General features: G+C 45.7%; 1 protein-coding gene across 2 annotated transcripts; it reads left to right on the top strand.

Annotated features, from left to right (window-relative positions):
* The first annotated feature begins 2619 nt into the window (after positions 1-2619).
* On the top strand, positions 2620-32478 carry C1H1orf198 (chromosome 1 C1orf198 homolog). Of its 2 annotated transcripts, XM_054448746.2 has the most exons (4): positions 2620-3001; positions 15480-15530; positions 27004-27546; positions 29702-32478. In XM_054448746.2, exons 1-4 carry the CDS (start codon positions 2669-2671, stop codon positions 29756-29758), a joined length of 984 nt encoding a protein of 327 aa, XP_054304721.1. In that variant the 5' UTR covers positions 2620-2668; the 3' UTR covers positions 29759-32478. The 2 variants fall into 2 exon arrangements, with proteins under 2 accessions (XP_054304721.1, XP_063527330.1); XM_063671260.1 differs by lacking the exon at positions 29702-32478 and having other exon boundaries at positions 2633-3001; positions 27004-29679.
* The last annotated feature ends 29236 nt before the right edge of the window (positions 32479-61714 follow it).

The raw sequence follows: 61714 nt of genomic DNA on the forward strand, positions 1-61714 counted from the left end.
GCATCCTAATGTCAGACTTCCAGCCTCCAGAACTGTAAGAAATACATGTTTGTTGCTGAAGTCACCCAGTCTATGGTACCACGTCCCAAAGGGACTGAGACAGGTGCTTAGCACTATAGCCATCCCGCACTATTTTACTTGAAGTCTTGGTCCATTCGGGCCACTATAACAAAATACTATAAACTGAGTGGCTTATCATCAATAGAAATTTATTTCTTACAGACCTGGAAGCTGGGAAGTCTGAGATCAAGGCACCCGCAGACTTGGTATCTGGTTCTGCTTCCTGGCTCATAGGTTGTGCCTTTTGATGGCACCTTCTTGCTGTATGGTCACACGGTGGATGGGGCAAGTGAGCTCCCTTAAGTCTCTTATAGGGGCACCAGTCCCATTCATGAGGGCTCTGCCCTCCTGACCTAACCATCTCCCCAAAGGCCCCACATCATCTTACCAGTTAGGATTTCAACATATAAATTTTGGGGGGACATAGACATTTAGACCATGTAACCTAATTACATATTTGGAGTTTGGCTTTTTTTTTTTTAAAGACAGAGTCTCCCTCTGTCGCCAGGCTAGAGTGTTGTGGCGCGATCTTGGCTCACTGCAACCTCCGACTCCCTGGTTCAAGTGATTCTCCTGTCTCAGCCTCCCGAGTAGCTGGGATTACAGGCATGTGCCACCATGCCCAGCTAATTTTTGTATTTTTAGTAGAGCCGGGGTTTCACCATGTTAGGCAGGGTGGTCTCAATCTCCTGACCCCGTGATCCGCCCGTCTCGGCCTCCCAAACTGCTGGGATTACAGGCGTGAGCCACCGTGCCCGGCCCGAGTTTGGCTATTTTTATTCCCTCCAGGAGTAGATAAAGATATATGTAAAAAAAAAAATTTCTAATTTCAGCCAAGTCATCTGTTAGAGCCATATTTTAATTCCCCTGAGTTTCTTCTTATAATCTGGAAGCATTTTTCTTTCAGTTACCCCCTTATCATCCAGATCACGGACTTTACATACTTTGGCCAATGTTCCTGAATTATCTCACGCTTTTATTATCTTGAAAACTTCTTTGACAATCAATTATTGCCAGACCCAAAACACCTCATGGGGTTGTGGTTTTTTTTTTTGAAAGCAACAATTATTTTCACAACTGCTTTGAAAACAGCACGAGACCAAGTTTCTAAGGGTACAGACAGCTTCTTATATGAATATCAAAGCAAGCCTGGGGATGTTAATTAATTTCAAGAATATATCTTTAAACATTACCTACATTATTAAGCAAGGATTAGAGGAGAGAAATCAGTGGGATTCAGGTCAGTGTACTGAGCCTCTCTAGCATCGACTCAAACAGAAGATCATACTCCAAAAAACTGTCCTTAAACTTCCGGTCTCATAAATAATCCGCCACTTACTGTGGAGACTATATTTGGTGGTTCTTGCCTTTCCCTGCTTCAATATATTATGTTGTGAACACTGTTGATAATAATGTCTTTAACTGTAGAGCCTGCCACATTCATGACATTCCAAAAATATCCTGAGGATTTCTGGGCCGGAAGATGAGGCCATCTCACATTTAAAATAGGACTTTGCAAGTTATTTCTACTTTTGTGTTCTGAATTATCCATGCAAAGACCCTGGATAACAGCTGAAATGCTGGTTTTTGTTTTTGTTTTTTTATTTTACGAGTGGACACAATTCTCACCTGAGTCCTGTTAGTCTTGTTAAAATTAGTCAGATGGAGAGAGGGGACTGGGGGAAGCAGGGGCTCTCTATAATTTTAATTTTGTGGTCTGTCTGGGACACAGCTCAAAATTACAAACCCTGGCCCCCTACCTGTTGGGATGTCGCCTCTGAGTCTGAAAACTTTCTGCTCCTCTTTGGTTTGTTTGCAAACATCGAACTGCCAAGAGTTCTGAGCTCCTTGGGTTGGGGAAAGGCACCTGGGTCACCGGCTACTTCATGCACCCTCCTGGCCCTGAGGGGCGGCGGGAGCTGACTTTCCTTGAGCACCAGACGCCCCGCACGGGTCCAGCCTTCCAGGTCGCCCTCCGGCCTCCGGGCTGCCCTGCGCCCCCGGCTATCTGCAGCTCCGCGCCAGGCCCCGGGCCCAGCGTCCTGGACGGGCCCAGAGAAAGCAGAGAAGGTGTGGCTCGTCCCGGAAAGGGACAGAAGGAAAGGAGTAAAAACAGAAGCCAGGCAGCCAGCGGCTCGGCCTGAAATGCTGGGGCTTTCTTAGGCTCACTGGAGGTTGAAAAAAGTTTCCTTTGTCAAGCAGTGGCCACGTGGCGCTATGGCGGTCACTACTGGGAATTAACCACGGCCACCCTCTCAGAGCGCCGGGCGCGGGCTCGGGGACACGCCGGCTACCACCTGAGCCGGCTAAGGGGAGCCCGAAACCTGCGGGCACCGCGGCAATCCACTATGGAGGCGTAAAGGGGCACTCGTCGGGGTCCGCGAGGGGGTGGCAGGGGGAGAGGCGCGGAGGGAGGAGCTCCCGGGGAGGGGGCTGCGGAGGACCGAGGTCCCCGGGCTTGGGGAGCTGGGTTGGCTAGGAGACCCGGGTACGCGGCGGTGCAGGGCGGGGTTCCCGGAGGGGGCGGGGCTCCGGGCGGCGCGGGGCGGGGCGGGGGCGGGCACAGCGAGGGGCGGGGCGCGGGCCGGGAGCGGCGGGCAGGCCGGGCATGGCGTCCATGGCGGCGGCGATCGCGGCCTCGCGCTCGGCGGTCATGAGCGGGAACCGGCCTCTGGACGACCGGGAGCGAAAGCGCTTCACTTACTTCTCGTCGCTGAGCCCCATGGCCAGGAAGATCATGCAGGACAAGGAGAAGATCCGCGAGAAGTACGGGCCCGAGTGGGCGCGGCTGCCGCCCGCGCAGCAGGACGAGATCATCGACCGGTGCCTGGTGGGGCCGCGCGCCCCGGCGCCCCGAGACCCCGGGGACTCGGAGGAGCTCACGCGCTTCCCCGGCTTGCGCGGGCCCACGGGCCAGAAGGTGGTGCGCTTCGGGGACGAGGTAGGTGCGGGCCTGGCCGCGGACCCTCTTCCCCGCCCGGCGCACCGAGGCGCCCCGGCCCGGTGGGCACCTGCCGGCGTGAGGCCGCCCCAGCTGGTAGGGGCTGGAAAGGAAAAGGCAGGAATGGCAGTGGGTGGGAGGGGAGCCCCGGAGCCGAAGTTCGGGGGGTGGGGGCTCCGCTGGGGGAGTTGGTTAAGAGATCGCCGAGAGGTGGGGTCGTTAAAGAACCTCCATCTAGACCTGATCTGCCGGCTCGCACGGACTCCAGAGACTTCTCCCGGAGCTGTCGTAGGCGAGGCTGACCAAAGTGGAAACAACAAGCAATTTTAAACCAGACAAGCCTGGGTTTTAATCCAGCTCTGCTACTTACTACCTGTATGGCGGTGGGTGAATTAACTTCTTAGAGCCTTAGTTTCCACTGTGTAAAACAGGGATAATAACGCCCACCCCGTGCCTGCCCGTGAAGGCACTGAGCAAATGATATATACTAACATGAATACTTGTGATGAGATGTATGGGGAAAGTAAAATTGCCAAGCCAGGTAACAAGAAAGAAAAGGTGTCTTCCAAGATAAGGAGGGAAACCCATCTATCACCCTAAGATGTTTTCCAAGTGAGCACAATGCCCAGCGTATGTTTTAAGGGTGAGCATGGTGGCCCTGTTTTCCACCAAAAAACTGAGGGATGATAAGTTTAAATGAGCTCCAGTAAGTCTTGGCCACATAACAGAGCATATTTAGGTCTCAGATCTAGACATTGTCCAGACTGCTAGAGGGGCAGTCATTGTGAAGGTAGAAGCGCTGAATCTGTTCCAGAAAAAGCTCAGGGATGACCCACACTTAGTCACAAACGCCTGAATCTTCTGTGGGCTTCAGAAACTTGGTCTTCTTTTTCTTAGAAATGTGTTTAACCGAAGCCTGTTTGGTGCCATTAGAATTTGCACTGTGACTCTTTGGCGTTTCAAACTCAACTTTTGCCGTGAGGAGCAAAGTCAAGCTGAGCAAAGAGTTTAAGAATGAAATCGCTCGCTGTTAAGGCTGTTTCTTGGGGTAGAGGAAGGAGAAGCTGGGAGAGTTTTTTTTTTTCCGAGGAAGTTGTGGATTGTGGATGGAATTCAAGTTAAGGAGGTTTAGATCAGATTTTCAGGCTTGGGTGTGCTGAGACATTTATTAATACGAAGTGTTCATGGTCATAAACCCACTTTAATGTGAGGGAAAAGTGAAATGACTGAAGGATGCTGCCAGTGTTTCTTTATTCTGATGGAATCAAAAGGAAATTCTCTACTGGACTTCAAATTCTGATGGCTTTGCCAGGAAAAACAAGGGTGTGGTAAACTGGGGAGGGGAAAATATAGGTTTTAAAATGTATTCCTAGAGCTGAAACATTTTCAGTGGGAAAATATGTGTATTTATAAAGACATGTGTGCAGTGTTTGCGCCCAGATTTGGGGGATGAAAAAGCAGGCAGCACTCCTTTGGAAAAGTCACGAATAAACATGACAGGAAGTAAACTTCTAAGTACTTACAAATGTTGGAGAGTGACTGTCATTTTCCCTTAGCTTGGTGTCCAGCTAAGAATATCTACACACCTACTCATGATCAAAAAGCCTATGTCATAGAAGAGCCCAGTATTACTGACGAGGAAGAATGTGGCCAAGTTAATTTTTTATTCTCATTCCTCATCTGGTGCCAGACTGAGCTGTTTCTGAATTTGTAAACTCAGTGTGATTTAAAAGCAAGTGGAACTATGCCGTGCTGTGGTGCCTGCATGTCCTTCCAGGAGCAACTCAGGAGAATTGAATCTCAGCTTTGCAAAACCAGCTGAGAGTATGTTCTGAAATGCCCCTGAACAGCCTCAGCTCAGACAGCAGAGGGGCAGGTAGACCCTGAATTTTAACAGAGGTACATAGGAACGTGGCCCAGGGTACATTTTTGCCTGCAGTGGCTGCGTAGGTTAATAGCAGTAGGGAATTTAAATTCCCCTGGACTGCACCAGAGGTTGGCACCAAAGTGGAGTCAGTTGTCTCATTGTTGTCCCCAGGAGATCATTCATGGAGGAGGGCCAGCTCCTGGGCATAGGGATGGTGGATAAGGACAGGATAGGCTGCTGAACAGAGGTACCCCCAAATAGGTGACCCCAAGTTTGTCCTAAAGGACTGTAAACTAGATAGAGTGGGGCCCAATGTCTCTTCCCACTGATCAGTCTTCTGATGTGGTCCTGGGGCCTCCACAGCCGTTTCTGCTGCCCTGAAGGACACTGCCTATTTCTTTGAATGGTATCCTCTCCCCCATTGCCAGTAATGTTTTTCTATCTCACATAGCAACATTTTAAGTCAGAGCATGCAAATATAGCCTCCAAATGTGGTGATCATCTTCTAGACATTTCTTGTGTATTGCAGGAACAAATAGAAATTGATTATATGATGCTGATCACAGATCTTGGTGGTTTTGATGTGGTCAGGGGCAGTTCACTCACTGAAGTTGCGTGTGCATCTGACAGGTGTGGCATCTGTGTGTGTTTTCATCCTCATCCTCTCGCCTGAGGCCCAGATGGTCCCTTGCCTTGATAACTTAACCTGGTTCTCCTCAGGGAAGGAGGCTGCTGCCTTTGAGTATTGAAGCCGTGAAGGGACCTATCAGTCTTTAGGTTCTTGCTTCCTTGGAAATCAACAAAGCAAATATTTCTCAAGGCCTGTTATATTAGAGACAAGGCATTTTAGCTTAGAGTACTTTATCCTCCCATAATCTTTACCAACTCCTTTAAAAATCCCCATGTGTGAACATATGATCTCAGTAAAAAAGCACAGAAGTATAGCTTCACCCTAGGCCCCAGCCCCTTCCCACAGCCCCCAACCCCCTTTTGTGGAGAATGTGGAGCTGCTGCTGGAAGAACGCTTCTCAACCAGCAAAAGGAGAGGAGCCTTTGGAGCCCCAAGTCCTGGATTCTTGTCCTGGCCATGCCAGCAGCAAGGTGCCGCCCCTCTTAAGGGGTAGTTTGCCTCTCTGTGAAGTCTGGTGGCAGAACCAATGGCTCACAGAGTTTCTTTCCAACTCGGTGGCCTGGCTTGGAGCAGGCCCAGACATTGGGGACGTGCACTTTGGGTCCAGTATTTTGGTAAGAACATTAAGGCAGGTTTACAAATGGATGCTTTTGACAGTCTTTCACCCACGCTGCTTGATTGCCACGTTCTTCCTCCAGCAGTAGGGTTTCGGGAATGGCTTACTTTGGGAGGGGAAAGGTTTTTATTTTAGAAGGATCACCCTGTGTGCTTCTACTGTTTCCTGTTATCCACAAGGAGAAAACCCCACACACCTCTGAATTGTTAGGAATGTGTTGCTCCCTGCTCCTGCCCCCAATCTCCTTGTCACTGATCTAGCGAGATCTGAGTACATGGTGAGAGTTACAGGGTTCTGCGTTCTGTGATACATTCTTGGCTCCAGATGGGCCCTAAGCAGATGACTGGGGAGCTTTGGCAGCTGGTGTGTCTTGTTCGCGTGGACCTACTTGCCTCTTCCATCTCTCCATACGGTGGAGCTGGGCAGGAAGGGTGTTTCAGTATCCTTAATCGGGGTTTCACATGTTGTGGAACGTGGATTTTTAAAGACCCCGGAGCCAGACAGCTCTGTCACCTCTTCAACAGCTTGGCATGATCCACTGCCGTGTCCCTCCAGTGCCTTCATCTCCGCCCCTCCTACAGGAACCTGGGGACTTGCTGTTGCTCTCTTATTCCTCTTGGCCTTAGCTTCCTTTTCTGAAGCTGTTTTTGCCTCCCTACGTCTGCTGCATTGCCTGTGGCTTCTTAGTCCTTAGGCTAGAGGACGCCACAGGTGCTGCGGCTATGGGTACCTATGTTTAGCAAACTGCTGAGCTGCTACACCCACTCTGTGTCATTAGGGCTAGCTGCAAAAGACCTTTCTGCAAACCTAGGGGCCTGTGTGCTGGCCAGCCTAGAGGTTTGCTTTCTAAAATAAACCAATTTATTATAAAAGTTTTTACCTGTACATTATTGTTAGAAGTTTCAAACCAGGCAGAAGCAGCATTATAAAACAGCTGGTAGAATCAATCGCTTCAGAACTTTCTTGAGCCTTACATCTTTGTTAGATTTGAGTTTGGCTGCTGTGTGGCCTCTCAATGCAGGACTAATGACACGTGAAGTTTCCTCATCCCCTTTCCTTTTAGGAGACTGGACTTTTCTTTTTGAAATCTGACATTAAAACAATAAAATAAAAATAAAAAAAGAAAAAGAAAATTAGGGAGTTGCTTTCTCAGCATTTTGGACTCATTTTTTAAGGAAGGTGGAATGTTTGAATTATGATTCCCACCTTGTGCCTGGTGTATCCATGGATGTTTTAGAAAGGATGGCAGGGTTTTCTGAGTCCCTCCACCTGGGGCCCTGGGCAGGAGCTGAGATGACCCTGCTTCAATTCCAGTTCCATGGGCTGAGAGGAGAGGGCGGTCGGGCCTGTTCTGTGAGCTTCCCTTTCATGTTGTGGGTTCTCTGCCCTGAGTAGCACGTGGCCTGGTGCCCTGGGAGCTAAGGCAGCGGCTTAGGCCTCTCCTCCCCAGGCACCTCTGCCTGCTGGCTCCTGTGGGAGGGTAGCCCAGTGGCAGCCAGGGAACAGGTTTAGCAAAGAATTGAAGTGACTTGGTCACCGACATGCAGGGAGGGAGGACAGGAAGCATGGCGACAGGTGTGGAGTCATCTTTTAATTGATAAGAGTCACTCTTACACTCTAAGCAAGGGATTCCCATAGTACTGGAGAAAATATCTATTTCTTCTTCTTCTTCTGAATAAATGAAGGAAGATGAGACCTATTTGTTTAGACTTCCTGTCATATTTTGCTCATTTCTTTAGCATTTCCTCCACCTACTCTGTATCCTGTTCCCATTACCATGCTCGTGCTGAGTTTTTGTTTTGCTGTAATCTATGGAGGCCTGAGTTTCTGGATTCGTATTCATGGTGGAAAACATGCCCAGTGGTTAAATCAGGACTGTTTTTCTGTCTTTGGAACTGCAGTGTTGTATTTCCAGTTATGGAAACCCCCTTATCTCAGCAGAGTTAAAAATATTACAAGTCAAAGGGAAAAGCATGGATTCCATAAATATGTAAACAATACTTGCTAAAAATAAGCAGTTGGTAAAAAAAGAACATATTTTAATCATTCTTCCTTACTCTCCTCTTTTTGAATAGACTTAATTTTTTAGAGCAGTTTTAGATTCACAGCAAAATTGAGCAGAAAGTACAAAGTTCTCATTACCTCTCTGGCTCCCCTACTGTCAGCATCCATGCCACAGTGGTGCATTTGTGACAGCTAATGAACATACATTGACACATCGTTACCACCCAAAGTCCATAGTTTAGGGTTCACTCTTGGGTTGTCCACTGTATGCATCTTGACAAATGAATAATGACATGTACCCACCACTATAATATCACACAGAGGAGTTTCACTGCCCTAAAAATTCTCTGTGTTCCACTTATTTATCCTTCCCTCACCCCAACCCCTGGCAACCAACGATATTTTAACTCTCTCCATGGTTTTACCTTTTCCAGAATGTAATATGGTTGGATTCATACAGTATGCAGCCTTTTAAGATTGGCTTCTTTCACTTAGTGATACTCATTTAAGGTACTTCCATGTCTTTGTATGGCTTGGTAGCTCATTGCTTTTTCTTGCTAAATAATGTTCCATTGTCTGAATGTATCACAGTTTACTTATCCAATAACTGAAACACATCTTGGTTGCTTCTAAGTTTTGGCAATTATGAGTAAAACATCTGTGTGTAGGTTTTTTGTGTGGACCTAAGTCTTCAGTTCATCTGGGTAAATACCAAGGAGTGTGATTACCTCACTCCTGTAATATATTTATTTGTAGAGAAGTAAATATAGAAATAACTATAGCAGAAGCACAGTTGTGCATGGAGCTGCGGTTGGGAGGCTCTCAGTTGGTCAACATGTCCAGGGTGCTGTCATTATCAGTGACAACAACCAGTGTTGTCACTCGGTAATTAAGCCTTACAGTTGATCCACAGGACAGGCTCTGGCATCTCTGAGGGAGTGATGGGCATGACACAGCTCACCAGGAACAACGTGTTCCACCCTGGATGAACCAAGATGGCCAGGCCACCTGGCATCACTACAGGGTGACACACTCTGCAACCTATGGGACTTTCTGTCCTGCTCACATGCTCTGCTCTCTAAGCCTTATTTCTCTAGCTTATAGAATTTCTCAGTTTACATTTCTTACCTTCAAGCCAAGATGCCACAGGTGTCAACCAGAAACTCTCCTTATTTATGGACTTCAGGAAGACGATGACCATTTCTGGCATCAATACGCGTGTTGCCGTGTTCCAAGATCCTGATGCTGTTTTAGAATCACCCCAGAAAGCCCCTCACTCCCCGCCCAGCTGTTTTTCCTGGAACAGCTTGTGGAGGCCCTAAGGGAGCCCCCATGCTGGACAGCTCGCTCTGCAGGTGCTATCCATCCACGCACCAGAAACACTTGCAGAATGTGATGAATATCAGGATGTTTGTTATGGTTGTAGCCTGTGGTGTGCTGGTAAATGTTTAACAGCCGGTTCTGGGGGAGTGAGGCGAACTAGCATTTGCCAGTTGCCATGACCAGATACTCCACTGTGGCCTGTTGCACGCTGTCAGCGTGACTCACGAGATGCATATCTGGGCACCGCGCTATATGGTATTTCCACCTTACACATACAATGGATGCGAATAACCTCAAGACCATGGATAATAGTAACTGTATTGAAATGATGAGTTTCTAGTGTTTATTACTTTTTGGGGGGGGGGTCACACTTTTAAAAAAATTCAATTTTTACAGTATTTTTAGGTTCCAGCAAAATTGAACGGAAAGTACAGAGATTTCCCACACAGACCTTTCCCAAAATGTACACACAGATGTGCATATGCACACAGCCTTTCCCACCATCAACATCCTAAACCAGAGTGGTGCACTGATTACAATCAATGAACCTGCATTGTTTTTATCATTGTCACCCAAAGTCTCTGGTTTACACTAGGGGTCGCTCTTGGAGGTATACGCCATGATGGTATCATACAGAGGGGATCCACTGCCTTAACAGAAATCCTCTGTGTGCCACCTGCTCATGCCTCCCGCCTCCCAGGCTCTGGCAGCCACTGATCTTTTTACTGTCTCTGTAGTTTTGCCTTTTCCAGAATATCATATAGCTGGAATCATACAATATGTAGCCTTTTTATATTGGCTTCTTTCACTTAATAATATTCATTTGAGGTTCCTCCATGTCTTTCCATGACTTTTTATTGTGGTAAAATACGTACAACATAAAATTTACCGTTTTAACCACTTTTCTGTGTATAGTCCGAGGCATTTAGTACAGTCGCAATGTTGCGCAATCATCATCACCCATCCATTTCCAGAACTCGTGTATTATTTGAAGTGAAACTATATCCTTTAAACAATGAAACTCTGTATGTATTAAACAATAACTCCCCATTTCCTGGCCTCAGTCCCTGATAACCTCTATTCTACTTTCTGTCTCTATGATTTTGCCTACTCTAGGTACCTTATATAAGTGGAATCATATGATTTTTGTCCTGTGTCTGGCTTAGTTCACTAAGCATAATGTCTTCAAGGTTCATCCATGTTGAAGCATGTATCAGAATTTCCTTCCTTTTTAAGACTGAGTAATATTTCATTGGACGGATAGACCACATTTTGTTTATGCAATCATCTGTCAGTAGATACCTGGTTGCTTTCATCTTTTGGCTATTGTGAATGGCACAGCTATAAACGTTGGGGTATAAGGATCTCTGAGCCCCTGCTTCCAGTTCTTTTGGGTGTATACCTAGGAATGAAATTGCTAGAACAAATGGTAATTGTATGTGTAATTTTTTGAGGAACTGCCGAACTGTTTTATATAATGGCTGCGTCATTTACATTCCCACCAAGAGTGCACAAGGGTTCCAGTGCCTCCACATCCTACCAATACTTGCTAGTTTCTGCGTTTTGATAGCCATCCTCGTGGGTGTGAAGTATATTTTACCTTTATTTTTAATACAATGGGTTTAATTGCAAGTTTCTATAATTCACCTTTTTCATCACGGCAGTTAAACAAGATTTTTAGCAACAGGTTCAAGAAATTCCTCAAAATTTTACAATCAGCTCTCGTTAGTTGGTGCAGGCCTGCTCCAACACACCTCTGGTTGCAGCCTTGCAGCCTCCAAAAATAAAAGTGTCTAGGAACCACAGAGTTCTTAAGCCCTCCAGTATCCATTTTTTTTATCAACAAGTAAAGAAGTAAACGCTGGCGATATGATGCAAACATGTATTCCAGCACTATGGGCAAAAAATATGTTATTATTTTTAAATTCTGTTTCATTTAGGATTTAGGAGGTACACACTGAATTGAATGAACATTTCCCAGAGAAGAGCAAATACTCAAGGTCTCTGGGATGTTAGGGGAAAAGATTGTTTGTGTGTGTGTTTATCCCGGAGTCCTTGGAGCTGCGTGGGGACTGGCAGAGCCTCTTACATGTAGCGCTGGCCTCTGATAATTGCCAAGTGCTCTGTGTTTCTGGTGGCTTTCTATAGCTTCCCCCCTGCTTTTTGGCTTTCTCCTCTGGGATTTGGTGACCCGGGGCATCTTTCTGTCCTGCACTCCAAAGAAGTCATTGTTTCTGGAGAGATTCAGTGCTGCCCATTTGGTATGGATGCCTCTTACGGAATTTGACTCTGAGGATAAGTCCTGGCCAACAATGAAGCCCACTCTCTTGTCGTGCAGCCTAAGTAACAGATGTGTTTTGGCACTTAGATGATTTCAGATCCCAGGCGCCAGAGAGAGGGGTGGGAAAGCCTTCCAGGCAGTCCTAGAAAAAGCGTATGTGATTGGTCCGAAAGCATGTGCCTAGCCTCATTTTGGTTGCAGGCTGGTCACCATGGCAGGAGAAGAAAGGACAGCATTGTGTGCGTGTGAGTGGGTGCCGCCACTTTGCAATTCTGATTCCATTTGCATCCAACAGCCCAGGGAGCCTGTTCTTGCCGTCAGTGCTTTTTGTGGCTAGAGCGTGCAGTCCACGGCTGACATCAGAGCTTCCATCACATTTTTGTTTGGCATGTTTATTTTTGTTAAGCACTTTATTGTTTTTTATGAGCTCAGAATTACAGAAACCCAAGGAATCTGCCCCTTGACTTCATTTCTTGCTGGAGCAAAGAAAAGACTATTGACTCGACACTAAGTAGGGGAGAAATCACAGTGTCACCCTTTCTCCTCCTGCGACCCCCTTGGAATTTCAGCTAATATGGATTGCAGTCACTGGAGAGTTGGCGTCCCCAAGCTCTGGGCTAAGTCTTTGTTCCTCAGAGTCTTGTACTGTGCCACCTTCCAAAGCCAAAAGCCTTATTATTTTAATCTTTGCAGATTTCAAAGGGACTTAAGGTATATAATTAATATTTAGAATCATATCGAGTAACAGGGGAGTCCAGCTCCATCATGCCCCACCCTGGCCAGTGGTCCTGCCCTCTGCCTGCCCCACAGGTGTTCATGCACTTCCTCTTTCCATTTGGGTGGCCAGAAGCCTGTCCGATTCTGGATGGAAGGAGCACCTTTGCCAGTTGATTTCCATTTACCTTTTTCCAAAGATCCAAAGCCGGATCTCTACTCTACCCTGTGGATGGCCGGCTCTTCCTCCTGGGACTAAGAGCTGTGAAGAGCCGGTGAAGTCTTAGGGGGAGTGTGAGTGTGGGGTGTGGAGGCTGGGGAGGAAAATCAACCTGTGAAAATATCCAGGCTTGTGCAGAGATCATTTATTCACGAAGAGTTAATGAATGATTAACTAGAATAAATGATACTTACATTCCATCGGCCTCTTTTATTTTTCCCATGTGAAAACAAAGCCCTTCTTGGTTTGATTGCTTCTAAAAGGAACTCAAAGGGTTCTGAGGATTTTAGGGACTTTGGTTATTTAGCTTAACTGTACCCCTAGCATGCACACAGAGACGTGGACCAGGAGCCCCCTACAGCTGAAGGCCGGCCCTCCGCCTCTGCTAGGAGACATCTAATCACAAAGCCTTGGTAACTCACATTCCTCCAGGCATCCATTTCCATTTTTGGAGGAACGAAGTTTGTGCATTGGGAAGTAACTTGAGTTTAACTGAAATTCCAAACAAAAAGGCAGTGGTTCCTCTCATTTTTAAAGGTTTTGCTTGACAGCCATGAGGCAGTGCGTACCAACCAGTTCAGAAGTCAGGATCATAAGCAAATACCATTACAGGAGAGTGACTGTAACACTCTGAGGATGGGGGTCATCTTATTGGGCACATGGTCATTAGTTGCACACACTATGTGGTTCTCAGAACTGAGTGTTTGATACACTTTAATGCAGCTTAACCCAGTTTGTAAGGCTCTTCCCCCACTTTTGTAATTCTTAATATTTATAACTAGTATCTTTGTTAGTGGTGTTTTTTTTTTCCTGATACAAATATATTTAATCCTTTTATATGCACTCCTGGGAAAATAAAGACCTGGATTCTGGCCTTTTGACAGTCTCCTCTCTGGGTTTTCCTTGCTCTTTATCCCCAGCATATGTGAAGTATTTGTGCCACAAATGTATCAGTCCCTACTGCACAGAGCCGAGGACACAGCACAGCCATCAGGACACAGAACCAGATCTCTACCCTGTCGATGGCCGGCTCTTCCTTCTGGGGCCAAGAGCTGTGAAGAGCCTGTGCCCCCACATTGGGAAGTCTTGGGGGAGTGTGAGTGTTGGGAGCGGGAGATTATGGGGGAAAATCAACCTGTGAAAGGATCCGGGCTTGTGCAGAGTTTGTTTATTCACTTATTCTGAAAGAGTGAGTGAGCGTCTGCTACGGGCAGTCGCTGTCTTCCGGGCACTGGGGATAGAGGAGCAGACAAAGGCCCTGCTCTGTTGCCCTTGTCTTCTAGGGTTGGCCGTGCTTGGGCTGTGCTGGGGAGTCATCACACACTTCCTTCCCCGTCCCCGCTTCTTGGGAATAGGCCTTCAGCTGCCCAGACCCTGGCATGCCTTCGTTATTTGAGTTCAAAGACTGACCTCCCACTGGCCGTTCATGTTAGGAGGCGTCTGCACAGAGAATGCACACTTGGGGTCTGGAAGGCTGAATGTGTACACTTACGTGTTGGTGAGGCACTCCCCCTGCGTGGGCCCTGGCATTTGCCCCCAGTGTCTGAGGCTAAGCTGGGGTGGCGGAGGCTCTGTCAAAAGCTGAAAGAAGAGGATCTGTGGGCAGAACTGATTTGCCCTGTAGAGGAGAGGGAAGCCAGACCACCTGACTTAGGGGCGCAGAGTCAGTGTACCTATGGGTGGGAAGAAGACGGTTATCCAGGGATACTTAGGGAAGGACATAAATCACCTGGAGTTTTGGGGAGATATGGATATGATCTCAGTTTAAAATATTTTATCCCATTTTAGCCTGTATCACCCAATGTGTCTTGATTTTTCATTCTGAAAATATGTTCCCAGTAGAAGTAGTCAGACATGGTGCACACCTGTAGTCCCAGCTGCTCTGGACACCCAAGGCAGGAGCATCGCTTGAGCCCAGGAGTTTGCGTCCAGCCTGGCCAACTTACTGAGACCCCATCTCTTAAAACAAACAAACAAACAAACAAACAAAAGTTACCCAATTGAAGCTGGACACAGATGAGACATTTGCTAGCACAGGAATAACTGCGGGTAGAGGGTGGGATATAAGGAAAGGTGGCCTCCCCAAGTCATTTGTGCAGGCCAGTGAACAAAACATACTGGATCCAAGGTCAAATTTGTAGTGATTGTTCCATAGGGCTCTTTCTGTCCTGTTCTGTTTGGTGGGGGTGGGGAGTGATTTCAGAGTTCTTGTTATAATTAGTCACATGGATTACATTGGCGTTTTTCTTCATTGATTCTGCTGATCCATGCCCTTGAGCTCTCCGGTAGGCCTGCTGGGGAGGAGGGGAGCTCCTGTATTGGCATTGACTGGCAGATTATGGCCTGGCATTCTTCTCCCAGATTACCTCATTTAATCCTTACAACAACCCTGCAAGGGAAGTATCATTTTGCTTTTACAAATGAGAAAACTGAGGCTCAAAAAGGCTAAGTCATCTTCCCATGGCCACATAGCTAATCATTGTTCAGGGCTGAGTCTGTGCCTGATTCTGCTGAGACCATCAAGCCCTCATCCACTCCTACTCAGCTCATCTGTCTGAGTCCATTGGAGGGCCTCACCGGCATTCCCTGTTGTCTGTTTGGCTGGGGAGGGGAGTGTCTGGCAGCCTCAGCGGGAAAGGTGAGGGAGCAACCTGATTAAGACGGTCAGCGCATTATATTGAGAGTGTCAAAGCATCAGGCTTGTTTAGAGCCAGGAGTTGGGATTATTCCTAAATTTTGGATCCCCCACGGTCCTGGGTGGATGTTTGCATGGGGTATGTCTGGGTTTGGATTTCAGACTTATTCTTGATTTTTTATTTCAGGATCTAACTTGGCAAGATGAGCACTCTGCCCCTTTCTCCTGGGAAACAAGGGTAAGTTGGATTAAATTTAGATCTATTTGTTCTTTTAAAAAGAACTGAGTAGTTGTATATTTTTCTTTCAGCATTTGATGGACTCAGAAGACAGCCCCCTGACTGCCAGGCTGCAGGGGATGTGCCCATTGTTGGTAGAAAAGGAGGGGATGGGAGGAGCATGGTGAGGAATTAGGAAACTATTGTGTGTGGTTTGGTGATAGTGAGTTCAAAGTAGTAGTGCTTTCTGCCAGGGTCCAATGACGCCCCATGACGCCCCATGACGCCCATTGACTAGGACTCCCGGCCAGCTTGGTTAAGGGGGCCAGCCCTCTTGGGGGCCCTGTCTCTGCTCATACCTCTGGTCCCCAGCACTTAGCACCTTGGGGGGAGATGCCCCATAAGACAAAGCTTTGAGCAAATGGGAGGTGACGAGCTGATTGATAGACATAGACATCCATTTAGCTAATTCATCCCAACTTGGATCACTAATTCTGTCTCCCAGTCATTCTTCTTCTTCATCATTATCATCATCATTGCCTGAGTTGCTTAAGAGCATCAAGCTTCACTGATTTTAATTCATTTTCCCCATCTCCTAAGTTGCCCCAGTGAAAGTACATTCATAAGCAAAATGACTAAAAGACAGGTGTCTTTAACCCAAGGGACAGAAATAAAAGACCAAGATTTTCTGAATTCTAGAACATTTGGTGATGTGTGTTGGAGGGTTCTTTACGTCATGAGAGTGTGTTACAGACAGAGATGGCGGTGAGCCTGGTATAAGGCTTGGACTGCTGGTCAGATCAAGGTTTTTAAATACTGATACTTCAAGGCACTTGTTTTTTGGTTTTTCACTTGTCCACATCATTGCTGAACAGAGTCCTTATCCCAGCAAGAGGCCTGTGAGGAGGGTGGGCCAGAGTGGTCCATGAAGGACCCTGAGAGGCCCTCATGTAGGCAACTGTGTCTTAAAATGAAATATTGCCCAAGGGTTCAGATGGACAAGGACAGCTGGCACTGTTCTTGGCACACAGACAGTATTTAGTAAGCTATTGCCGATTGCCCTGGGTGAAGCGAGCTGGCCTCAGGGCGTGGGAGCGTGGGACAGTTGAGATGAGTGTTAGAGTTAAGAGGTGGTTTTGGGGAAGATATGGCATTGATGTAGTCTCCCTAGGGATCGGGTACTGGTTGCAGGGGTGACCAACGTTGTCTTGGGAGAGAGCATAAGATGTGAAGGAGCCGCCTGCAATTGGAATAGCTCCTAAATCCAACACTGGATCCTGTGTCTACTGACATTGCAAAGGAAGTCATAGGTGGGTAAAAAGTGCATCATTACATTGATTCTTAGCCAGGGCCCTCAATATTCCTCTTCTATGGGCTCCCAAAATGGGTAATTGTGAGAACCACTAATCCTATAGATGATATCTAGTGGTAATAGCCAGGTAGATTCTCTGTGTGTTGGAAATAAGCAGCCTTGGGTATGGTGGCCCAGAAAGCAGTGCAGATTTTCCTGGACTGGGTCTGTATTTGATGATATCATAGTGATAAAGGCAAAGGAAAGTGAAAAATAGTTAAAGTGTCCTAAGACCTAAGCTCATCATGTTCCCCACGAGAATATCTGTTGTCTTAAGAATTTACCTTGTTAAATGTTCCCGAATCAGCTATTTGTGGCACAGGACATTTCATCTTTCATTAACTTGGCATAAATGACATTCTGGGACAAGGTGGTGCAGCTCCTCGAGTGGCCACTGATACAGGCACAGCTGCTGGGGCCAGAGTGGGAAACAGGTGCCTGGAGAAGATCTCGAGAACAAAGAGAGCAAGTACAGTCCACTTGAATCACACTTGTGCTGAGAGGCTCATTGTCCACAGATGGCAGCATATCTGGTCCCTTAGGAACCAGTGTAAATTGAGGAAGCTTGCTAAAATCTGGTTAACATGTGTCACTCATCATAACTTGCATCCTTTTAGTAAGTGTAGTCTTCATAGCTCAGAGTTTGCAGTTTCATTTCATGTTCCTGTTAGATGAGAGTTTCAGTTTGTTTTACAAACTGTTGGGCTCACTCTGTGTCCTCACCTTCCTGTTTGATCTCTCGAGGTCAGACTTACTATAGTTTGCTATTAGAAACGTCTAGGGGCAAAATAGAGGGTATCTCGGAGAGCAAGGGAGCTGTCCCTTCCTCCTTCTTCACTAGGCATTGCCGAGTTTTAAAAAACCCATCACTCATTCCTCCTTAGTCTTAACCCTGGAGTGCCCGGCCACCCTGCTTGAAGAGATTTGCCAAACTCTTCTTAGGACTTAAAGGCTTATAAGATCCTCATTGGAAAGCCACAAACAGGAGGTGGCTTTAGTGAAGGTAGGACCCCCCCAATCCCCAATTGCAGGACTGGAGGGAGACTTGGACCCCATTTCTTGTTACCTCTCAATTGATGTCTTCCTCACTCTATCAGTTCTCTATAGATGCATAACAAACTTAGTGGCTTGAAGCAGCATTTTATGTGCTCATGATTGTGTGGGTCAATGGTCAGAGCAGGGCTCAGCTGGACTGTTCTTCCATTGGCCTTGCCTGGGATCACTCATGTGTCATCTGATCGCCTGATGGGAGCTGGGTGCTCTGAGAACCTTGCTCATGTGTCTGGTTGGTGCTGGCTGTTAGCTGGGCCCCATGTCTCCAGCAAAGCCAGCCTGGACTTCTTCACACAGAGATGGAGAGATCCGTGTGTGGGAATGGAAGCCTACGAGGACTCTTTTGAAGCTTAGGCTGGGCAATTGCATAGTATCACTTCTGCTGTGTTCTGCTGGTCAAATCAAGGCACAAGCCAGGCCAGATTCAATGTGTGAGGAAAGAGATTGCGCCTCTTGATAGAAGAGCTGCAGAGAGTTTGCACCTATTTTAAATCTAAGATTGTATGATGTCATTCATTCCATGGTTAACCTTGGCCATTTCTTTCCATTTTTAATTAATCACTCATTGATTTTTTTAAGTTTTATTTTTAATTGTGGCAAAATACACACAACATAAGATTTTCCATCTTAATCATGTTTAAGTGTATAATCTGGTGGCATTCAGTACATTCACATTTTTGTGCAAACATCACCATCATCCATCTCGAGAACTCTTTTTAAAAATTATTATTTTTTAATTGACAAATGAAAAATTATGTATATTTATGATGTACTACAAGATGTTTTGATACGTGCGTACATTGTGGAATGATTAAGTCAAGCTAATCCACACCTCCAGAACTCATCTTGCAAGACTGGAACTCTGTTCCCATTAAAGAATGACTGCCCCCTACTCTCGCTAGCCCGCGGCAGCCACCATCCATTTTCTGTCTCTGAAATCATTCATTGATTTTTTTTTTCCAGTAGACATTTATTGTATACCCCGTTTATGTCAGACATAATGCTGCAGGCCCAGAGTTGAGCATATGCCACTTATGTGCTCGAACAATAGCTCAGTGAGTGGACAGCTGTGTTTGGTGGCAAATCTCACTTAGCACAAAAGCTATAGCCACCAAGTCACTCCAGTCATTTTCTCCATATGTTTAACTCATATTTGTACACATGTTGGGTAGATGTAACCTCATGCCCTTCTTCGGCTATTCAGTTCAACAGACATTTAGTGGATGCCAGCAGAGTGCCCAGCTCTGACTTCTCCATCCCCTGACAAATCTACCTACACAAGGGTAAGCCTGACCCAAGATCATGGCCATGGGCAGAGTTAAGAATCGCAGGGATTTTTGGTTTCTCACCCAACTGCTGCACCTCTGTATGGGTTCCTTTCTCTTGGCCAGCCCATGACCATTCCACCTCCACAGAATGAGCTGCGGTTGTGCTTGGGACCTGTGGTCGCTGCCCCCATGCAACGTGGCTTTGATCAGGAGAGCTCGCTGCAGCCTCGCGGTAGCAGCTGTGCACCCGCCTGGTTTTCCAGCCTGTCCGCCCTGCCTCGGTTGCCTCCTTTGAGGCTGATCCTGGCTGTGGTGCCTCTGTTGCCCAGACTTCTTCCATCACGGAAGGGAGGCCTGCTGGTCCCAGAAGGGGTGGGGGTGGTCGTGATTGTCATCTTTTCCACTCATCTATCAGCTTGGCAGGCATGCCAGGGGAAAGGGGGCCAGTGGGGACCTAATGTTGCATTCCTGTCTCATGCTACTGCTGTTTCGAGAGGAAAAAACTCAGCACTTAGAAGGCTCCAGACGGGAGGAGGCAGGGAGTGGAGAGAGGATTCTTTACATTCCCCAGGCGGTGTGGGCTGGAGAATTCAGAGGAGAAAATGCCTTTGGGGCAGGTCAGGCCCTGCTTCAAAGTTGGCTGGGCTCTTGGGACCCCATCCCCAGCCTCGGTTGGCTGGGCTCTTGGTTGGCTGGGCGTTGTGACCCTGTCCCCAGCCTTGCCCCTCCCCCAAGCTGTCTGGCTGCTTCTCCTTTCTGGCCACCGCCTTCCTTCACCTGATGTCCAGCTGCCATTAGGGCAGTAAGTAGGTTGGGCTGGGGATCGGTTCCTTGATTTCATGGGTATCAAAAGATCTCGGGGGGCTAATATAGATCATTCCCAGAGTAGGGAAGCCTTCCAGACGCCTCCTTGGGAAGACACATAAGCATTTATGAGCACAGGCCCTTCCTCCATGCTGTGTCCATGATAGGGATGTGTGTGCACTCTGAATTCTTTCACCCTTGGGAGGCTGGTGTCCCTGTTCACGCTGTGGGTCAGGACACCGGGATGCAGGGGGTCAGGTGCCTGGCAGGTCGAGTGGGCGGAGAGCAATTGGAGCTCAGGCCTGTCTGTGACTTGCGGGGCTTTGCTGCCCATGGTGGGACAGAAGGGCTGTTCCAGCAGGATGTTCCTGGACATAGAGGATTCGTTGGCTCTGCTCGATGGTTCCTCCTCACTACCAGTCACGGGGCTTCTGAGAGGCAGGACACCATGGGGCTGCATCCACCCACCCATAGCTTGGTCTCTGCGCTCCTCACCGAGACCCCTGTCTCTGCCCAGCAGTCCCCTCCCTCCCTCCTGCCCCTCCTGTGGGCTGTGCCTCACCCCTTCCTGAGACAACAGCAGACCCCTGTGTGGCCCTGCTCTCGGCCTTTCCCTGCTCTCCATGTGTGTGGGACGATGCGTCACTCGCTCAGCCCTGCCCTCAGCCCTGCCCTCAGCCCTGCACTGCCATCCCACAGGCTCTGTTCTTACCCACCTCAGGGACCATGTTCTCTTGGACCTCAGTGTTTTGCTCTGTCCCCTGACCCCCATCCACCTGAGAAGGCCCCACCTGCCCTCCAGACTCAGCACAAATCCTCTTTTTACAGTTGTCCCAATCAGGAATCTCACCACGTGCCGGGTCTGTGCTGAGCACCCTCCCTGCATTGCAGAGTGTAATCCTCACAGCAACCCACCTTACAGGTGAGGAAACCATGGCATAAAGTGAGGATGTGAACCAGGCAGTCCTAAGCCCAGGGCTGGGCTCTTAACCCCTATGCAGCTTCCAGAGTTACCCTCTTCCCTGTTACCGTTAGGAAGCACTGTGACAGAGGAAAAATGGGGATTGTGCTGATGAATTCCTTGTTGGTGCGTCTTTGTCCCTGTGAGATGATGAGCCTAGAATGGCAGACACAATTATTTGTCCCTTAACCTTGACAACCTTGGGGCCTGGTGCACTTGTGCACCCATTTCCTGTTGGGCCTCAGCTGAGTTCTCCCTGGCTGGTGTTTTTTGCCTAGAGGCTGACGGGGTGGGTGTTTGTTTGCTTACATCCATGGCCTGTCTCTTTGGGCCCCTGGGTTTGTCCCTGTCAGCTGCCACTTCTACTAAATTTGTGATTCTAAAGGTTTTTAGTGTCCTCCCGCTCATCTTCCTCCTCTTCCCTCTTTGGAGGGGAGGTGGGAAGAATAGATGTTAAGTGGTTGGTGAATGTATTAGGATTTGCTCCAGTAAATGATGATCTTTTCTGACAAGGCTTCTGTAGCCTTTGTCTCAACAATTTAGATCTGTCCGAGGCTGCCAAGCCAAACAGTTAGTTTTGGCAGCCTGCACTCGTCTTTTACTGAAATATTACACATTCCTCTTCAGTGAGTGGGACGTTAAAAATAGACACTGGGCTCAGTTGTGGTCCTTCTGTTTTTAGAACAGACGTGGCCAACTGAGACCCAGTTCCCCGCATGGGGTGACTGACGCCCAGCCCTGGCCTGGCTGGAGGGAGTCCTCCCAGCAGAGCCTCCGTGGGCACTTGGGACATTGAGGCTGGGCTGTCAGAGTTGCCGTCAGGAGGGACGGCTTCCTTGTGGACTCTCCTATCTCCGCTGTCTCAAAGACTATAGAAGACCGCTAAGTTGAATCCCCAAACCCCGGCTTTCTGTCTGTGGCCAGCGCCCATGAGTTGGCGTCCCGTGGCCCATGGGTTCCTCCTCTTCATGAGCCTCATCCTCCCGCCAGCCCTGGCTCCCTGTTGCTCAGTGCCATGGAAGAGGGCTGACATGACCTCCTTTCTCAAGAGCCCAGCTCTTTTTCCACACCTGTAGAAAATGGACTTTTGTTCTAGGCAAGTCTAGGATGTGCCCTGGACTGGAAGAGACGGGGAGTGGCCAACAGTGTGCAGTCACCGAAGCAAAAAGCAGTAAAACTTACTTTGAAATGGCAAAAGGGGCTCTGCCTTCCTATGGCCTGCATGTCGGTGTGTCTTTGAAAATGGACTTGGAGCCACTTTTCGCTCTGTCCTGGTGCTGCGTGCACAGACACCAGTACCGGTCCCCCCTGGGTAGAATGAGGTCCCTGGGAGGGATGGGCTGCAGTTCCTGAGAGATAGGCTTGATCTCCCCTGGACCCCCACCTGGCCCTGCTAGAGTCTGTTTTTATTATAGTTCCTGGAGTTTTTAGAGCTGAGCAGAGTCGGATTTAGACAAGAAAAAAGATTCTTCCCCTACCCCAAAAGGTTTGTGTTTAGAAATTCTAGATGACAAACCCTTTTCCTTTGGGGAAAGCAGTGGGGAAGAGGCCTAGCACCCAGCAGGGTGATGGACGAAGGCAGGTTTTTTTTTGGTATATCATATTTTGAAATATTGATGGGGTACATGTGATATTTTGTGAAATCATAGACTGTATGTTCGAGTTAGGGTATTTGGGGTGTCCATCACTTCAAGTATTTATCATTTCTATGTGTTGGGGATCTATGTGTTGGGGACATTTTACATCCTCTCTTATAGCTATTTCAAAATACACAACACACTTAACTGTAGTCACCCCGCTCTGCTGTTAAACACTACAGCAAACACTTACTCCTTCTATCTCATTAACCAACCTCTCTTCATCCCCTTCCTACCCACACACCCTTCCCAGCCTGCAGTATCTATTTCTTCTACTCCCTGCCTTCATGAGATCATCAGGGCTGTTTTGTTAAAGGAGATTGTAGTTATACGTTATTTGCAAAATTTTGAACAGCATACACATACATAGGGAAAAAGACTTAGAACTTTTTTCTTCGTTAAGTTCTTGTCTTCCGCATAGTCACCTCCAGACCCCCTGAACTAGGTAGCTGCTTCTGCCAGCAAAGCCCTCTCCTCTAGCCAGATGACACCCTCCTCTGAAGAGCTGTTGCCAGGTCTCCAGGTCTCCTGTTACCCAAGCAGGGCTGGGAGCGACCTCTGTCATTCTGTTTGAGGAGGTCACACCCAGCTAAGTGCTGCCCGGTTCCCTTCCGCGGCGCCCCTGAAGCAGCCCAGGAACCACTGTGACGGGCGTTTCCCCCCAGCATCCCTGGCTCTGCCCACTGCTGCCCTCCACGTACACAGGAAGTTCTGTCTCACCTTCTAGAGGCTTCTTAGCAAAGACACCCATGGGAGAAATTGCTGATCCTAAAAAAGCCTGGGGTTTGACGAAGTGCTCAGTTTTAAGTGCCTTCCTTACACTACAATTTCCAGATCAAAGTCAACTCTGTGCCCTGAGTTGGGCCCCACTTCCGAGCCATTTTTAGTGATTTGCCTATTTCAAGAAACTATCATCTCTATCCCACAGTCTTTCTGTATTCTATTGTGGAATTTGGAAATATGCAGAGTATTCAGAATGCATCACTCAGAAACAGTCCTTTAAAATCAAATTAGATCACATACATACATAAAGAAATCCCACTGTATCCACTGCTCCCGGCGGCTTCCTTGGATGTCATACCTGGTGGCCACCTGTTGTTTTGCAATGCAGGGATGCCCAGCCATGGATTCAGGCTTAGAATCTCTCGATCCAGGTTGAAATCCCAGCTGCACAATCTCCTAATGGGCTGGTGACCTAGGACAATTTAATTCATCACTCCGATTCTCCATTTTCTCATTTGTAGAATGAAAATAATAATAATTTAGAAACAACAGTCCTGATACATGAGGCACACTGAGTAATCTACATTGCCTTTAACCAGAGAACCAATGCTTTGATGGCTGTTTCTTGTTTTTTTTTTTTTTTTTTTTTGAGACAGAGTCTCATTCTGTTGCCCAGGCTGGAGTGCAGTGGCGCGATCTTGGCTCACTGCAACCTCTGCCTCCTGAGTTCAAGCGATTCTCCTGCCTCAGCCTCCTGAGTGGCTGGGATTACAGGTGTGCGTCACCATGCCCAGCTGATTTTTATATTTTTAGTAGAGACAGGGTTTCACCACGTTGGTCAGACTGGTCTCAAACTTCTGACCTCGTGATCTGCCCGCCTCGGCCTCCCAAAGTGCTGGAATTACAGGCGTGAGCCACTGCGCCCAGCCCATGGGTTTTATTTCCTATAACACTGAGCTTCAGGGCAGCCTAGGCTTGCGTTTTAAACTTGAATTCTTCATGGCCTCGTGATCTCATCTCCCAAGCCTGGAGGGAAGACATCTGACCGTCAGAAGCTGGACTTTTGGAAATCTCAGACTCAGAGAGCGTGTGCCGCTTTCTATGTACAGGACCTAAAGTTCACACAGGAAAAGCAGTATTTCCATCCTTGCCCTGACAAATATGCACCTGCCCATTGGCGAGAATCCTGGGAGAGTGCTGCTGTCTGCAGAAACTTAAAGAACTGAACAGACCATTGATTATGTGAAAGACTGTGCATGAAAGGCATGAAGAACCATGTTTTGTATCTGAAGTTAGCACAGGCAGTTTTAAATTATTATACTCAGTGACTAAAAATGCCACTCTGATGTACATCTGGTGGCATTAGAAATTGGGGCAGCCGCTAGAAAGCAGATTTGATAGTATGCATCCAAAACCATAAAAAGGAAAGGTTTAAATTGTTTGTATTTTGATATTTCACTTCTAGAAATCTGTCTAAAGAAATTAACCCAAAATGGGGAAGAGATTGTATGCATGAAGATGTTTATGGCAACCTTAATTATAACAACAAGGCTTAGAAATAGCAAATTGTCTGATAATAAGAAAATGGTTAAGTAGGTGGCGTGACAGCTACTGAAATATTTTTACAACCATTAAAAAGAATGGTTATAATGACCATACAGCAACATGGATGATGCTTATGATTAAGTGAAAAAGCAGTACCCCAAATCACATGCCCAACAGAACTACAGCCTTATAAAACACATATATGAAAATGGTTACATAGAAATAACAAAAAGCAGTAGTGATTATGGGAGGAGGGAAGGGTTGTGACTGATTCTTTTTCTTTTTTCTATTTCCCAAACTTTCTGTCATGTAGTTTTATTACTTTTATTTATTTGTTTTTAATGTATATTTTCTTTTTTTCTTTCCTTTTCTTTTTTTTTTTTTTTGAGATGGAGTTTCATTCTTGTTGCCCAGGCTGGAGTGCAATGACGTGATCTTGGCTCACCGCAACCTCCACTTCCCAGGTTCAAGCGATTCTCCTGCCTCAGCCTTCCTGAGTAGATGGGATTACAGGCTCCTGCCACCACGCCTGGCTAATTTTGTATTTTTATTAGAGAGGGGGTTTCTCCATGTTGGTCAGGCTGGTCTGAAACTCCTGACCTCAGATGATCTGCCCACCTCGGCCTCCCAAAGTGCTGGGATTACAGGCGTGAGCCACCGTGCCTGGCCTATTTTTAGTATGTTTTTTGAGACAGGGTCTTGCTCTGTTGCCCAGGCTGGAATGCAGTGATGCAATCATGACTCACTGCAGCCTTGACCTCCCAGGCTCAAGCAATCCTCCCACCTCAGCATACTGAGTAGCTGGGGACCACAGGCGTGTGTCATCATGCCTGGCCATTTTTTTTTTTTTAAATTTTTAGTAGAGAAGGGGTCTCACTTGTTGCCCAGGCTGGTCTCAAACTGGGCTCAAACGATTTTCTATCCTTAGCCTCCCAAAGTGCTAGGATTACAGGCGCGAGCCACCACATCTGGCATATTAATTTATTTTAGAAAGAGGCAGGGAAGTATGAGGGAGTAGAAATGGTGAGGGAAGAGAGAATTGATTTTAGAAATGATTGAGATTACAAATTGCTTGTTCTGCAGAGCTTGGAAGACAACATTCTACTCCAAAGAGGAGGTTTAGGTTGCCATGTAATGATTTTGTTGGTCAAAACAGCTCAGCAGTGTCATTTTTAGAGATCACTGTAGTTAGCAGCATCCAGATCAAGGAAGGCATTTTGTGGGTGCTCAGATGTGGGGCATAGGGTGTGATGGGTGCCAGGCCCTGCCCTGTCCTCTGGGTGTTTGTGATCTGAGGCTGGGTTCTGACCCTGGCTGCGAAGTGGCCTTTTGTTGCAGTGTGCACCTTTCCTCATTATCCTCCCAGTGAGGGTTGTCACCTGCCAGAAAGGTGCTAGAACCACACTGAAGGAGACAGGCGGGTGCCCTGTTTACCAAGCAGAGAGCCCTTACTCATCGGTAATACTCAGATAGCTTGAGCTGCATGTAGCATAGTGCATGAGGGAGTGTATTAGTGTGTTCTTGTGTTGCTTTAAAGAAATACCTGAGACTGGGTAATTTATAAAGAGAGGAGGTTTAATTGGCTCACGATTCTGCGGGCTGCACAGGAAACATGGCATCGGCATCTGCTTGGCTTCTGGGGAGGTCTCGGGGCTGTGGCTCATGGTGGCAGGTGGAGGAGAGCAGGTATCTCACATGGCAGAGCAGGAACAAGAGGGAGAGAGTCAGGGGGAGGTGCCCCACCCTTTTAAATGACCAGATCTCATGGGAACTCACTATCATGAAGACAGCACCAAGCCATGAAGTCACTATCATGAACACAACATCCGCCCCCATGGTCCAGACACCTCCTACCAGGCCTCACCTCTAGCCCTGGGGATTACAGTTCAACAGAAGATTTGGGAGGGGACCACCACCCACAGTCTCTTACCCGGCCTTGGCATTTAAGCTTCTGATGCATTTCAGGTGTGCAATGGGAGTCCTGACCATACCCACCACTCAGGACAGACAGTTCCAGCACATGGGCAACAGCTCGTGTGTGGCTGGTGTGCGTCCTTATGCTGAGGAGGGGGGTGCGTGAGCTGGCACACCTGTGATGGTCGATTCTCAGGATTACTTTCTTTTTTCTGTCCTTTCTCACGTCCCACCGTAGAGTCAGATGGAGTTCAGTATCTCCGCCCTATCCATCCAGGAGCCGAGCAACGGCACTGCCGCCAGCGAGCCCAGACCACTGTCCAAAGCTTCCCAGGGCTCCCAGGCCCTCAAGTCCTCCCAAGGCAGCAGGTCCTCCAGCCTGGACGCCCTGGGCCCCACCAGGAAAGAGGAGGAAGCGTCCTTCTGGAAGATCAATGCCGAGCGGTCCCGAGGGGAGGGGCCTGAGGCCGAGTTCCAGTCGCTGACCCCTAGCCAGATCAAGTCCATGGAGAAGGGGGAAAAGGTCTTGCCTCCCTGCTACCGGCAGGAACCTGCCCTGAAGGACAGGGAGGCCAAGGTGGAAAGGCCCAGCACCCTCCGTCAGGAGCAGCGTCCACTTCCCAACGTGAGCACCGAACGTGAGAGACCCCAGCCTGTCCAGGCCTTCAGCAGCTCTCTGCACGAGGCTGCCCCCTCCCAGCTCGAGGGGAAGCTGCCATCTCCTGACGTCAGGCAGGACGATGCGGAAGACACCCTGTTCTCGGAACCCAAGTTTGCACAGGTGAGTGGCCTGCACCAACGCGTCCTCAGATGGGATGGCACCTTATTCCACGGGGACCGAGAGGGTCCCCCACAAAGCAGGCAGGCCACAGGTGCCCATGCTCTTTTTCCTCTCCCCCCTCCTTCCTCCTTCCCCTGCCTCTTTCTCAGAGGATGCCTAGGCTCAGGGTGCTGAGCCACCAACAAATATGCAACAAGACAAGTCTTGCAAGTCCATCTGGGTGCCCTAATTTGTTTACCAGTCAGGGTTCTGCGGCCCACTGCGCTTTCCCGTGTGTGGGGGCTGCCATCAGAAGAGGCCCCTGGAAGGCGCTGCGCCCAGGGCTATCACAGCTCAAGGCTGTGTTGGGCCTTCTTTTTGGGAGCTGTCCATAGAGGCCATGGTCTGTTCTTTAGGATTGGTCTGGATTTGGGCCAGGGGAGCCGCCTGTTGGCAAGGCGGGCAGGCACACTTGAGAGGCCACACTGGGTCTCGCCCCTCTGTGGGCCTCGCTGGGCTCCTCGCTGCCTTGCTGAGGAGTGAGCCCAGGATGCAGTTTCCTCCATGTTAGCCTCACCCGGCCTCCTCTGGCCCTTGAGACTCTTTGGTTCTTGTGGGTCACTCTTTTTTTTTTTTTAATTTTAATTTTTAAAATTTTTTATTTCCATAGGTTTTGGGGAACAAGTGGTATTTGGTGACATAAATTCTTTAGTGGTGATTTGTGAGATTTTGGTGAACCCATCACCCTAGCAGTGGACACTGAACCCAATTTGTAGTCTTTTATCCCTCACCCACCTCCCACTCTTTCCCCGAGTCCCCAAAGTCCATTGTGTCATTCTTATGCCTTTGCATCCTCATAGCTTAGCTCCCACTTATGAGTGAGAACATATGATGTTTGATTTTCCATTCCTGAGTTACTTCACTTAGAATAATAGTCTCCAATCCCATCCAGGTCGCTGCAAATGCCATTAATTCATTCCTTTTTATGGCTGAGTAGTATTCCATCGTATATATATACCACAGTTTCTTTATCCACTCATTGATTGGTGGGCATTTGGGCTGGTTCCATATACTGCATTTTAAAAGATTTTTATTATGGTAAAATATACAAACATTTACCATTTTAACCATTTTACAGTATAAATTTGGTGGCATTTGAGTACATTCTCAATGCTATGTAACCATCACTACCATCCATCTCCAGAACTCCTTTCATCCCTCAGAACTAAAGCTCTGGACCCGTTCAACACTAACTTCTCATTCATCCCTCCCCCCAAGCTCCTGGCAACCACCATTCCACTTTCTGTGTCTGTGAATTTGACTCCTCTAGGTACCTCATATAAGTAGCACCATATAGTGTTTACCCTTTTGTGACTGACTTATTTTACTTAGTGTGACGTCTTCAAGGTTCATTCATGTTGTAGCAAGTGTAGAATTGCCTTCTAAGGCTAATATTCCATCGTGTGGTTAGACCACATTTTGTGTATCCACTCATCCATCGACAGACACTTGGGTTGCTTCCACCTTTTGGCTATTGTGGTCTGTTAGGAATAGTGCTGCTGTGAACGTGTATGTACAAATATGTCTTCCAGCTCCTGCTTTCCCTTCTCCTGGGTGCATACCCAGATGTGGAATTGCTGGATCACATGGTGGTTCTATTTCTACTTTTTCGAAGAACCTGCATACTGTTCGCCACAGCAGCTGCGTCATTTTACATTCCCATCAACGTGGGTTCTTGTTTCTCCACTCCCTTGCAACACTTGTTATTTTCTGTGTCTTTGCTAGTGCCATGCGAAGGGGTATGAGGTGGTGTCTCACTGTGGTTTAGACTTGCCTGTCCCTGATCATGAGTGATGTTGAGCCTCATTTCATGTGCTTATTGGCCGTCTGTGTATCTTCTTTGGAGAAATGTCCAATGGTCCCTTGCCCATTTTTAAATTTTTGGTCATTTTGTTGTTGAGTTGAGATCGTCACTGATAACGTTGAATGTCCCCCAGAGTGGGTTTCCAGTGCTTCCACACCTCCCTCGGCACTGAGATAAATTGAGGTCAGGGAACCTCTGAGACAGAAGTAGGCTCTTTGATCTGGGTCGTTTTAAATGAGATGCTGTTTTTAGATTATGCATAACTGAAAAAAAAAGGCTCGTCTTACTTCCATGGTTTTGTCCCTTCTACAGGTCAGCTCAAGTAATGTCGTCTTGAAGACGGGATTTGATTTTCTGGACAATTGGTAAAATGTATTAGAAAAATACAATGAAAAACCCTAAAATGTTTTCCAAAGTGGTGTGGTGGAGGAGGATAAAAAGGGCCACCTTTTCCTGTGTATTTTCCTGGTTTCTTGATACTCTTTTCTTAATCATTTGGAAACTGGTCAATATTGCCAGATTTTTTTCTTTTTAGGTAGAACCAGATATATATGCTATTTTCAGTGATTTGATAACAGAAGTTTTACATTTGGAATTTTTAAGGTCTGTTAATAATTCAGGAGATCTTGTAAATAAAACTTCTGTTCCCAGCTCCACCCAATATTCCCCCTCCTCAAAGGATGTGTTTCAACTATGTCACAAAAATCATATAAGTGATTTCCATCTCCTTCTCCATTGTTCCCCCTCCCCCCTCCACTTTTTACCGTATGGGTTCCTTTTGGTGGGTGATTGAGGGTGATGTTATCAGCCATGACATCAGCATGCTGGCCGTGACCCCGGAGAGATTGGCCCCCAGCGACGTTCTCAGCCAGTGCTCGCAGCTGTCCGGGGCTTCTCTGGCGGAAGCCACGTCTCTCACATCATGTGCCAGCCTCCACCCTCACGCCATTTCAAGGGAACAGACTGCGGGTATGTAGCAGTGTAGTCTTTAAGCTGCCCTTAACATATTCAGAGTACGGATTGTTGTTTAAAAAAAGTTGCATGTTTAAAGAGTTTTGTATTAATTTTTCATTATTTTGTATCTAGATTATCAACAATGGGGCTACCACTTTCCTTGGTTTTGTATCCATTTCCTCTTGGAAGTTCTTGTTGCTTATGTGACCTGTTGGTTGTTCCCCGGACTGGGCACCTGCAGGAGTCAGGGCAGTAGGCAGGCGTGGCTGGAGGACAGGGCTCTTCTGCTTAGTTGTGTTAGAGTCTTCCAGCATGGGACTGGTGGGAGCAGTGGGCATTCTTTATCCTAAGGGCTAGCCAGGCTGCGTCATGACGGACCTTCCCCAGCCCTGACCACCACCAGAAGCAGAAGAGTGGAGTTTACGATCAACTCAGCAGTGCCCGTGGAGACCTGCGTGGTGTCAGTATCTCTTGGAGCTGGTCCAGACACCAAGGCTGCCCAGTGGTACAAGGTGGTCCACCTCCCCTAGGGATGCTGCTGCACTCAGAGGCTGCCCTGCCCAATGGCCCCTAAACTGTGTGAGCCTGCAGGAGGCGTCTGAGCAGAGCCTCAAGCCCGGTATGGCGCCATCTCCACGTTGCCATCACTGCATTCTCACCTGAAGCCTTAATCTCTGCGACCCCTGCCAGTGAGCGCTCGGTTTCAATACCAAAGTGTGTCTTCTTCTTCTTTTTTTTTAAATGCCTGTTTCATAGGACCTTCTGAAATGATTTCCAGAATATTTTATCTGGCTCCAAAATAAAGCACATAGCAATCCACCTCAACCCCTCATCACCTCCAGGAAAGTTTCTGCCAAAGCTGTGGCATAGCCAACTTTTGGTTTGGTTCTTGCCAATTGCTTTATGTCCCTAAGCCTCATTTGGATCCTTGGGGTGTAGTTTATCTTTCTGCTTCAGTGATTTACTGTAACTTTTCAAATATTGGTTCTTTCTGTACCATTTAAGTATAGTTGATATATGTGAGGCAAAAAAGGGTTTCAGCGTGGTGGTGAGGGAAAAGGGAGCTTAGAAATCCCAGTTGGCACAGCCTGGGCAAGCGCCAGCTCTCCTCGGGGCTAACGGCACTGTTCACACAGGGATCCTCAGAATCAGCGGCCACCTGCCTCCGCCTTCTGCCTGGAGAGCATGGGGCTGCTGTAGAACCTGTGGTAGCAAATGTATATGTATGAGTTTGTATTCTGTAGCGTTGGTGTAGCACAGAAGAAAGACCTGTGTCCTACACAGTAGGCCAAGGCTATCTGCCTCTTCTATTGGGAGAAATTCTAATTTCTTTCCCACTTTCTCAAAAAGCCCAATATTCCCTCCAAGTTCTTCTTGGTGCTGAGAGCTGTAGGAAGTATTGAAAGCTTCTGCCTCACTTAGTACCGTCTGGGGCCCAGCACCCAGCAATGTTAACTCTAATAATGTTTCTTAATGGTATAGCCTCCTGAGATTAAATGTAAAATCACAAATTAGGAAATCTTGGAGGGAGTCCTCAAGTTGTATTGCTTTGCTGTGCTTTTGGAAGAAGGGACGACCTGGAGGACACAGGCTCATGTGTGGGTCTTCATCCTGCCTGACCGGCAGATCTTCCTCTCCGCCTTGGGCAAAGTCTATGCGAAGATGGTTTCTCAGCTCTCCATTTGCCATGATTTTCCTCGCATGCATCAGGAAGGAGTTTCTCAAACCAGGAGTTTATATTTATTTTTTAGAAAATACACACTTTTCAGGAGAAACCTGAGCATGATTTTGGATTCTCCACCTCCCCCCAGTCTCTGCACCTGGGATTCAGCTCAAGGATTCAGTGTCTTCATTTTTACAAAAGTTCCCCCAAGAAATCAGCAACCAGCCTCTGTTTCATCTGGGAGCCCCTCCCTTGGCCCCCTGGGTTTGGGGGTGCTGCCCCACTGGGAACAGCGGGGGTCTGTCACCCGTCTGAGCCGCACCCCCCTGTGTGGATTTCAGGAAGAGCCTCCCTTTCTTTGCGTCTCCCTTTCTTTAATTAATGTTTTCAAAAGTAATAAATTCTTACTGACGACTTGTAACTTAGTCATATTTTATACTTGTAGCCTTTAATAAAGCCATTTTAAAAATGCTATTTGTGTCTGTGATGGGCCTCTGCTGGTGTCAGGAAGCCTATGGAGTTGATTGCAGTTGAACACAAAAGAGAAAAAGGGGTTTGTGCTAGTGAAAGCTAGCTTAAGCCACTTCCAGAAGCCTGCTTTGCAGTCTTGGCGTGGTCCTCTCTGCAGGTTTGTGGGAGGTGATGGCTGCTAGTAGGAGGGGTGGGCTCTGTCCTGGGGGACACTTGCACAGCCCTCGGGCGAAATGGAAGCATCAGCAAGGCTTTCCAGACAAGCTTATTGTATTGGGTGACTGGCTCTGAAAAGCTGCCTTCCTGAAAGCTTTCATGTTGCATCTAGTTAAAGCTGATTTTTGGTGGGAGGATGGGGAATAGAAATACAAAATAAAATATGGCCAGTCAGTCCTATTCCATTCATTAAAGTGTAGGTGGTAAATTACCAACTATAGATTAAGGAGATGTCAATTTTTCATATCAAATAAGCTTTTAAGACTAAAAATGGTGAAAAATGCTGACTTAGGTTGGCAGACTTCTCCTAACTTATGCACAGTGGGACCTTGCTGCTTTCAGGACTGGAGGTTTCTGGGAGAGTGAGTAATTGCACCTGCCGACTTAGTGGCGTATAGTATTTGTGATGAAGTTTGTGGGTCATCAGTGTTGGATGATTTTATCTACACATTATGAGAGGAAACAACATAGCTCCCAAGCTTCTAGGTTTGGCAGTAACTCAGTATGTGTTATTAACACATCTTTTAAAAAGGTGTTTCTGTGCAAGAGGGAGGAGTCACCAACAGAGAGGCAAAACCTACCTGGGTGTATTCAGCACTTTGCAGCCAGGGAGGGAATATGCTGAATCCGGGGGAACAAGAATGCTAGCTGTTGCGGGGTGGGGCCATTCGTGGCCTTTCCGGGGAGTTTTTTGTTTTTTTGTTTTTTTGTTTTTTTTGCCCGAGGCAGTCTTCTGATAACTTACCAGCTTTCTGGGAACATGGGTACCAAGAGGGAGCTCCCTAGGAGGAAATCAGTGATTCTGAATCACACCTAAACTTGGGTAGAAAACAAGTGGGCAACCCTGGATATAAGATAAACTTTAAAAATTAAGAGCAGGGCATTGGTTTGCTGGGGAGGCATAACAAGATGCCTCAGGCTGGGTGGCTTCAACAGAAGCTTATTTTCTCACAGTTCTGGAGGCTGGAAGTTCCAGATCAAAATGTCAGCAGGGTTGGTTTCTGAGGCCCCTCTTCCTGCTGTGTCCTCACCAAGGTCATTCCTCAGTCTGTGCTGTCTGTGTCCAAACCTCTTCTTAGCAGGACATCAGTCGTATTGGGTTAGGACCCACCCTAGCCACCCCATTGTAACTTAATTACTATTCTAATGGCCCAGCCTCCAAGTAGTCACATTCTGAGATACTGGGGGTTAGGACTTCAACATAAAGGAATTTGGGGTGGAGGTGGGACAATTCAGCTCCTAACAAGCAGTAATTTGAACTAGAAACAAAAAAATACCCCTCATAATGGCAGGCACAAATACAGTGTCCAGGAATCAATGTAAATGCACAGACTTCTTTAAGGAAAACCCTAAAAGTTAAATAGAAAAATTAGAAGAAGATCTGAATAATCCTGGATGGGATAGCAATATAAAATAAGTTACTTCTTCCCAAATAATTTCATAAAGTTAGTGCAACTTTTTTTTTTTTTTCGAGGTGGAGTCTCGCTCTGTCGCTCAGGCTGGAGTGCAGTGGTGCGATCTCAGCTGACTGCAAGCTGCGCCTCCCGGGTTCGCGCCATTCTCCTTCCTCAGCCTCCCGAGAGTTAGTGCAACTTTAATAAAAATTCCAGTTGGATAGTTTGAGAAATCTGATAAATGACTCTAAGTTATAAACAGAGAAATAGTTCACTAAAGAAGTGAGGTAGGGGTGGCTTGCTGTGTTATGAAAACATGTTACAGGGCCATGGAATTACAGTTTGTGGGTATTGGTACAAGGACAGAGAACTAGAGGAATGAAACAGGATGGAGAGCTCAGGGACAAAGCCATGTATCTTTGGGAACCTAATTTACAATCAAAATGGCACCACAAACTGGCAGGGAAAAGGAAGGATACTCACTATAAGGGTGGATGAATTTGCACAGAGAAATGTAAATGTGGATTCCTACCCAACACTATGTAGAAGGCGAGTTCTAGGGATTAAAGACCAGATTGTAATAGGTAAAAGTGTAAAGCTAATAGAGGAAAATAGCTTGTGACGTAGGGCAAGAAAGGTCCTTAAAACTTCAAAAGCACAAACCATAAAGCAAAATTACCTGATTACATAAAAGTTTAGATTTCTGTCAGTGAAGATGGATAGAGTTAATTAGCTGAGAGAATGGAGAAGATGTTTGCTATGTCAACTCCGATAAAGCACAAGCATCAAGAATATAGAGGGCACTCCAGTAAATTAACAAAAGGAGGTCAGTGATCTCAATAGAAAATTAACAGAGAAAATCCTAAAAACCATCAGTCTATGAAAAGGTGCTAAAAATAACTGGTAGAGAAAAAAAAAGTAGAGAACTGGATCATGCCAAGTGTTGGCAAAAATGGGATAAAGCAGTGGTTCTCAGCTGCAGAGACTCCCCCCACCCCAGGGGATATTTGGCAGTGTCAGCGGACATTTTTTATTGTTACAACTGGGGAGGGAGGTGCTACTGGCATTCGGTGGATAGAGGCCAGGTATGCTGCTAAACGTCCTACAGTGCACAAGGTACTTCCCCACAACCAAGAATTATCCAGCTCCAAAGGGTAACAGGGTCAAGGCTGAGAAATCCTGAGGTGGAGGAACTGTGCAGCCAACGTGTCAAGAGTAATCTGGTACTATTTTGCCAAATTATTTATACGTATATTCTGTGACCCCATAATTTCCCTCCAGCATATATATATATCCCTTAGAAGTTCTCACACAGCTACTTAAGGGACCTGTTCATTGTACAGGGCTGTTCACTGCAGTGCTGTTTGTTTGTGGGAGTTGGAAGCAAGCTGGATGTCTATCATTGGAAGGAGGGCTAGGTGCAGCCACACCATGGAGTATTATGTAGCAATTAACAGCAATGAATTAGATGTATACATAGAAATATGGATGGATCTGGACAAGCATATTATTGGAAAAAGGAAAACACAAAATGGAATATTGTCTTAGTCCCTTTTCTGTTGTTTATAATAGAAGAGCTGAAATTGGGTAATTTATAAAAGAAAGGTATTTATTTCATACAGATATGGAGGCTGAGAGGTACAAGGTTGAGGGGCTGCATCTGGTGAGGGCCTTCTTGCTGGTAGGGACTCTCTGAGAGTCTCAAGGTGGTGCAGGCTATCACATTGTGAGGGGACTGAGTGTGCTACTGTGCTAGCTCAGGTCTCTCTTCCTCTTCTTATAAAGCCACGAGTCCCACTCCCATGGTAACTCACTAAATTAATCCATTAATCTGTTAATCCATGAGATTAATCCACCGTAAGGACAGTGCCCTCATGATCCAATCACCCTTTAAAGGCCTCGTCTCTCAATATAGCCACACTGGGGATTAAATTTCAGCATGAGTTTTGGTGGGGGGGGGGACATTAAAATCATAGTATATATAACAACACCACTTGCGTAATTTTAAATATATGCAAATAAACAAGGTATATTTAACAGAATAGAATGGTAGCCTATGGAAGGAATAGGGGTGGAAATAAAGGTGACAGGAAAGAAATATAACAGAGGAGTCTTAAGTGGACCAATGGTAATCACGTGCCAGTAGGCGCCCACTTGCAAAGAAATTTGAATTGTGCATCACCTAAGTCTGTTACTGAGCTCTCACATCAGACAGGAGTCTCATGTATTTAGCTGGCTTCTTAGATCAGAGGTGGTCCTTGGCCGACATTGATTCAACGTTTTGTGACTTGGCTGTTTGGCTGCAGTTGGTGTCACTCTCGATAGTTGTGTGACACTATAGTTCATCAGCTGACACGTATAAACCTTCTGGATCAATGCAAGTGGGTGAATGCGCAGGTTGGGAGGAGAGTGAGAGTAGGAATTAGGGACACCTGGTGCCCTATTCCTTGGGGACAGAAGTCACACAGGTTGTGTGAGGTCGGGGAGGGCACTCTGCAAAGGAAGAAATGATTTCATCAATTGGCCAATGGCTTCAGCAACTTGAAGTTTACTCCAACGAAGTTTGTCATGCAATAAAATCATAGACAATAATGTGTGAGGATTTCTAAAATTATTTTAAGTTTCCTAACTACATTACAGAAAGTGTTGGAAAATATAGTCAAGTGCTTTAACACAATACCAGCATTTTAAAGCATATTTACTTCCAATCTTTTATTATGAAAATAGTCAAGTCCAAGTGGAAGGCATGTATTTTACAGGGACAGCCCAGATTGGAAGTGAGATCCAAATGCAAATCTGGAAACCACATGGGCCCCGGCAGTTCTCTTTGTGTCATGCTCTCTGTTTCCCTCCCTCCACCTCCTCATTTTGTTCTCCTTCCCTGATTCATGCCAACATCCAGCCCCAGAGCTATAATATTGTAATGTATTTTTTCTTCATAGTTCTTACTGTGTTGCAGCCTGGTGCTGGACACTGGGGATTCAGCAGTGTATAATACAGACATAGTTGCTACCCTCATGGGGCTTATATTCTAGTGGAGGTGACAGACTAAATATGTGACTACACAAACAATTTTCTTAAATTGTTCTTAAAAGAGGATTTCTGCTTCTGGCAATGATAGAGCAATTGGGACAAGGCTTACCCTCTTGTTATAAACAGCTAGAAGAGTGTACAAAGTATGTGAAACAACTGTTTATAGACTTTGGACAACAGGCAATGTAGAACTGTGATCCTTGGGAGAGAGGACATGAATGAGATAAGCTTTATGATTGTCATGGCTTTCTGGCTTGAGGCATTTTCTAGATTGTGTTGTAGGAGGTGGGGATTCTAAGCACAGCACGCAAGCTTCTCTGAGCTGAGGAGAACGAGTTGGGAGACAAAAAGGCTGGAATTTGCATGAGGAAACTGTGCAGAGAAAGAGCTCCAGAAATATGCATTGGAGTCTCCTTGAGAGTGTTGGCAGTAATTTCTGGACTATAGCACAGAGGTGGGGGAGAAGTACAGATAGAACCTGGCAGTTTTGCTTTGCTTAGGAGGATGAGTTTGAAGCTGGGGAGGCCAAAGGGACTAGAATTGACAGGGCAGAGTTCCAGAAAGGAAGGTTTCCAGAAATCTGCATAGAGATTGCCTTAAGTCTCTGGCCAAAGACCAGTCTGTACGTCTGTGAAACTTTAGTGTCTGGACAAGATCAGCTTCCAAAGAAACAGCAGTTATCAGGGAGCTACAAAAATGAATAATTCCCAGAGTTTACATGAGGCCAAGAATCACTCAACTTTCCTCCAGCCACAGTGCAAACCAGGTTGCATATGTGGGGCTCTCACCAGAGATGCTAGAAGGGCCATGCATTATAAGTGGGGTTAACTTTGCCTTAAAATAAAGAGTAGTCTAGATCTGCCCTAAAATAATTTTAAAACAAGGCATGAAAGGATCAAACCGACTCATAAATGACTTAGCTACTACCAGAATAGGCCCAACACTATAAAAATGTCACAAAGGAGGCCGAGGCAGGAGAATGGCGTGAACCCGGGAGGCGGAGCTTGCAGGGAGCCGAGATCGAGCCACTACACTCCAGCCAGGGTGACAGAGCGAGACTCCGTCTCAAAGAAAAAAAAAAAAAAAAAAAAAAAACCACAAAGGACCGGGCACGGTGGCTTGCGCCTGTAATCCCAGCACTTTGGGAGGCCAAGGCGGGTGGATTGTTTCAGGTCAGGAGTTCGAGACCAGCCTTACCAACATGGTGAAACCCTGTCTCTACTAAAATACAAAAAAATATTAGCTGGGCATGGTGGCAGGCGCATGTAATCCCAGCTACTAGGGAGGCTGAGGCAGGAGAATTGCTTGAATCCAGGAGGCGGAGGTTGCATTGAGCTGAGATCGTGCCACTGCACTCCAGCCTGGGCAACAGAGTAAGACTCCGTCCCCTACCCTCCCAAAAAAAAAATCACAAAATCTAGCACTAAACAACATTAAATTCACAATGTTCAGCAACCGATCAAAAATTACTTACTTACTAAGCAAGAAAATGTGACTCATACACAGGAGAAAAATCAGCTGATAGACCAACCCAGAAGTGAGAGAGATGATGGAATTAGCACACAGGAGATTAAAACAACTGTGATAACATTATGCAAATGCTCAAGGATGTGAAGTAAAATGTGAAGATGATGAAGAGGGTAAGGGAAGCTAAAAGGACAAAACAATATATAAAAAATTTCCTGTATCAGATTAAAATTAGATGACATACTGCAGAAATTATTGAACTAAAAGACATAGCAGTGGAATCTGTCCAAAGTGAAGGACAGAAACAAAAAGATTGGGAAAAAAAGGAATAAAGCCTCGTTGTCATGTGGGGGAAATATTACAAGAACTAATGTATGAGTAATGAGAGTCCCAGAAAGAAAAGAGAGAGAGGAAGGGATCAAAAATTTGAAGAAATAATGGCCACACTTTTTCAAAATGTAATAAAATTATAAACTTCAGATGAAGTTCAAAGAACCTGAAGTAGGGTAAACACACACACACACACACACACACACACACACACACGAACATACCAAAGCATGCCACAAATGACTGAAAATCAATAATAAAGAAAATCTATAGAACAGCTAAAGAAAAAAAAGACATGAAATACAGAGAAGGAAAAAAAATACAAAAATGACTACAGATGTTTCACCCCCAAATATACAAGCTTGAAGTAAGTGAAACATTTCACTCTGTCACCCAGCCTGATGTGCAGTGGTGTGATCATGGCTTACTGTAGCTTTGACCTCCCTGGACTCAGGTGATCCTCCCACTTCAACATCCTAAGTAGCTGGGACTACAGGTACAAACCACCATGCCTGGCTAATTTTCTTTTCTTTCTTTCTTTTTTTTTTTTTGAGATGGGGTTTCACCATGTGGCCCAGGCTGGTCTCAAACGCCTTGGCTCAAGCAATCTCCCACCTCAGCCTCCCAAAGTGCTGGGGTTACAGGCATGAGCTACGGTGCCTGGCCTGGAACATTTTTAAAGTGCTGAAAAGGAAAATAGAAATGCCCAGCTAGAATTTAATGTCCAACAAAAAATATCATTCAAAACCGAAAGCAAGCTAGGCATGGTGGTGCATGCCTGTAGCCCCAGCTACTTGGGAGGCTGAGATGGGAGGTCACTTGAGGTCAGGAGCTAGAGGCTGTAGTGTGCTATGATCGCTCCTGTGAATAGCCACTGGACTCCAGCAGGGCAACATAGAGAGACCCCCCTCTCTAAAACAAAAACAACTACAAAAATTGAAGGTAAAATAGAAACTTTAGATACATAAAAGCTGAGAAAACTTGTCACCAGCTGACCTGAATTACCAAAAAAAAAAAAAAAAAAAAAAATTAAAGGAAGTTCTTTAGGCAAAATGAAAATAATACTACACAGAAGGTTGGGTCTCCACAAAGGAAGGTAGACTGAAAAAATGATAAATATGTGGGTAAATATAAAAGCCTTTCTTTCAGATTTTAAGATGTTTAGTAAGATAATCAACTGTTTAAAGCAAAAATAATAAAAATGTTTCATGGTATCCTTACCATGTGTTGGAAAGAGATCAAACTAGAGCTCTCTAGCTGAAGGGGTCAGACTTTGACACAATCCAAATCTGATGCATAGCATCTGTAGAAGTAAAATGTATGAGAATATTACAAAGATGTGGGGGCGAAGTGGAAGTATATTGTTGCAAAGATTTTATCCATGAAGTGGTATTATTAGTATTTAAAGTCAGACTGTTACAAGTTAAACATATGAATTATTAACTGTAGAGCAACTATTAAAATCATAGCGAAGACATCTAGGTAATCAGTCAGTTGGGAAAATAAAATGTAAGCTAAAACTTAATCAACAAGAGAACAGGAAGAGAGGAAAAATAGAAACAAAGAAGAAATGGAACAAGTGTAAAGCAAACAGCAAGGTAATATCTTTATGCATAACTACTGCATATCGATAATTACATCAGATGCAAATAGCCTAAACACTCCAATTAAAAAGCAGAAATTGTCAGGATAAAAAGCTGAGCACGGTGGCTCACGCCTATAAACCCAGCACTTTGGGAGGCTGAGGTGGGTGGATCACGAGGTCAGGAGTTCGAGACCAGCCGGCCAACATGGTGAAACCCCATCTCTACTAAAAATACAAAAATTAGCCAGGTGTGGTGGTGCACGCATGTAATCCCAGCTACTGGGGAGGCTGAGGCAGGAGAATTGCTTTTACCCAGGAGGTGGAGGTTGCAGTGAGCTGAGATCGTGCCGCTGCACTATAGCCTGGGTGACAGAGCAAGACTCTGTCAAAAAAATATAAATAAATAAATAAGTAAATAAATAATTTTTAAAAAGCCCTACTATTTGAAGTCTATAAGAAAGACACTTAACATTTCTAGTGGGAGCTTCGGGGGACACCTTGGAGAGGCCTGTTGGCTGGTCTGAGCCCTTCCACTGGAGAGCTCTGGGTTCATTTCTTTCCTACATTGAGGGTTTGCATCCAATTTTTGTTGGGAAAAAGTTCTGGTGAAAAGACATAAATAAAGATGGAAGACCCCTGGGCAGTGAAAGTGTTCGAGTTGCTTCCACTGTTCTTGTTCTCCGTCCCTGAGCAGTTCTCCAGCTCCTTCGAGTCGGCCTTGTGGATCCTCCTAGCTGCCCTAGCTTAGGAGTAGCTTGGCAGGAGGTACCTGCCCTGCCATTTGACAGAGCCGAGCTGTCCCAAAGAGTTGCCACCAGCCACATGAGGCTACTGAGCACTTGAAACGGGGCTAGTGCTAACTGAAGTGTGTGGACGTGTAAGGTACACACAAGATTCCCAAGACTTAGTATGAAAGAAGGCAAAATATTTCATTGATACTTTTGTTATATTGACTACATATTGAACTGATATTCCGGATATATGGGATTAAATAAAATATAACATCGATGAAAATTAATTTCCCTTGTTTCTTTTTACACTTTAAATGTGGTTACACTTAAGTGATAAAAATCACATTATGTGGCTTGCATTATATTTCTGCTGGACAGCACTGCACAGAGCTTCACCCCCTTTCGGAAGGCCTTTTGTACATTCTTTCATTTGACTCGTATCACGGCTCTATGTTAGCGTTAAGGTATGTATTGTATGAAAATGAGTCATGTAGGCAGAAGACTGAGGTCTTGTCCCCACTTATTTCTGTGACTTTGAATAAGTCTGTTTTCTTCTCTATAACACAGATATAATCATCCCTTCCCTGCCAGCCCCACTGGGTTCTCAGGAGACCAAGTTAGAAGACTCTCAGGGAATAGAGTTGGTGTTCTTATTCTCATGAGGAGGAAGGGAGAGCCTATGCCCTGAGAAGTGAACTGGTCTGTTTAGGCTGGGCACAAGGCACATCACCCCTGGGCCAGCATCATTTCTCTCCAGCAGGGATTCCACAGCTAACCTTACGGGGCCATGTTCCCTTCCACCCACTGGTCCATCAAGTCATCAGATTAATATGACAGGAGAGGCCCCTGCAAAGGGCAGGTTTGCCTTTTGGCCCACCCCAACCTTTGGGGATTGTAAGCCAGGAAAATAAACAAGATCGACCTCAAAGAAGCGTACAAAATGGGCCTTGGGTCAAGCAGCTTATTTATGCAGCAGCTTTTCTTCCAAATAGCCGATGGGTTTTGAATCTTTACCAGGCTATTCCTTCCAATGACTCCTTCACCCCTTGAAAAAAATGATGACCATATTTCTCTCTGTTTTCCAGTTGAAGAAATAGAAGAACATAGAGGCTGAATGTTCTATTCAGAGGCATCCAGCCAAACAGCTGCAGAGCCAAGAGCAGCATCCCAGGGCCAGAGGAGCGGGGCCAGTGAGGTGAAAAGCAGGGTTATACGCAGGAGGCAGAGATGGAACAGCTGGCCGAGAGCAGCCCGTGGGGAGGGGGTGGACAGGCTGGCTGCTGCCCAGACCCAGGGGCCTCTTCAGAGACATGGTGCACAGATCAGTGGCCATGACTTTCATATGAATGAATGAGTTCTTATTCAATGAATGAGTTGTCTCCTAACCACAGATAGGTTGGGCATATTCTCTGCTTTGGGGGTCAGATGTCCTTTTCCTGGGTGAAATGGCTTCCCTGTGGTAGGTTCAGGCCTCGTGCTGCACTCAGCTTCTCCCATGTCTAATGGCAGTGCTGGCTGCTGACTGTGCCAGTGTTAGGGCCTGGAGGACCACGTGGCCTTGCCAGAGCATGATGTGGGTTTGATTGCTGTTGGATAGCAGGTTGAAGCCATCCAGAAAACAGCCATATTCTCTGTAGCGTGGTTTCTAAAAGAGCATCACTGACTGCTTACAGTTGGGGTAGGGGTGGGGTCGTGGATGGGGAAGACACAGGGAGTGGCAGGAGGGGTGACCCAGCCTCAGTGACCAAAGAGTACCTGGGCCCTACACATCTTGAATCTTAGATCTGAGCTCCAGGGGCCTTGGCACGGTGTGTGCCTGCTCCACACTCAGCTCTCATTCCTTCTGGAGCACAAGATTAAGAACACAGGAGTCTCCGATCTTCACTTGCTTGTGGGACCCTCCTGGATAGCACCTCTAGTCTTGGCTTGGGGAGCTCCAGGTGAGGGTGTGCAGGAGGGTTGGGGATTAAGAATGGACTTTGAGTTGCACAGACTGAGATTCCTTCCCAGCCATGTGATGTGATGGATTCTCTTATCTCTCTCAACCTCACAGGGTTGCTGAGAGGATTGAATAAAATAGCTGTTAACATAATGCCCGGCACACGGTAAGCATGCCATCAATGACAGCCATTATTTTATCAGCAGTTGCACAATGAATCGGGGGCAGCTGGAGGTGAGGGGGCAGAAGGTGGCTCCCTGTCCCGGTGCCCCAAAAGGCTTCTACACAGGTAGCCAGACTCCTGTCCTCCTTCCTTGCCACCACCTCTGAGGCCATGCCCGTCCACTGAAGAGGGTGCCATGCCTTTGATGACTTTGCTCCCATTTCCAGGCCCCTCTTGCTGTGCTCTTTCTCCTGCTTCCTCCTGCATGCCACCTGACTCTGCCAGCTCCCTGCAGTGGGATCGGCTACCTCTATTTTTCTGACACCCCGAGGGCTGTCTCCATAGAGGGGGTGTTGAGTGCCTGGACCTAAGTCATGCTCAAGTTCCCTCCAACACACCAGCTCCCACTCTCCACCTCTTGTTCTACTCAGCTCTTCCTCCAGGTGCATTCTGTGCCTGGCAGCACCAGAGCAGGCGTAGTGGATGAGGACAGTGGTTGAGAAGCCCTCCTGGCCTTGGGCAGCTAGAGAAGCAGGTGCCCAGTGTTGCTCCTGGCAGACCAGCCCTGCATACTCTGGTTTCTGTCTTCCAGCCCTTGCATATCCAGCTCTTCTCTCCCCGGGGCCTTTGCCCTCCCTCCTCCAACATGGGCTCTTTCACTGGTAGTGCACTGAGGCAGACGGTGCAGTTTTAGGGCCCCATGGGAGGCAGGCAGAACAGCTGATTTCTCCCGGAATCACTCACTCTCCTTGCATCAGCCTGCATCCCAGACTCAGTCAGCACTGATGCAGGGTTTCTGCGATCAATAAATGGCCTGCACTTTGGACAGTTTCTCTCCACTTCTCCTCATTGCCAGAATCCCAAATCGCTTGGGATTCTAGCCACAGCCACTTTTGTAATGCCATTTAGGAAAATGTGCTATTAGACGAATGACCTGCTTTCTAGAACTGAACCACTCACGAAAATCCTCCCCTGCCCATTGGTTATGTCCCGTCAGGGGCACAATTACAAATTGCTTCAATTACCCCCAGGAAAGAGTTTCCGTTTCTAAGTGCCTTCTTATCAGTAAGTCACATAAGACATGTTACTTAACTTTTCTCTTTCCCAAGTTCCTCATCTGTAATATGGGTAAAACAATAGTTTTATGTCATACGGTTAGTATGAGGACAAAATGAATAACACTGGCAAGCACAGTCAACAGAGACTGGCACATAACAGAAACCTAACCTGTGTTGTTTGTCATTATCAGGGAACTCATTATCAAAGCAGCCCAAAAGCAAACTCTGGTGCCCTTTCCTTCCCCTGAAACTCAGTGACAGCCGCATCCTATAGCTTGGAGAGTTGCTTACAGTTTTGTTGTATCAGTGTCTGTCTCATGTAGCAAATGCGAATCAGAAGCAGGGATAGAGGTTTAGTGCCCTCTAGGCACTAGGGTTACATGTCCTTTCTCCCCATAGCCTCCTGGTTCTTTGCTCAGCAAACTGCCGTCTACCCTGAAACACATCTCCTGACTGGTGACTCATGTAGCTATTTTTGGATTTTCTAGATTAAACTGTAATAAAAATCGACACAGATAACCGTCTCTGCTCTCTATGATCTTAATAATTGAGTCATTTTACAAAGCATATTCACCTTCTGGCTGCCAGATAAAAGCATCCTTCATTGCCTGTCCATTAGACTACGAGCTCCTTGAGAGTCAAGGCTCTGCCAGGCTTGTAGAATGTCCCGTCTCTGGAGCAGTGTCTGGCACCTGGTAAGCATCACTTCTGCTGACTTCGCTGCTGCCAGGTGGCTCTGGCAATTCATGTCCTCCCTCTGCACATCCTTGAAAACCCCATGTGATGTGGGGGGCTATCTGGGGCTGTCTCCATGGCAGGGCAGCAAAAGAGACCACGGTGGGAGCCCCCGGCCCTTCCACCGCCTGGAGTGCAAACCGGACACCCAGAAGCTAGCTGGGCCTGAGCTGGACATTTAGTGCCAGAAAGTGAGTCATTGCCCTTAAGAAGAAGGCCTTAGGGAACGGTGGAGATATTGTCCAAAGAAGGGAAGAGGAATTTCATAGGTAGTATAGTTGGAGAAAAAAAGAACATTATTCCCCCAGTGAATACAGTTGATCTAATAAGCTGGTTTCATTAGTTTAGTTCAGGCTATAATTTGGGCCTGAAAAATACCCCTTCTGTTTACTGTGTGACTTTTTTGGGACCCTGTGGCCTGGTGGAGATGAGACCTTGAGGATGAGACCTGCTGCTCTCTCTCCAAGCTCAGTGCCTTCGTGGAGGCAGCAGTTCCTAGACAAGTCTGTTGGCATCCAATACCTGGCTGACCCTGAGCCACCCTCCCAGGGGCATGGGACTTCAAGCCGTGAATGCAAGTCTTAAAAGTGTGGGGGGGTGCACGGGGCCTCACTGGGGTTCTTGATTCAGGGGTGGATGAAGTCTAGGTTAGAATCAACACAGGGAAGTTTCCATTCTCCAAGGCTCTCCAAAGGCTCTGAAATCTGTCAGGCAGATGGAGGCAGTGGGAGAGAGACAAAAAGGCTCTGGGTTTGGAGTTCTGAAGTCTAGTCCTGCTCTGAACACTATTAGCCATGTGTCACCTGCTCCAGGGAGACAGAGGAGACATGAAGTAACCTGCAGTCCACAGGCAGTCAGGGAGTCTGCCCACGCTCTGAAATGACACACACGTTCTTCTGTGTCTGTGCATGTTCTGGAGGAACAGACTCATAATTTTTTTCACCAGATTCTCAAAGGGGTCCCTGATTCAGAAAAATAAGACAGAGTGCTGAGATTCTGATCGTCACAAGCCTTCTGGAGTTCTAAATGGTGCTCCTGTCAGTCCCCTCTGTGGGTCTCTATGCTGTAGAGGCAAAGCCATGTGTCCTCGTCCCGCCCTGCGCCTGGCAGTGTGACTGAGAGGGGAAGCCAGGATGGGGTTCCTGTTGGATCCCACATGTGTTTCCTCCCTGGCTTGTGGAAGAAAATGTATTCTCCAAAGTGCTGTGCTCTTCCTGAGTAATTGGAGGCAGATGCTCTGTTAGAACCGTTTCCTTTGGCTTGCTGTCCAGAGGCTCTGGGTGTCTCCGAGGATGGATGCGAGCTGGCTCAACATCTCCAGCACCCTGTTACTGGGGCATCTGGTCCGACTTTGGCACCACATCAGGGGTGGTGGCTGCCTGAGCCTCAGGGCCTATTTGCTGGAGGAAAAAGACACCACCTGTGACCTTTCACAGCCCATGACACTATCTGTCTTCTAGATACACACAGACAGTTTTGTCAGCTTTCTCTCCAAAACCTTATTGTCTTTCGGTCAGGTCAGAAATTCATAAATGGGCAGTTTGGGTCCTGGGGAATTCAGTCAAACGAACTGGGCGAGGTAGGCAACAAATCTCTGGTGATGGAACCCTTTGACTTCTTGCCCTCTTGCCCCAGACACCTCCAAACTTTTCGGGGTAAAACCCTGACCAGCCCACCAAGGTCAGCCACCAGGATGTGGCGATAGAAAAAGAAATGCTTAAATCTCCAGAGGCAGGCGAGCTGAAACATGTGGTCCCCCGGCTTTTCCTGAGTTAAAGGTCCCTGTGAGCAGACCTCACTATAGGCTATTTCTGGAAATCCAGGCCAAATCCGTCCTCGGTCCACCGGGCTGGACTGCACCACCGCCGCGGCTTCTGCTGCCCTGAAGGGTTCACGCTCTTGGACAGCTCATTTTTTGGTATATACTTTGCTTCTTCTGGGCTTCTTCTCCCCTCTTTTAAAAAAGGCCTGCTTATTTATTTAGAGATGGAGTCTTACTCTTTTTGCTCAGGCTGTAGGGCGGTAGGGAGATCTTGGCTCACTGCAACCTCTGGGTCCTGGGTTCAAGTGATTTTCCTGCCTCAGCCTCCTGAGTAACTGGGATTGCAGGCCCGCACCACTATGCCTGGCTAATTTTTGTATTTTTAGTAGAGATGGGGTTTCACCGTGTTGGCCAGGCTGGTCTCGAACTGAACTCCTGACCTCAAGTGATTCACCTGCCTCGGCGTCCCAAATTATTGGGATTACAGGGGTGAGCCACCGTGCCCGGCCACCACGCCTGGCCCCAATTTAAATATTCATTTGGCAGGAGAGGTGGGGAGTTTTATTTTCCCACCCAAAGGCGTCACAGTTAATACCCTGTGAGCTGCAAGTGGCCTCCCCAGCTGCCGGAACCCAGCTCTTCCTGTGGACAGAGGCAATATTTTCCCTGGACAAGATGAATGAGCAGGGCTCTCCCAGAACATCCAGGCTCCTAAGCCCTGTGCCATGAACGACCTCCGCATCGCTGACACTGGCTTTTCCATCCGCCTGGCCTGGCCCTGGCCGAGTCACAGAAGGAGGAGCCAAGTTTCAGAGGAAGATAAATGGAATGAGTGCTTTTCCACCACATGGACGTAATTATGTCTTGGATGGATTTTCCCATTTCCATCATTGCAAAAGATCTTGCAACGATCTTGAAAAGACAAATTGCCAGTGTCTTGATGCTGGCCGTCACCTGGTTCCGGGAGTGGGATGCTGGGGAGTCATTATCCCTGGTATTTGTAGACAGCTGTACAGTTTGCCATTACAGGCCTCCTGTGACTTGGACAGTATGGGTAGTGGGCAGGGGCCTTATAAGCGTCCCATGGTGCAGAAGTCCCTTCTGCCCACATCCTCCTTGTTCAGGGCCTCATCCCTCCCCCACACCCACTTGGCTTTTTGAGACCCTTGGTTCACCTTCTTTCAATTGCCAGGCCCTCCTCCCTCTCCTGGATTTCCTGGTTTCTTTCCTTCCCCATCTATGTCTTTCCTCCCAACTGAAATCCCTCGGCTCCTGGGGTCTCCTGCTAAAGCTTAGTGTGAATGTTTCACACCCTGACTTTCCCACTGCCTGCTTGCTCCTGCCTCCTGGCTGCTGAGCAGAGCTGGAGAGAAGTGTGGCCCTGATCTGTTTCTTAGGGAAGCCTAGCCTCACTTTCCATGGCAGCTGGTCACTCGTGTCCTTCCTAAGCCACCATACCACCCCCAGCATCCCCTTTCCAGGACTTTCCTCTCACCTTTCCTCTAGAAATGGAGGCTCCAGACCAGCCTGGGCCCTCCTCTCCCGCTCTGGTGCTCTCTGTCATGCCTGCACCGGGTGACTTGGGCAAGCTGCCTTGCTTCTTGTGGTACACTTTCTTCATCTGGAACGTGGGTGTGATGATACTTCCGACTCTTGGGCTCTTGGGAAGGTCACACAGGAAGCAGGAGAAAGGCCTGGCTCCAAGAACAACAGCTGCTTTATTGGGGCCACCTATGGACACAGTGCTATCTGTTCAAAGCTGGTCCTCCATGCAGCCTCTTCAGCTTCTCTCTCCCATCCACAAGGATGGCTTCTCCCCATTAACCCCAAAAAGCCACCCACCTGCCAGCCTCATGCCTGAGCTCCCCTACTCTACCTCCTGCCCTGCCTTACACGCTATGTACTCTTATCCTTATTTATGCAAATGTATGGGGGCTCTGCTGCCCCAGGTTCTTCCTTGTGTAGCCTTGAATCCCTTCTCTTTTGTTTTTTTACTCTTTTTTTGTCATCCTCAACACTCCAGAGTAAACTGAAACAATGCTCCCTTCTGTTCAAATAGTGTATCAGTTATCTATTGCCACACAACCCTGCATCAAAACAATATCAGAATTCCATGGCTTAGAACAATAGGCATCTATTTAGCTCCTAAGTCCATGGGCCAGAGATTGGGGGTCTCAGCAGAACTGTTCTGGACTCAGATTCGGTCATGTGTCTGCAATCAGCTGGCACAGGGCCATCAGGGTGAATGAACTGTGTGTCCCTCTTGTACTCTGATCAAGTTAGACTGCTGTGTTCTTATGGAAGTGGTTGAGAACAAGAACGAGGTTTTTCAATCCTCCAGTTGTGTCCCATTGGCCGACACAAAGCAAATCCCAAGGCTGGTCCCAGAGTCAGAGGGGAGGCCCTCCAAAATGACAGGGCAGGGACTATGGCACAGGCCAGGAGAAGGGTAGGGCCACACGCAATCAATCTGCCACAACTGGCACCAGGAGCACTCACTCCTCTATCACAGAGGTCTCTTCCTGCAGCTGCCTCACTCCACCTCCACCATGCTGCAGCTCCTGGTAGCGGGAACTGCGTCAAACTCATGGCTGTATCTCCAGCATTTAATTTATCACTTTGCTTGGCTCATAGGAGACCCTCAATGGTAATGGATTGAACTGAATGTTTCTTCTCATCTTAAACTCAGTCTCAAGGAGCTCATTATGCATTTTTTTAAAGCCTACAGCATCCAGTATTCCCATGTGGTCTCCCATCCAAGTACTAACCAGGCCAGACCCTGAGTAGCTGACAAGATCGGGTGCATTCAAGGTGGTATGGCCATAGGCTGTGCTCCATTTTTAAACAGCTGTCCTTGTGCCTCCGTAATCAAATGTCTTGCCTCATTGCAGGGCCCACTCAGCACCCAGTAGACCAAGCTCATGCTCCCTGTAGTCAAGATGCTTGATGGAGCCATTCATAACAACTGTTCTTCCCTACATCCTTACCCATCCATATCTGTACTTCTGAAAGCCACTGGTAACCTTTGAGCACATTCAAGCCATTCACCAGCATCTGAAGCCTCTCTGACTTTTCAGTAACAAGCAGGTGTCTCTTCTTCAGAACATTCTCCTCCCAGCAGTATAGGACCATGGACAGAACTTGGCCTTCAGCCTCAGAAAGACCCAGGTTGCACCACCTTTCAGTGGTGTGGCTCTAGGCCAGGGTATCTACTTCACTCCACTGTGGAGTTGGCTTCTCTCTGGGTCTTAGCTATCGGCCCTCTCCATCTCCTCTCTGTAGCCTTGAGTCAGACTCCTTTTCTGAAGACCTAGATGGTGACTGCACTTCTGGAAGCCTTTGGAGCTCAAGAAGAGGGAGGGTTTGGGTTGAGGGGATGTGTTTTTGTTTTAGAAGTAGTGGTGGGAAAAGCATGGACTTCAGATTCAAACAGGCCAGAGTTCAAATCTCTTTCTAGTCCATGCCAACAAAACTCTGGGCCGCGTGATACATCTCATAACATCTCTGACATCTCCTTTATTTTACTATTATTATTATCACTTTTTTGGAGTTGCATGTTACATTTTTATTATTATTTTTAAAAATTCTTCATTTTTCTCTGTCCTAACACCAGGCTCCTGTAAGGCTCTATACCTTTAGATGTTCTCTTTTCACACTTGCTTTCTTGCGAAAGCTTGGCTTTTAAATTTCTTATCTGAATTGGCACCTTTTAAATTCAAATCACTAGCTCCAAAATCTCAGGAAGAATCCACTCCCACACTCTCATTTTCTGTCAGGATATTTTTACATTGATATTCCATAATGATCTCAAATCTCAAACTGAAATATACTCCTTGTCACGATGACCGATTTTGTTTTTGGTTTTGAGACAAGGTCTCACAATGTTGCCCAGGCTGGTCTTCAGCTTCTGGACTCATATGATCCTCCCAGTCTCTGGAGTAGCTGAGGTTTCAGGCTCGTGCTACCACGCCTGCCTCCAGTTTACTCACTTGTGTTAGTGGGACCATTTTCTCTCTCTGTCCCATGGTCACGTGAGCCATCTTTGCTTCATCTTTCCTTTTCGTGGCTCCTACCATTCTTTCTCTTCCATCAGGCTTTAGGCTGGCCCACCACTGTTCCTCCAGAAGGTTGTACGGACATGAGTAAGTATTCCTCTCTCTGTGCCTGTTCTATCTTCTTTCAAAGACAACATTAGAATTCCTGAATTTATAAAGTGAGGAAATGAAGCACTGATTGGTCTTCATTTGTCTGGGCCACATGTTCCTGGGCACAATTAAGGGCAGTATCTAGATACTTCAGACACGAGAAGAGGGTGAGAGAGACAGACTGAGAAACAAAATTCTCTGTGCTTCTCTTTCATCCTCTCTGAGAACCAAAAGTAGTACCAACCCCACACCCCTGGTGAATGCATGTGAGAAGCCTTGGCCTCTGGCCTCTTCACATCCTCAGATGCAAAGGCATGAACAAGAATGGTGGGATTTCTTCCATGCCTGGCTGAGTTCTTTCCAAGAAGATAATCTCATTTGTCTTGGTGAAAGGCTTATTTTTAAAATGCACATTCCATTTTCCATTATTTAATAGGCACATAATGTCTTGCAGCTTCCTTCGAAGTGATTTCATGCATGGTGATTCCATGTGTTTCTCCAGTTCCTATATACGCCTCAATGAATCTCTATATATTTCTTTCCACACTATGGTAATAAAAACACATTGGGCAGTGTGTGGCTGTGGTTTCATTTCAGAAAAACTTTAGTCTAGAACATCAATGGCCTGTGACTTAGAAGCAGGGGCTGAGAGGGAGACTGTACGGCAGATGATCCTGTACTGCCTCTTCCAAAAAGAGTTAGACAGGGGAGACTCTGGGGTGTAAGCATATGTAGGGTAGGAGGGACAGGAATAGAAAAAATGTTAAATAAAAAAAAATCATGACATTTATTAAAGATGGTAAGGGAGGCCGGGCGCGGTGGTTCATGCCTGTAATCCCAGCACTTTGGGAGGCCGAGGCAGGCAGATCGCAAGGTTAAGAGATGGAGATCATCCTGCCCAACATGTTGAAACCCCGTCTTTACTAAAAATACAAAAATTAGTTGGACGTGGTGGCATGAACCTGTAATCCCAGCTACTTGGGAGGCTGAGGCAGGGGAATTGCTTGAACCTGGGAGGAGGAGGTTGCAGTGAGCTGAGATCACACCACTGCACTCCAGCTGGTGACAGAGCAAGACTCCATCTCAAAAAAAAAAAAAAAAAGGAAGAAAAAAAAAGATGGTAAGGGAGACTTTATTTAGGATCATCGAGATAGGTGTAAGAATCACAACAGTGGTGTTCTGCATTGGGGGAGAGAGATTGGGCTCAACTCTGAATACAACAAGGAAAAGTGAGAATTTATAGCCAAGGAGTAGAATGGAGGGAGTGGTCATTGGATGGAAAATTAGTAAGAGGAAGCATTAGGGCTGAGGGGGATTCTGGCTAAACCAACCCAACAGCATTCTTGCTGAAGGCAGGCCAGGGTGATCAGACATCACCTGGCAAATGGTGGAAGATGAGGAACCTGATCAGATATCGATGGTGATCAGATATTGAGTGTGGACAATCTGGTTAAACTGACTTAGCAGGGTTCTTGCTAAAACTGGACAATGCAGACATGACCATGGAAGTCCGAAAGTTGTGTCCGTTTAAAAAAATTATGTTTGCCAGAGCTTTCAGAACCATGTTGTAAAAATCATAGACAAACATGAAACTGGGAAGCTTTCAAAACCCAGGATTCAGAAAACACTGACAACTCTTTGCAAGAGGTTGCAAATTCAACCTCAGAGATGTCTGGAAAAATATTCTACTCAAGCTTGGTCTTGATTTCCAAAGATCTACAAATCTAGTGAAGTTCTTGCTGAAGTGAAAATAGCCACCAGTCAACTGCAGCTAGAGGTTGAAGCAAAGGAAGTTTGAAGGCTGATGGCTCCTCAGTCTCAGAAACCACCCAGTGATGAGCACGCCCACCAGTGACGAACGCGCCCACCTTCATGAACAAAGGGAGGCATGAGCTGTCTGGACAGTCCCGATCAAGGGGCCATGAGAAGAAGTCAAAGGCACGAGAAAACAGTGATGGCGATTTTTAAGGAAATGGATTTCAATTTAAAAGTAATCAGAACAAAGTTACAGTTTTAGTTGTACAGAAAAATTGAACAGCAAGCAGAGAGGGGTCTCATATGTCCCCTTTTCCCCTCTCTCCCTCCACAGTTTCTCCTATCACTAACACACACACACTCACGCAAGCACACACACACGTATTAACACTGATGTGGTACATATTGCAATTGATGAACCAATATTGACATATTACTATCAACTGAAATCCATCATTTACATTTGAGTTCACTCTTCGTGTTGTACAGTTCCAAAAGAACCTTCTGATTTTTGTGGAAAAATGCAGAAGTTAATTTAGAGAAAAAAAACTTTATAGTTAGAAAAAATGGCTAAGGTGATTGACTACTCATTAATCTGAATTATATATTCTTTAGAAAGATTTATTCTGTTCAGTGTGTAAGTATAAAATTTGCATTACCTCTGGTCTTTCCTATAAGAGTTGTATCAAGAATTTCATCATTACAATTAATTGCATGCATATATACTTTTCTATGGGAAATAACTTTTTACTAAAAACACATTACATGTTACCTCTAGACAACCTATAGTCATGGCACAAATTGCATCTTTGCTTTCTCAGATTGCAAAAGTCTTTGTGTAACCACTGTCCTCAGCAATTGTCACCATTACTTGGCCCAGTGCCAGTGTGCAAGGGAAGGAAGGTTTTGTCTTGGCTGAGTTGTAGGAGGACTAACACACTCTCTTCCCACATGGAGACATACTAGAGAGGATATTCTGGCCTCCCTGCAGCCTCAATTTCTCTCCTCCCTGGGAGAATAGCTACTCCACAGATCTGTATCTGCATGGAGAGGTCATGCATGTGTTCTATGCACTTTCAGCACCACCCAGGTAAAGGGTTTGTCAGTCTTACGTGCTAATCTCTCAGCTCCACATTCACCCACATATACCCTGCTGTGTGGCACTGAGGCTGGTTCTCTGCAAAACCCATTTCTGTTTTGTAGCTGCTCTTTGTGAGGCCATGACAGTAAGAGGCCAGAAAGGAGACTGAGAGGCTTGAGGAGGAAGAGGAGACTTGCTCCTTCTTGTCTTCCTTCTGTCCACTTACTGTTGCTATGAGCATCACCCTGAATTCTCCACCCCAGCAGCAGTAGAACCTTTCTATAGCTGCAGCAAAAGCCAGTTTGCAGTTTTTCTAACCCTTGTAGAGCCAGCCTAAATGCACCCTCTTCAGAGCTGCCACATTGCCCTCAGTACTAACCCATTCTCCACAATCCAGATTTAAGCAGCACTTTGGGGGAGTTTGCCAGTAATGAATACATCCGATTCTTTGTTCACCATCTGGCTATTGCTATTTGTGCATTGACTCCACTGGTCAGAACCAAAGACAGCAGGAGAGGTAAGTGCAGCCAAATTCATCTAGCCTCACAGTAACCTTCCTATAATCCATACTGCCAAGTGAGGTATCTGCAAACTACAGATACTTTGCCAACTGGCTTACTGTTAGGTACTGTGAATAGGAGAGAGGGCCTGGGAGAAGATCAAAACACAGAAAGAAGAGAGAATCTTCTATTTCTGGTTTGACAGTGTGGTAGTTTCTGGCAGTGGTAACACCAGCAAGAACAGGGTAACACCTGAGCAGAAGTAGGATTGATCTAGACTCTTGGATCCTGGGCAAAGGCAGTACCTTTTTGACAATTTCCAATCTCTGTGGTGCCTTCAACCATGCAACAGTACAAACTCAGGAGCACCACTCTCTTTTGTGTATGGAACGGACATGAATATTGCAGGGGGCAGGGAGTCTGAGGGTGAACTGTGTAAGGCCTACTAATGGCCCCCTAAATTATTCATGCCCTAATCCCACTGTGAGTGCATTATGTTATCTGGAAAAAGTGATTTTGATATGTAATTAAGGTTATAGACCTTAAAATAGGCAGATTTTCTGAATTTCTGAATTTTCGGGGTAAGTCCAGTTGTGGGGAAAATGAAAACTACTAAAATGCTGCTGTGGTCCCCCCTAACAAAACTTCAAAGCAAGGCTCAAAAGGATCAAACTAATTTCAAATAACTGTGTCCCTGAACAAAGCTTGATAATATTTATAGGAATACAAAATATCCAGCAACCTTTGTCTGGCATTTAATCTCAAATCACCAGTCATGCAAACAAGCAGGAAAACACAACCCATAATGAGGGGGAAAATCAGTCAGTTGAAACTGACCCAGAACTGACACAGACAATATATTTAGTAGACAAAGACATGAAAATGGTTATTACAACTGTATTCCATGTGTTCAAGAAGCTAGAAAAAAGGTTGAACATGATAAGTTAAGAAATGGAAGAGATAGACTGGCATGGTGGCTCACGCCTATAATCCCAGCACTTCGGGAGGCCGAGGCAGGTGGATCACCTGAGGTCAGGAGATCGAGACCAGCCTGGCCAACATGTTGAAACCTTGTCTCTACTAAAAATACAAAAATTAGCTAAGCGTGGTGAATGCCTGTAATCTCAGCTGCTTGGGAGGCTGAGGCAGGAGAATTGCTTGAACCCAGGAGGCAGAGGTTGCAGTGAGCTGACTGCACTCCAGCCTGGGCAACAGAGCGAGACTCCATCTCAAAAAAAAAAAAAAAAAAAAGAAAGAAAGAAAAAGGAAAAGAAAAAAGTAATGGAAGAGATTGAAAGACCCAAATTGAACTTCTAGAGATGAAAACCACAAGGGCTTAGATAAAAGATACAGAAAATATGATTAACAGCAGAGTAGACATTACAGATAAAATTTAGTAAATCTGAAGACAAACTAGCCAATCAAACACAGAAGGAAAAAAGACTGAAAAATAAATGAAGAGAGCATGTTAGCTATGGAATAACTTCAAGTGGCCTAATATACATGTAATTAAATTGCCCAAAGCAGAAAGTAGAAGCAGGGGAACAAAAGTATTTGAATGAATAACGACATAACATTTTCCAAATTTAATGAAAACTATAAACTCACAAATCCAAGAAACTCAGTGGACACCAAGCACAAGAAACACAAAGAAAGTACAAAAGCACATTATAATCACATTGCTAACTACCAGGAATAAAGTAAAAATCTTAAAAGAAGCCAGAAAAAAAGACCCATTATACACAAAGGAACAAAAATAAGGATAGCAATGGATTTCTCATATAAAATATTGTCAGTTAAAAGAAAGTGGAGCAATGTCTTTAAAATATTGAGAGAAAAAATAACAATCTAGAAACCTATACTTTATATCAAAGATACTATAACAAAGGAAAATAATCTCAAAAAAATTGGAAAATACACTGAGGTAAATGAAAACAAAAACACAACATACTAAAACTGATGAAATGCAGTGAAAGCAGCACTATAAGGGAAATTTATAGATATAAATGCATACATTAAAAAATAAGAACAATTTCAAATCAATAACTGAAATATACACCTCAAGGAACCAAAAAAGGGAAAAACAAAATCCAAAGATAGCAGAAGACATAAAATAATAAACATTAGAACATTAATAAACAAAATAGAGATATAAAAACAATAGAGAAAATCAACAAAGCCAAAAGGCAGTTTTTTGAAAACATCAATGAAATTGACAAGCCTTTAGCTAGACTGACCAAGGGAAAAAAGAGAGAAGACTTAATTTACTAAAATCAGAAATGAAAGGGGGATTATAATCAATTTTATATCACCTATACAAAACAAATGAGTATCTAGAAACACACAATCTACCAAAACTGACTCTTGAGGAAGTAGAAAATCTGAACAGACCTCTACTCAATGAGGAGAGTGAGTCAATAACAAAACAGATAAAAAATCCGGCACCAGATGTCATCACTTGTGAATTCTACCAAATATTTGAGTAAGAATTATCATCAATTGCTCTCAAACTCCTCAAAAAATTGAAGAGAGAACACTTCCTAACTCATGAGGCAAGCATTAACTTTGTAACAAAGCCAGATAAAGATACTAAAAGAAAACTACACTCCCATATCTCTGATGAATATTGATGTAAAAATCTTCAGCACAATACTAGAAAACTGAATTTAGCAGCATAACAAAAGGATTATATATCATGATCAAGTGAGGTCTACTCCTGGAATGCAAGGATAGTTCAACATATGAAAACCAATCAACGTAACACACCGTATAAATAGAATGAAGATACAACCTACATTATAATAGCAATTGATGCAGAAAAACCATTTGAAAAAATTCAATACCATTTCATAGTAAAAACACCCAATAAACCAAAAATAGAAGAAACTACCTCAACATGATAAAGGCCATATATAAAACTCAAGGCTAACTTCATATTCCATGTCGAAAGGCTGAAACTTTTCTCCTAATATCAGAAATAAGATAAGAACACCTGTTATCACCACTTCTATTTAACATAGTACTGGGAAGTCCTAGTCAGAGGACTTAGTCAAGAAAAAGAAATAAAAGGCATCCAAATGGGCAGGAAGAAGTAAAATTATCTCTGTTTGCAGATGGCATGATCTTATATGCAGGAAACCAGAATGATTCCACAAAAATCTGTCAAAAAATGAATTCAGCAAACTTGCAGGATATAAAATCAACACATGAATATCAATTGCATTTCTACACACTAGTAATGAACAATTCAAAAAGAAAATTTTAAAAATTTAATTTACAAGCACATAAAAAACCCTTAGAAATAAATTTAACCAAAAAGGCAGACTTGTACACCAAAAACTATAAAACATTGCTGAATGAAATTAAATAAGGCATAATTGGAAAGACATCCTATGTTAATGATTGAAAGACATTAAGATATCAGTATTTCCCAAAGTGATCTACAGATTCAATGCAATCCTATTAAAATCTAGGTGCTGTTTTTTTTTTTGCAGAGCTAGAAAACCTTATCCTAAAGTTTATATGAAATCTCCAAGAATTCCATATAAAACAATAAAGTCAAAACAATCCTGAAAAGGAAGAACAAAGTTGGAGGACTCATACTTCCTGATTTCAAAACTTACTATAAAGTTTCAGTAATCAAAACAGTGTAGAACTGGCATGCAGACTGAACTATAGACCAGCGGAATGGAATAAAGAGCCCAGAAAAAAAAAACAAACTGTCACATATACAGTCATTTGATTTTGATGACTACCAAAACCATTCACTGGGGGAAAAGACAGTCTTTTCAACAAATAGTACTGGGATAATTGGATTATTCACATGCAAAAGAATGAAATTGGATCCTTACTGAATACCGTATACAAAAATGAACTCAAAATGGATCAAAGGCCTAAATTTAATGACTAAAACTATAAAACTCCTAGACAAAAACATAGGAGAAAATCTTCATGACACTGGTTTTAGCAATGGTTTTTTGGTTATAACTCCAAAACCATAGGCAATAAAAGAAAAAAAAATAGATGAACTTCATCAAAATTAAAAACTTTTGTGCAACAAAAGACACTATTAAAAGAATAAAAAGACAATCCATGGAATGAGAGTAGAGTTGTAAATCATATATCTGCTAAGGGATCACTATTCAGAATATAGGAACTACAATTCAACAATAAAAAACAAGCCAATTCCAAAATGGGCAAAAGACTTGAGTAGACATTTCTCTAAAGAAAACATACAAATGCACAATAAGCACATGAAAAGTGTTTAACATTATTTGTCATTAGGGAAATATAAATCTAAACCACAACAAGATGCCACTTCACACCCATTAGGATAGCTGTTATTGTTAAAAATAACAAGTGTTGGTGAGGGTACGAAGAAATTGGAACCCTGTGCATTGCCAGTAGGAATGTAAAATCGTACCGCTAAAGTGGAAAAAAGTTTGGTGATTCTTCGAAAAGTTAAAAAATTATAATATGATCCAGCAGTTCCTCTGCTGGGTATGTACCCAAAAGAAAACAGGACCTTAAACAGCTACTTGTACACCAATGTTTATAGCAACATTATTCACAATAGCCAAAGAGTGGAAATAACCTAAATTCCATAAACAGATGAATGGATAAACAAAACGTGGGATATCTGTACAGTGGAATATTATTTCTCCTGAAAAAGGAAGAAAATATTGATACATGCCACAACACGATGAAACTTGAAAACATTATTCTAAGTGAAATAAGCTAGATAGAAAAGGATGAATATTGTATGAGTCCACTTATTTCAGATACCTGGAATAAACAAATTCATAGAGATAGAAAGTAGAATAGAGGTTGCCAGAGGCTGGATGGAGGAGGGACCGGGAAGTTATTGTTTAATGATTACATAGTTTCTGTTGGCTTGTTGAAAACATACTGAAAATGGATGATGGTGATGGTTGTGCAACATGGAGAATGTACTTAATACCACCAAACTGTACATCTATAAATGGTTAAAATGGTATATTTTGTTGTACATATTTTATCACGATAAGATTTACAAAATGATTGTCGAAACTGATGATGATATTTGGGAAGATTTTAAAGTGTTTTCCTTATATTTTTATGACTTAAACTCATTATAATAAATATATCACAAAACACCCCACTGTTTATAAAGCAGTTTAGAAATAGCAGGGCTTATAATTGGTGGATAGAGCTCAATGAGGACTTCATGGGTTATTATTGTGCATATTCCCATGATATGCCATCCAAAGTAATATATAGCTCTGTGATTTCAGCTAAGGAAAGTTCTGTTTCTGCAAATACAGTGACCAATTCCTAGCAAAAAAAAAAAAAAAATCAGCTTTGTAAATAACTGATTTGTTTTATATTTCTAGCAAATGAAATAATAGATCATGATAAACATAATACAGGGTTTATGTGGGAATCTCAATCCCACATTCTCTAACATTTCCAGAGACTTTACACCAACTGAGTGCAGCTTGGGTTGGTGATGTTTTTAAAGTTGTAGTAATTGTGTACAGCAGGCACGTTCTATGAATCGCACTGATTCTTTTGCTTAGCAAAAGGGCGTGCACCTGTTTTCTCTCAAAGGTTTTAACCATAATGCTCATGGCCCCTATGAGGGCCACCCTGTGTGCTTGCAATTTCTATCTGGAAGGCATAATGCCATCTCCAGAGCCAAACACCCTGGATGCTTTTGGAGCAGTGACAGAGCCAGTTTTATGTGTCAGCAAACGGCTGTTGAGTAAGCAACCCTTCACAGAGCCACAAAACACAAGCCTATTCTGACCATTCAAAGGGACTGAAGGGGACAGGAATATATTCTGAATCCAAGATTTCCTTTCATCCACACTTTTGTTCCACAAACATTAATCAACACCTCCTGTGGGTCGGAAGCTGTGCTGGGCACCTAGGGTACATGACAATGAATGTGGCTTCACCTCGCCCCTGCTGTTGAGCTGCTCCTTGTCCCTGGGGGAGACCTGCAGTGGGCGAGCGTTGAGAGGCCAAAGGCAGTGCTGTGACCCAGCAAGGCTAAGGGCCTCGGTTCCAAATGAGAGACCTGTCAGTCCCAGTCCATGGCTGCATCCTGAAGGGCTTGTCTAACCACGCTAGAGGTAACCAGGGCTTTGCTGGCATTCTTGGCATTTTTCTGGGAGCAATGGGGAGGCAGGAACTATTGTAAGCAGCAGGGTTACTCAACAGCCTTCCTGCGCTGGCAGAGTGGGTATCCAGTATCTGCAGACTGCAGAAGCAGAGGCTCCTGGGGAAGACCTGGTGGAGCTGAGAGTGAGAGCAGACCCATCTCTCCTCTACCATGCGTTGTCAAGAAGCCCAAGGAGGCCAGAGTGAAGACACCGGCATGGGAGGAAGTGACATAGAGATGGAGACATAAAGTCTTCACGCTTTCTGCCATGCCTGTGACTGCAAGGAGACGTCCGGGTGGGTGACTCTCTTTTTAGAATGTAGAAGGTAGACTGGGAAGGACAAGAGAGAACGCTAAACCCATACGGACAAGCCGGGTTCCAGTATGTGTGTATAATGGAGGAGCTGACTGTGTTGAGATGTTGAAAGGCAGGAGGAGTACAGCTTTATACTCCTTTATACATGCTTTATACTGCAAGCTGATTCACAAGGAGACTAGAACAGCAAACATGAACCAGGAGCAGTGTATAGAGTGAGATGAGAAGAACACCAATAATTAGGTGTAAACCCAGGGAGAAAGCATGATGAGACTATGAAAGAGCAGCCAGGGAGGCAGGGGAATGCCAGGGCAGGGTCAGGCCTAGAGCAGGAATCAGTCTTATGGGGGAAGGCATGGTCCATGGCATCTCACATTGCAGACACTCCACACAGGATGGCGACTGACACTGTCCCCTGAATTGGGCCATTTTCAGGGGGCTGTTGAAACTGTGCCCCAAATAGTTAAAGAAACCAATGACTAACAGAAACTCGAGTTCACAGCATGGCAGGTAAAAAAAGAACTTGCTGAAACACTGAAACTCCCTCTGCCTACGAGATTTTTTAAAAACTGGCTGAAATCAGTTGTAACCAACACGGCCAATTGGAGTCTGTGAAGGACGAGCTTGCTGATGTCACATCCTGAATTTCCACCACATGTTTCATACTAATTCCCCTGAAATTTGCATAGGGGACCCATGAGTGGGCATGGAGAGATAAAAACGCATGCCCAAGGACTTTCTAGACCTCCTCTTTCCTCCACCAATCACCTACTGATCTCAGAATACACCCTCTGAATCTTTTCTAATAAAAATACTGCTTTGGAGCCAGCACAAGAAGACAGATTTGAGCTTGACGTTCTAGTCTCCTTGTGAACCAGCTTG

The sequence above is a fragment of the Pongo pygmaeus genome, chromosome 1 (genome assembly GCF_028885625.2).
Source record: "Pongo pygmaeus isolate AG05252 chromosome 1, NHGRI_mPonPyg2-v2.0_pri, whole genome shotgun sequence".
NCBI classification, from domain to species: Eukaryota; Metazoa; Chordata; class Mammalia; order Primates; family Hominidae; genus Pongo; species Pongo pygmaeus.

What these genes read in the sequence shown, in the direction of transcription:
- C1H1orf198 (XM_063671260.1), top strand. Translation starts at nt 2,669, where the DNA reads ATGGCGTCCATGGCGGCGGCGATCGCGGCCTCGCGCTCGGCGGTCATG. An exon ending in TGGTGCGCTTCGGGGACGAG is followed by an intron (nt 3,002 to 15,479) that starts GTAGGTGCGGGC and finishes TTTTTATTTCAG; the next exon opens with GATCTAACTTGGCAAGATGA. An exon ending in CTTTCTCCTGGGAAACAAGG is followed by an intron (nt 15,531 to 27,003) that starts GTAAGTTGGATT and finishes GTCCCACCGTAG; the next exon opens with AGTCAGATGGAGTTCAGTAT.